The sequence below is a fragment of the Pistacia vera genome, unplaced genomic scaffold (assembly GCF_008641045.1).
Source record: "Pistacia vera cultivar Batoury unplaced genomic scaffold, PisVer_v2 Contig331, whole genome shotgun sequence".
Lineage (NCBI taxonomy): Eukaryota > Viridiplantae > Streptophyta > Magnoliopsida > Sapindales > Anacardiaceae > Pistacia > Pistacia vera.
In genome coordinates, this window is record NW_022196148.1 from 44,366 (window position 1) to 113,908 (window position 69,543).

General features: G+C 35.6%; 12 protein-coding genes and 1 pseudogene across 12 annotated transcripts; 6 read left to right on the top strand and 7 right to left on the bottom strand.

Moving 5' to 3' along the window:
* Positions 1–325: 325 nt before the first annotated feature.
* On the bottom strand, positions 326–1,847 carry LOC116137599 (major latex allergen Hev b 5-like). Its single transcript, XM_031423293.1, has 2 exons — positions 1,742–1,847; positions 326–1,152 (listed from the first exon to the last, which is right to left on the bottom strand). Exons 1-2 carry the CDS (start codon positions 1,754–1,756, stop codon positions 697–699), a joined length of 471 nt encoding a protein of 156 aa, XP_031279153.1. The 5' UTR covers positions 1,757–1,847; the 3' UTR covers positions 326–696.
* A 4,644-nt stretch (positions 1,848–6,491) lies between these two features.
* Positions 6,492–10,584, bottom strand: LOC116137560 (ER membrane protein complex subunit 3). Its single transcript, XM_031423253.1, has 8 exons — positions 10,433–10,584; positions 10,238–10,331; positions 9,825–9,944; positions 9,685–9,733; positions 9,325–9,424; positions 9,124–9,185; positions 8,881–8,939; positions 6,492–6,817 (listed from the first exon to the last, which is right to left on the bottom strand). Exons 1-8 carry the CDS (start codon positions 10,582–10,584, stop codon positions 6,713–6,715), a joined length of 741 nt encoding a protein of 246 aa, XP_031279113.1. The 3' UTR covers positions 6,492–6,712.
* Positions 10,585–24,081: 13,497 nt separating this feature from the next.
* LOC116137615 lies at positions 24,082–27,939 on the bottom strand (annotated as a pseudogene).
* A 1,041-nt stretch (positions 27,940–28,980) lies between these two features.
* Positions 28,981–30,660, top strand: LOC116137652. The gene is made up of 5 exons (XM_031423336.1): positions 28,981–29,406; positions 29,489–29,600; positions 30,120–30,201; positions 30,327–30,378; positions 30,492–30,660. The coding sequence occupies exons 1-5, from the start codon at positions 28,996–28,998 to the stop codon at positions 30,642–30,644; spliced, it is 810 nt and encodes a 269-aa protein (XP_031279196.1). The 5' UTR covers positions 28,981–28,995; the 3' UTR covers positions 30,645–30,660.
* A 269-nt stretch (positions 30,661–30,929) lies between these two features.
* Positions 30,930–34,501, bottom strand: LOC116137653. Its single transcript, XM_031423337.1, has 6 exons — positions 33,890–34,501; positions 33,130–33,241; positions 32,837–33,008; positions 32,559–32,746; positions 32,098–32,238; positions 30,930–31,575 (listed from the first exon to the last, which is right to left on the bottom strand). Exons 1-5 carry the CDS (start codon positions 34,363–34,365, stop codon positions 32,113–32,115), a joined length of 1,074 nt encoding a protein of 357 aa, XP_031279197.1. The 5' UTR covers positions 34,366–34,501; the 3' UTR covers positions 30,930–31,575; positions 32,098–32,112.
* A 3,250-nt stretch (positions 34,502–37,751) lies between these two features.
* LOC116137617 lies at positions 37,752–40,248 on the top strand. The gene is made up of 4 exons (XM_031423306.1): positions 37,752–37,786; positions 38,161–38,389; positions 39,564–39,785; positions 39,890–40,248. Exons 1-4 carry the CDS (start codon positions 37,752–37,754, stop codon positions 40,109–40,111), a joined length of 708 nt encoding a protein of 235 aa, XP_031279166.1. The 3' UTR covers positions 40,112–40,248.
* A 2,783-nt stretch (positions 40,249–43,031) lies between these two features.
* LOC116137604 (rho GDP-dissociation inhibitor 1) lies at positions 43,032–46,180 on the top strand. Its single transcript, XM_031423297.1, has 5 exons — positions 43,032–43,925; positions 44,021–44,087; positions 44,620–44,838; positions 44,947–45,071; positions 45,694–46,180. Exons 1-5 carry the CDS (start codon positions 43,653–43,655, stop codon positions 45,769–45,771), a joined length of 762 nt encoding a protein of 253 aa, XP_031279157.1. The 5' UTR covers positions 43,032–43,652; the 3' UTR covers positions 45,772–46,180.
* Positions 46,181–50,297: 4,117 nt separating this feature from the next.
* Positions 50,298–51,418, top strand: LOC116137618 (acyl-CoA--sterol O-acyltransferase 1-like). Its single transcript, XM_031423307.1, has 2 exons — positions 50,298–50,456; positions 50,640–51,418. Exons 1-2 carry the CDS (start codon positions 50,357–50,359, stop codon positions 51,416–51,418), a joined length of 879 nt encoding a protein of 292 aa, XP_031279167.1. The 5' UTR covers positions 50,298–50,356.
* Positions 51,419–54,336: 2,918 nt separating this feature from the next.
* LOC116137619 (probable long-chain-alcohol O-fatty-acyltransferase 5) lies at positions 54,337–55,398 on the top strand. Its single transcript, XM_031423308.1, has one exon. It carries the CDS (start codon positions 54,337–54,339, stop codon positions 55,396–55,398), a length of 1,062 nt encoding a protein of 353 aa, XP_031279168.1.
* Positions 55,399–57,085: 1,687 nt separating this feature from the next.
* LOC116137620 (probable long-chain-alcohol O-fatty-acyltransferase 4) lies at positions 57,086–57,883 on the bottom strand. Its single transcript, XM_031423310.1, is given in 3 exon segments — positions 57,086–57,409; positions 57,412–57,793; positions 57,795–57,883. Coding segments are annotated over 3 exon segments (795 nt in total).
* A 4,197-nt stretch (positions 57,884–62,080) lies between these two features.
* On the top strand, positions 62,081–62,664 carry LOC116137581. Its single transcript, XM_031423278.1, has one exon. The coding sequence runs from the start codon at positions 62,267–62,269 to the stop codon at positions 62,582–62,584; it is 318 nt and encodes a 105-aa protein (XP_031279138.1). The 5' UTR covers positions 62,081–62,266; the 3' UTR covers positions 62,585–62,664.
* LOC116137580 (BAG family molecular chaperone regulator 5, mitochondrial) lies at positions 62,517–63,581 on the bottom strand. The gene has a single exon (XM_031423277.1). The coding sequence runs from the start codon at positions 63,465–63,467 to the stop codon at positions 62,808–62,810; it is 660 nt and encodes a 219-aa protein (XP_031279137.1). The 5' UTR covers positions 63,468–63,581; the 3' UTR covers positions 62,517–62,807.
* A 150-nt stretch (positions 63,582–63,731) lies between these two features.
* Positions 63,732–68,430, bottom strand: LOC116137579 (fumarylacetoacetase). Its single transcript, XM_031423276.1, has 14 exons — positions 68,068–68,430; positions 67,574–67,652; positions 67,309–67,367; positions 67,093–67,217; positions 66,931–67,005; positions 66,557–66,632; positions 66,262–66,361; positions 66,122–66,181; positions 65,916–65,986; positions 65,745–65,807; positions 65,475–65,539; positions 65,045–65,141; positions 64,782–64,907; positions 63,732–63,983 (listed from the first exon to the last, which is right to left on the bottom strand). Exons 1-14 carry the CDS (start codon positions 68,269–68,271, stop codon positions 63,921–63,923), a joined length of 1,263 nt encoding a protein of 420 aa, XP_031279136.1. The 5' UTR covers positions 68,272–68,430; the 3' UTR covers positions 63,732–63,920.
* Positions 68,431–69,543: the final 1,113 nt, after the last annotated feature.

A 69,543-nucleotide genomic window follows, 5' to 3' on the forward strand; every position in this document is an offset into this window, starting at 1 on the left:
TGAGAAAGTGTCGTTTTGCCAAACCTTGGGTGGAAAAATGTTCGTCTCCCTGTTAGTTTTATAGAATCTTTAAAAAATTTTATCATATTTAACCACCGTCAGGTGGGGTGATAGGAATTCTTGGATATATTATTCTAGAGCTCTTGAGTTTGATATCCTCGGTTATTAATAAGAGTGGCAACTGGAAGGTTGCAAGTTGGCCTAGCCATTACAATCACCCAAAAAAATATATATAATATTTTTACCAATTTTATATAGAATATGAAAAACATTCCTTCTAGGTTTAAGAACAATAGCTTTCAACATAGAATAATGCCAACTTATATCATAAAATAAAAATAAAAATATTATTATTCAAACCTAGAGATTCACATGCACACAGCTCATCACACCATTTCAAAATATCAAAACAATGACCCTCTTGGAACCCACATTTGCAATAGCAATCCCATGTAGCTTGATCATATAATTAGCCACGTGGCATGTCTACTGGCTGATGTGGACCAATAATTTCTTAATACTATCTCTAGTCCCAATTCCATAATACTCCAAACCTCATTCAAACCCTTACCTTAATAATAGTAAATATTAATAATAATCATAATAAACAAGACTAAGATGAATCTGAAGCTAATTAAAACTTCCCAACTTTGCATAAAGCCCCCCACCAACTTTGCTAAAACTGCCACCTATTCTTCACTCTTCAGTCTTCTCAACTGGAACTTCTGTGGTTGCTGCTTCCTTTGGGGCTTCAACTGGCTTCTCCTCCTTCTCAGCTGGCTTTTCTTCCTCCACCGGAGCTGCAGGCTTTTCTTCCACCACGGCTTTAGCGGTCTCTTCTTTAGTCTCCTCAACAACAGGCTCCTCAGGTTTCACTTCTTGAGTCTCTTCTGCTTTCTCTTCCACTGCTGGCTCAGCCTCAACCTTAGCTTCTTCTACAACTTCCTTGGTTTTAACCTCAACTGGAGCAGCTTCAGGCTTTGTAACAGTGGATTCCTCGGCAACTGGGGCCTCAGGAGTTGCTTCCACCGGTTTTTCAGTTACTTTTTCCGAGGCTGGTGGTGCTGCCACTGGCTCTTCTGGGGTTTTCTCAACAGTCTTGGTCACCTCAGGTGTTTCATTCTCGGGCAATGTTGTAGCAGCTTGTTGAACCTGCAAGATCCAAAACATTTTAACGTATGAAAATAATCAAAACCCTCATATGACACTTACAGCAAGATTATCAGCCAAATCGCACTAGATTATACATATATATAAGCAATAAAAGACTGAAGATTCAAGAAGAGCATACACAAGAATTATTGAAATCTAGGTAGCTTGGAAGATGGATTGATCGATCACTGTTGCTGGCTAGATCGCCTTTAGTTCAATTTTTTAATCAGTTTCCTATTTTCTTTTATTATATAAGATCATTTTTACCAAGTTAAACATTAGAAAAACTTATCAGGATCACCATGCATGCCCATGACATAATCTTGATGATCAGATATGTCACAAATACAAAAAAGAGAACTGATCTATCATATTAGAGATAGATCTGGATGAGTTTCTAAAAATATTACAGAAACAAAACAAACCATTAAAAGGATCGATCAAAGTAACTTAATAAAAAAAAACTTGAACTTATATATTGAAGACCGATCCTGATAACATTAAGTTGACACAAAACGGAATATTATACAAAAGAATTTCGCTGCTCCATGATCAGCTACAGATATACGATTATATATAAGATATATACCTCAACGCTGGCCATTTGGAAAGCAAAGAAAAGGGTAAAATTAACAGAAAGAAATATAGATGAAAAAGCAAAGGGAAGGGCGCTAGGGCTTCTGTGAGTGTGTAGTGAGGAGGATGTGAACAAGAGAGGGTTATATAGACGTGTAAAAGAATGGTGTGCGAAGCACTTTGAAGAAAACATAGGCAATTGCGCTCTGTCTAGTTGTAACTTCATTTGTCAATTAAATTATCAATAATACTATATTTATACAATAAAATCTTACAAAAATTTCTATACAAAGTAATGTGACAAAAAATAAATAGAATAGTGAAATAAAAAATCAAAGTCATTAAATTCACTTTTCCATTTATATTTTATCATACCATCATACCACTTCGTACGAAGATCTTTGTAAAATTTATTTATAAATATAGTATTACTCTTAAATTATTATTATTGCATTATTATTTGATTTACATTATCATTAAATATTATTAGTGCTTTTTTAATCTACGGAAATTTTAATTTAATTTATATTATATGGTTGTGCCCATTTCTCGTATCACCATCATATCTTTCTTTTGAGTTGTTATTATCATGCGTTCATGTTCTTCAATTTCGATTTGATTTCCCATTTTACCTTAATTTCTCATAATTTAAATAAATAAACAATTAATTTTTTTTTTTTTTTTTTGTAACTCCTACAAGTAATTATAAATATAATGTCATGTATTAATTCACTTTAATTAAACCCTTTTGAGAGTTTCTATAGTCAAAGAAATTAATTACATTTATTCAATTTCTTGCTCTAATTAATTGTGTATTTGAAAACCCCTATTCATTCAATTTCTTCGGTTTCAAAGAGCCAATAAATTAAAAATTAACCCACCTATGGGTAGCCCAACAGTAAGGGTGAACCAAGTTTGATTTCCTGTTTGACGCAAAAATAGTATATTTAACTATGATTTATCTGGAGAGCCACGCGGTAATGGATTTTTATGGGATGACTTCCTCTAAGGAATAGTTAATATGTGTATCAGCTAACCCGAATACCTAAATTTGACTTCTTTTTCGACACAAAGATAATACCATTATTTATGATTTACTTAAAAAGCTACGACGATTAATTGTTATAAGATAACTTTTTTTGAAAAATAGTTAAGATACGCATCAGTTGGCTAACACCTCATTTAACAATAAAAATTAGAAATTAATTTAGCCCAAAAATTATATGAAAGGGGTTACTTTTACTATTGTGGTCAAAATCATACGTTTTGTATTTTTAAGGTTTTTTTTGACCTTTCACTTTTTTTTTTTAAATTTCAAAATAATATATTAATTAATTAACAACTAATGGAGGTGATTATCAGCCAAACAAAAGGTAACAACGGTACTAGGACGGTGGCAAAATGGGGCCCATGCCTCACCAGTTGCGATCATTACCACAAAAATACACTGATCAGGCCCCACTCTATTTTGAAAATTGCGAACGTGGCACGACTTTCCACCCTTGATTTAGTCCAAATCAATCAGGCAGCCTCTCTATGCTTTGAAAACCGCACCTTTCTAAAAGATTCACCTTTTGTAGGTCCCACCTCAGATGATTTCCAGGTAGGACTCTCGTGACACCGGACCCACTTCCAGCCGTCTGATTTGCCACGCTTGATCTTAGTCGTCTCTCTGATCATATCCTCACTCACTACCAGCCCAGCCCACCGAAAAAGAAAAAATCTCAAAACGCATGTACAAAATTACCCTTAAGGCAATTCCATACTCATGCAAAATAACAATGGCATCTTTGTCATTTTACTTACTAGGATTAGAGATCCGAGGATGATGTTGGCATTATGGTAGCAGGATTAATATTATAATACATAGGTTAACTTGAAATTTTGGACTTAAATGATGATTTATAGATTTATGTGTCTTCATGTACTAATCTTGTCATTTTTAAGAAGAAAAAAATAATTTTTTTTTAATAATCAAACGTCGGATCAGTTTATACGTATCTAAAAAAAAAAAATTAGTATAACAACTCATCATTACAATCTTCACTTAAATCTCGGATACTCAGAAGTAAAAATGAAACCATACGCTTATCCATATTATCCTCACTTTACTATAATTGTACGCCTATTTATACTATTTTCAATTCTATTTTTATTAAAAAAAATCTTAAATTATATAAAAAATTAGAATCACCAATGAACAATTTAAAAAAAAAAATTCTTGAAAATATCAAAAACTCTTCATAAATAAAAAAAAAAAGCTGATTTTTTAAGGGACGATGAAATTTTTTTCCCGAGTAAATTGTTTTATATTTGCTATTCAAACCGGTGCGAATATATACCATGTATATTATATTTTGTGGGATTGAAGAGAATCAAATTTATAGTTTTTTTTAGATTAAAGTATTAAGTATGCACTAATCATGATTAGGTGTTAAGATAATTTATTATACTTAAAATTGTACAATTAATCCTAGAATTGGCCATGCGTGTCCATCAAAAACTTTACCGCACCTTAATACTGTCTGTAAAGTTAAAAGGTTGATGGAAAGACTGGACGGTGAGATGGGCCCAATATTTGATTGGTCTAGCTGAGCTGTGCATTCCTCAAATGGATTGTCGATTTGATACGCTAACACATGGAACGTGGAATGCCCTAAAACAGGGACAAGGACATGTCCTTATAATAGTTTTAACACTTATTATTTTTTAGGTTTAGGGCACATTGCTACTGATGGAGATGGCTTACAGTTTATAACTTTTTCTTTATTAGGAAAAGTTGATAAAGCTTGGGCCTGCCTGGCCCATCAACTGCATCCACTGATGATGAGGTGGAATGTTTTGTTGATTTATGGTCTTATTCATGGGACAGGTTCGTTGTAATTACTCTTTCAAGGGGGCAATTGTGTTGGTAACATTATTTATTTTTTCGACTGTTGCGGTCGTCTTGATCCTGTTGTAGCTTATGTGCTGGACGACGTCATGCGGTCATCGGTGTTGTCAAGGAATGCATCTCATCTAGTCTCAATAACCATTACTGGGTGATCGAGTGATCAATTATGATTCTTAGGTGTATTATTCAAAAGGTCATGAATTTAATTTACCTTAACTGTTAATAAGGGTAGTCATTGAAGCTCTTATCTGGCCGATAGTTTTAGGATCCTGAATAATGTTTTAAAACCCAACCCAGGGTTGGGTCATGGGTTGACCCGTTGACAACAACTTCTAAAATTTAGCAAATACATCTTTAAAAGTTATAGTTAAGTCCCTATAGGTTTGAAATTTGACAAACACACCTCAAATACAAATCGGTCGGTGACGGCAACACCCCAAATGCAACCCTAATCGTCCCTTGAGCCCATTCCCCTTAAAATATACCCAAGATCTAGCCAAATAGGTTCGATTTCGGCCAGATCTCACCGATGTCGGTGTTAGCATTCTAGGCCAGATCTCATCGACGCCGGTGTTGGCATTCCAAGCCAGATCTCATTGACACCGGCGTTGACAATCCTCCCCATCACCCAGAAATTACTTCCCTCTTCCTCCCGAACAAAACCCACCTCACCCCACCCCCGTTAGCCTCGCCAATCGTTGGCAAAAGTCGATCGATTTTCGATCAATTTACTCATCGAAAATCAACTCCGTCACCACTATTGCATTCATCGGCACTTTCTCTTCAAAAGCCCCAACATCCCGGCCACCAATTGTTTGCTGATCATCCTCCCAAATCCTAGGATTTTGGGTGAATAGGAAAAATATAAACCCGATTCGTTGAAGCTTTCGATCCCAATTGAACAGGTTAAATTGGCCAAGCCGGGCCGAGTTTTAAAACATTGGTCCTGAGGGATTAGTTTAGATGCGCACAAATTAACCCGAATATCCCCAATCATAAAAAAATAAAAAACATTATTTATTTTCATTCAAAATTAAAGCAAGGAAAACGTGACAATAAACAGGTTTTGGTAGAATTCATCCTCAAAAGTTAGCTCAAGAGAGTAGAAAGTTCTATAACATATATATACCATAACAGTTTATTAAATTGACGTGACAAATAAAATTTCTAATGATATAAAATATTATGCTACTTAGACAGCTAAAGAAAAGAGAGAAAATTAATGAGATTGAAATGAGAGGGTAGGGTTTTAAATAGCATTAAGCACAAGACAAAGAAGTCATAATCAATGTTTGGTCTGGTCTGCTATGAATTATATGGAAAATTTTAAGCTTTTATGGCGGCAATTTTGCTTTTGTTGTATAAGTACTGCGACCACTCGGCAAATCACTTTCTTTCTTGTATGATTTTTCTTTCTTTTGGTAGGCAAGGCAGCTTACTTTTTCTTTTTTCTGCTTGAATTTAGCAATCAATTTCAATTCTAAAACACTGCTCATGGAGTGGGGTCTCGCTCTCATCAATCAATGTTTGATATATTCCAACTAAAGCTATGATTCAATCAATCTTATCATCTTTTGAATCTTTCATAAGAATTTACCTTTAAGAGAAGAAAAAATATGATGAACTTCATTTTATGATTCTGATACAATATCTAATCGAGAAAGTCAATACTAGTGGATTCGACCTTTCGAATTCATTAATCATTCACTCATTCTGGATTCAACATCTCGTCCAGGAAGTCCTTACTATTGAATTTGAACAAAATAGAATCTTCGATAGCCCTTTCATCATCGTCCGATGATCTTAAAAAACATCATGTATAATAGAATTTTTCTCTTAAAGTATATCAGAAACTTACTGCAGAGGAATCTGGAAAAATAAAAAGATGTACGATTTCACAAAACATGATGATACAACTAGCAATCTGGAAAATTTCTTCAGTGATATTAATTAAACTTGAAAGTAAGTTTAGAATTACAACAATGGTTTCTTTCAGTAACTATAAGCATCAGGTCTTGCCTGACTCCACAGCTACTGCTATAGATCCATTGATAATGGATTAAAATTCATTTGAGGACCACTCAGGACTGTTCATCTAACAAGATTTCTCAAAACTGTTTCAGCACGCTGCTCAAATTTCGGTAGAGCCCATTCATGCTGAAGGATGTCAAGACCGTCTTTCTCAGCACCCAAGCTCTGACAAGGGGAAAAAAAAAAAAACACCCATGGTTTAGGAGATATTCATGGTGCGGAATAACAACTTGCAGATAATTCTATGAAATAAGCTGACAAACAAGTTCTCAAATTCAAGTTTCTTTTTTGTTATGTTCTCAAAATACCAAATGACAATCAAGTCAATGCCAATAAATATTCCCATCCAACGTATCTAAGTTCAGTGTAATTTATAAACAATCAGATCCATGCTTAATCATCCCACAATTGATTTCCCCTCTAAAAGAATGTTACATTCACATCTGTCGAATGCCCAATTTCCAGAGTATTACCCAATCAAATAAAAACAGGAGAATAGCAGTCAGAACTATGGAAAAGTATCAGCAGAGACCCCATTAAGATACAGCTGAACATAAAAATTCCAAAGCATGAAGAACTTCTTAAGCGATCAAGTTGAACACATGATAGAGGATAAGCTATGATTAGTTGCTTAGAAGGAAACCATGTTGTTCACCAGGCAGTTAAGAGGAGTTATGGCCATAGCTAGGCAATTACAATATGACATAAAGTTGGTGTCTTTAATACAGTTAGAAAATAGAGGCACCCGAGTGAATGCATATATGTCCAAGCACTTTTGTGTGTGAATGTGTGTTACTATGCATGTACATGGGCAAGAGAGATACATGATTCAGCTTCTAATGAACCCACATTGATAATGTCAATTCTATTTCTTTGTGCCTCTTTTTTACAATATTCGCTTATATTTAAACAACATGCACTTTAAACACCAAACAACTTAATCAGCAAGCCTGTATCCACGGGTCAATATTAGACCCCTATATCTCTCAAAAACAAAGCTCAACTACTGAACTGGCAACCCTAGGGCCCAACAACAAGTGGACTGTGTGAGCAAGTAGCAGCCTCTACCTCCCCATTTCCTTGGCCAAGAGGCCTTTTACGCTTTTCACAGGATGACTGCTTGAACAGTCAAAAGCATAAATTTCCTCCTCAGGGAGTCACTTTTCCTACATAAGGCCTCACCTTTCCCAGCATCTCCCTACACTTGGAGCTCACATTCATGGCAAATGCTTCCCCAAAAAAGTTGATATTATAAAGTCAAATGCTTAGTTGGCATGATCTTATTAATGGCCTGTTAAACATAACAAGGAACTTCTATGCTTCATGGCTACTACAATTCTAAGACAGATCTGAAAACCCATTTCAATCAAAGAAGCCCTGCCTCAATATAATCTTAAATTAATTGTTTTGCTAACTGTACCACCTGAAACAAGAAAACTGTTATGAGGTGCATAGGGGAAGAACAACATCATAAAATACTATAGTTGACTAACAAAAGGCAATTGACCCACATTAATTGTTTGTTTCATCAGTTGACAGTGATTGGGGGCACAACCAAACAAAAGGAAAAAAAAAACATAACAGCATTTGATACCCTACACCAATTCCACTGTTGAGAATAAGCGGAACAAGAGCTTGTAAATCAGTCTCAGAAATACGATTAACCGCTTATTATATGATATAAAGCTCTTGCATAAGCTGAAGTAGAAAATAGAAGCCCACCCCTGCAGTGGTTCAAAACTTCTCCATAGAGAAGTACATACTACTTGCTGCAAGATTCCACAAGTTTACAGTAACACTCAATGCCCTAGGGCATCATTCTGAAGAGACTTGCTCTATTACAAAGAATCCTCCCAAATAAACCTAACAAAGTTAATATCGTCAACAGCCATTCAGCTATAAACTAGCGTGTAACCAATAATTTCTTACATAGTCAATCTCTTCTGTTTGTGGTGGGTATACTACTACCTTTACACTATACTTAAGTTATATGCATGAAAAAGCCCAAGAATGTTAAGTCCAGTCCATGTATTTCTTGAAAAGTAACTAATTATTAAAAAATTATGGGTCCACAAAATATCAATCAAGGAGACCTACTCCTCATCAAACTTAAGTGCACAGCTTGAAGACGAGCACAATACAGAGAGATATCACATTAGACAACAAAAAAAGGGAAAAGCATACTAAGCCTTAAAATAAACTCAATAATAACCCAGTAAAAGTTGTACCTTTGAGGGATCAAAACCAAACCCACTCATTTGCATCATCCGCTGTGTATCATCAGTAGCTGCATTAAGAGCATGATACTGTAAGTTTGTAATATTCAACAGTAACTAAATTATTGCTGAGCCGGAAAAACTAGATTAAGATTACAGTGTTTGCAGTATTGCAAGAAGAAAATCAACATGGAGACCCAAGTTAAAGCAAATAACAACACACAAAGTTTAAAATTTAATAGAATCAATACTAACCATTTTCTTCTCCAAGAATGAGGCTAAACAAACCCCTTAATCCAAACAAATTGAGGAAATACCTGAAATAAAAATAAACCAGTTTTCAATAATTAAATTCAATCAACATAAAGGTGCCCAAGCAATTAACACAGACTCAGATCAAAATGGAAAAAGGAATTCATGAATTAACTTCTTGATCCACCAACATCAGAAAATTACCATGATCGACTACTGACATAGCTAACATCAACAGTGCTCAAGTCAATCCCATTCTGTAACATTGACCTGAACCTCTGAGTCAGTGGGAATGGTATCTTGGCTGTGAAGATATACAAGAATAAAAAGAAGCATCAGATACATATTACAACATAACATAAAGTAACATTAACAAAATAGTAAATGTCTAAAGCAAAACACAGAGATATCGTATGGGGCACATAATCAACCAAATTCTGGGAAACAGAAAAAGGTAAGACCACTACATTCTACTATCATCTCAACCAAAAAAAAAAAAAAAACTAAACAAACAACAAGCCACACAAAAAAACCACATTTTGTAACCAAGATAGAGAACCGTACCTGCAACAAACCCAGAGAAGAAAAAGTTGACCCAAGCAAAAGTAAGTGTCTGGCCAGCACAAAGATAACAAACAGAACTGTCAGTATCCCATCATAGCAAAGAAACCATAAAAACGTTAATAAGATATTTGATTACTCACCTGGGGTATGATCATAGACAGATTTTTCTTCATCATATCCATAGCCATGTTGGGATCAGAAAACATTTGTGCTTGCGGATTTTGAGCCTGCCCTCTTGGAACATACAATAACCCATTTTCCTACCACCACGCAACAAACATACAAACATTCCCGTATCAACAACAACAACAACAACAAAACTGCAAGATGTTATAATAAAATGGGAGAATTTCACAACCCAGACAGTTAAAAGTTTAATTTTTTTTTTTCTTTTGATCAGAAACCAGCCTTACAGCTAAGCTCCATGAAATTCTCAATTTTATCATCATACTTATCGATAACTCTTCTAAACCGAAATTAAATTTCAAAAACTGCTCGGAATTAACTAACTAACTAAGAACTAAATTATTCAAATTCAAAATAGGGAACAAACCTCGTTACTGAAATAAACCCTACGAGCACGAAACGACTTGGCAGGGATGAAATTGGCGCCGGCACGTAAATTGCGCGCCCTAAGAATCACCTGACTATTTTTTTTATATAAAAAAAAACAGAGAGAGAATAAACAATAATAAAATTGATAAAACAGAAAGGACATATTGAAAAATTGAATTAAGAGAGGGCTTGCCCTTCTTTGACGATTTTGGGATCGGGAACTTGAGAGGAGCGCATGAGTTTAGAGACGAAGTAGCGGAGGATGCCGATGAGTACCATCACTACTGATAAAGGAATTAGAACCCAGTCTCTGATCGCCGTGTCGAGCACCAGATCTTCCGCCATTGTTTCTTGATTGACGATCACGATCTCTCGTTGAGTTTTGATTCGGAGGATAATGCCGACTGCTGAGACGGGAGACTCGATGCCAAGGGGAGCTAATGCGTTTGTAGTAAAAATAAATTGCCCAGAAACGGCGCGTTTTGGTACTCGAGTGTTGTCTCTTCTTTGGAAACGACACCGTTCTTTGGTCTATAAAACAAATTGTATGCGAGTAAAGATAGGTTAATAAATGTTTTTAATAAACACTGATGTAATAGCTTGATAAGTTCACGTTTGGTTAGACGGATCTATTGTGAGTTAACAAATTATGAATTTATACGTAGCGTTTTGTGAGAGAAAATAAGAAGAGTTTGTAAGTGTAATATTATCGATTATGAATATATTGTTATTTAGATGAAGATATTTTTATGTAAAAGTATCCTAATTAAGTTGGTCCTATTTTATTGAATAGTTGACAAAACTCATTGTTGTTTGAAGAAATCATCCACTTCGAATTGATATTTTTTCGCAAAAAGCAAACATAAGATAACATATCTAGTCTTTCATTGAGGTTTTCGAATAGTAGTCCCGAATATAAGTTGATTATGTTATGCCTTTTAAGAAGATCAAATAATTCTCAATCATGATCCTTGCAGATTGGATCTTCTATCTAATCTATAAAAAGAAACTCTAAACTTAATATCTTTTTCTTTGAATGAGATCCCAATTCCAATAACGGTTTCATTAGATATCTTACTATTAGAATCCCACTTTTTTCCAACCAAATTTCTCCACCACAGCGAACCCCAGTTCGAATTTTGCATGATACATTTTTTTATTCATTGGGAGAACCCAAGTACTCTCTTTCGGATCTAGGAAAAAGTTCTTACTGAAAGATACATGAGCAAAACAATCAACCTATTTCCATGGGGATCATTCACTGTCATGCACGGAAGGTGGTTTTGAAACTTTTAAAGGAAGATTCTTAACTTGCAATGTGATGGATTCTGCAATGGCTTCAATTCTTTTCTTTCGTGGTGGGCACTTTCCTTCTTTGGCATTCTCTTATAAAAATATCCTCTTCCTTCCTGTTCCCATGGAGATCGAACCTCATTTTTCATTATTTCTTTCACCTTCAAAATGAGTTTGGATGGTGAGGCGCCGGGGAGTAGGAGGTGTGGAGGGAAAAAGAAGAAGATGGGAGGAGGAGGCGGAGATAAGGAAGAAAGGGAAAGGGAAGAGGAAGAAGATGGGAGGAGGAGGCGTACTGGGGAAGAAATGGGAAGGGAAGAGGGAAAAAAAAAACAAAGCAAGACCAATTTGCCTTTTTACTGTTAAAATAAAGGAAATATAATTAATTTAAAAGTGAGTATTTGGAATAAATGAAAATAACAAAACAATGACCCTCTTGGAACCACATTTACAATAGCAATCCCATGTGGCTTGAATCTTGATCATATAATTAGCCACGTCGCATGTATGTGGTCCAAATTCCAATAATTTCTTAATACTATCTCTAGTCCCAACCTCACTCGGACCCTCACCTTAAAAAAAATAATATTAATAAACAATACTAGGACGAATAAAAAGCTAATTAAAACTTGACAACTTTCATCAAACCCCACACCAACTTCAGTCTTCTCAGCTGGCTTCACCATTTCAATATATCAACCAATGTTACAACAATGAATTTCAGAGTTGCAACTGAATCCCAATTTAACAGTGGGTTTATTGGCAACTGGGGACTCAGGAGTTTTTCTCACCGGTTCTTTAGTTACTCTTTTCTGGGCTTCTCGCGCTGCCATTGGCTCTTGTGGAGTTGTCTCAACAGTCCTGCTCTCCTCAGGTGTCTCATCCTCGGGCAATGTTGTAGCACCTGGTTGAACCTGCAAGATCCAAAACATTTTAACGTACGAAAACAATCAAAATCCTCATGTGAATCTTACAGCAAGACTATCAGGCAAATCAATTATTGCATTAGATTATACACTGCATAAAGGCATGAATATGGTCCTGGCAACCCCGACCAAAAAACCACAGCCAGCAGTTTCCTATTTTCTTTTATTATATAAGATCATTTTTACCAAGTTAAACATTAGAAAAACTTATCAGGATCACCATGCGTGCAGATGACATAATTTTAGTGATCACACATGTCACAAAAACAAATAATTAAGAGATTGATATATCATATTTTGAAACTTTTTTGGTGGGAAAGTGTCATTAAGGCAAACCTTGAGTGGAAAAAGGTTGATTTACTCTATATAATAAAGTAAAACTTAATAAAAAATATATTGAACAACCAATCCTGATAACATTAAGTTGACACAAAACAGACGCTACATACAAAAGAATTTTGCTGCTCAATGATCAGTTACAGATATAATGTATCATATATATATAGATACATACCTTAACGCTGGCCATTTGGAAAGGAAAGAAAAGGGAATAATTAACAGAAAGAAATATAGATGAATAAGCAAAGAGAAGGGTTTTTGTGAGTGTAGTGAGGAGACGATGAAGAATAAAAGACTAAAAGAGTGTATATATAGACGTGTAAAAGAATGGTGTGCGAAGCACTTTGAAGAAAACATAGGCAATTGCGCTCTGTCTAGTTGTAACTTCATTTGTCAATTAAATTATCAATAATACTATATTTATACAATAAAATCTTACAAAAATTTCTATACAAAGTAATGTGACAAAAAATAAATAGAATAGTGAAATAAAAAATCAAAGTCATTAAATTCACTTTTCCATTTATATTTTATCATACCATCATACCACTTCGTACGAAGATCTTTGTAAAATTTATTTATAAATATAGTATTACTCTTAAATTATTATTATTGCATTATTATTTGATTTACATTATCATTTATATTATTAGTGCTTTAAACCGTGCAAATTTTAATTTAATTTATATTATATGGTTGTGCCTATTTCTCATATCACTATCATGTCTTTCTTTTGAGCTGTTATCATGCGTTCATGTGCTTCAATTTCTATTTGATTTCCCATTTTACCTTAATTTCTCATAATTTAAATAAATAAACAATTAATTTTTTTTTGTAATTTGTAACTCTTACATTACAACTAATCACAAATATAATCAAGAAGGGCGGATCTAGATCATATTGAGGGTGGGCCACTCTCAAATTTTTTTTTAAAATATTTATGTGTAATTTTTTTTCTTTGTATGACAATTTTAAATGTGGTATCACATTTTATTTTGGGTCACTCTAATAAACAGTAATAAATCCATAAATTTCTGTAAGATAAACTAAAATAAAAATTAATTATACATTAATATTTTTATTTATTAATATTTTTGTTAAGATAGATCAAAATATATAAATTATACATATTAATATTTAAAAAAAATATTAAGGGTGGATCTTGACCCACTTAAAAAGTGGTTGGATCCGCGCTGCTAATAATTTCTGAATCCACTACTACTTAATATAATGTCACGGGTTAATTCACTTTAATTAAACCCTTTTGAGAGTTTCTATGGACAAAGAAATTAATTGTATATATTCAATTTCTTGTGTGTTTGAAACCTCCTATTTATTCAATTTAAACTCAAAGAGCCCAGAAATTTAAAATTAGAATTTTGCATATTAAAAATAAAATAGAATTAAGGGTTATCTTTAATTTTGTTTTTTCTTTTAGACAAAAACACAGAAAATTTGAACTATACATTGAACAACCAATCCCGATAACATTAAGTTGACACACAACAGACGCTATACACAAAAAAATTTCGCTGCTCCGTGATCAGTTTTAGATACATATATACCTCCTTCATTTGGAAAGCAAAGAAAAGAGTTTAATTAACAGAAAGAAATATAGATAAGCAAAGGGCGCTAGAGCTTTCGTGAAGAGAAGATCATGAATTTAGAGAAGTACATTTATAGTTATATATAGTTAGAGGGTGTAAAAGAATGGTGAAGCAGTTGAAGTTGAAATTATTATTATTGTTATAAGTATCATTATAATTTGCTTTAATAATTGTTGTCAAAATCAAATATGTTTCGTATTTTTATGGTTTTTTTAATTTCAAAAAAAATATCGATTTTTAATTAATTAATGGAGGCAACAACGGTAATGGGGCGGTGGCTAATATATGGAACCAATGTCCTGCTACTTGTAATCCATAATTGAAAACACACCGAACCAATGTGCTTACCAGGCTGGCTAAATAGAACACGTCTTACGAAAAATCTCACCTCTAGCGCTTATCAGGCTGGAGCCCATGTGCCACCAATCACGTTTTACAAAAATTATTACTCGAAAATCACGCTAGAAGTGCTTACCAGGCTGACTAAACAAAGCACGTCTTACGAAAAATCTCAGCTCTAGTGCTTACCAGGCTGGAGCCCATGTGCCACCAATCACGTTTTACAAAAATTATTACTAGAAAATCACGTTAGAAGTGCTTACCAGACTGGCTAAATGGAGCACGCCTTACGAAAAATCTCACCTCTAGTGCCTACCAGGCTGGAGCCCATGTGCCACCAATTACGCTTTACAAAAATTGTTGCTCGAAAATCTCACCTCTAGTGCTGGTCAGACTGGCTAAATGGAACACGCCTTATGAAAAAAATATCTTACGATAAATCCCACCTCCAGTGCTTACCAGACTGGAGCCCATGTGCCACCCATCATGCTTTACAAAAATTATTGTTCGAAAATCTCACCTCTAGTGCTTGTCAGGCTGGCTAAATAGAGCACGCCTAACGAAAAATACGCCTTACGAAAAATCTTACGACAAATCCCACCTCCAGTGGTTAGCAGGCTGGAGCCATGTGCCACCAACCACGGATTACGAAAATTATTACTCGAAAATCTAACCTCTAGTGCTTACCAGGCTGGCTAAAGAGCACGCCTTACGACAAATCCCACCTCTAGTGCTTACCAGGCTGGAGCCCATGTGACACCAATCACGCCTTACGAAAATTGTTACTCGAATCCCACCTCTAGTGCTTACCAGCTGGCTAAATGGAGCACGCCTTATGAAAATTGTTGTTCAAATCCTACCTCTACTGTTTACCAGGCCGGCTAAATGGAGCCCATGTGCCACCAATCACGCCTTATGAAAATTGTTGTACGAAAATCCCACCTCTACTGCCTACCAGGTTGGATAAATGGAACCCATCTCCCGCTAATTGCGATCCATAACTAAAAACACACCAATCACGCCCTCTGGAAATTGTTCTCTTTCAGTCGAGTAGCAATTAGCAACTAAAGAGCAGGGTAACCAGTGCGAACATATACAATATATATGCTATTTTGTTGGATCTAAGAGAATCAAATTCATAGTTTTCTAAAACATTAAGAAGCGTAAGATTAAACTATGCACTAATCATGATTACTGAAAACTAAACAAACCATTGAAAAGGATCAAGTCCAACAAATGGACAAAAATGTTTTGAGCCGACTTAATGTTATCAGATCGATCAAGTCGAACAAAACATATAATAAAGTACAACTTAATAAAAAAACACTTGAACTATATATTGAAGAACCGATCCTGATAACATTAAGTTGACACAAAACAGAGGCTATATACAAAAGAATTTCGCTGCTCCATGATCAGTTATAGATTAGATAACGCTGGCCGCATGAAATGCAAAGGAAAGTGTCTACTTAAGAGAGAGAAATTTAGATGAATAAGCAAAAGGAAGAGCGCTAGAGTGGCTTGTGAGCGGAAGGCAAATCAGTGAATTTATAGTAATCACCATAAGACAGTGTGGGACCACTGCCATGTGTTTGAGTATGACCTACACTGACAATTATCATTAATGACAAATGGTACAGTTATCGAAAAATAGATATGAATTTATACATAACAATATAACATTATTATAACCATCAATTAATTATATAGTAATTTTTTTTTTTAAATAATGCCACATTACTGAATGCATAAATTCGTATATATTTTTTTTTTTCGACAATCGTAACATTACTCATCATTAATGTTATTATTGCTTTAAATCATGGAGATTTTAATTTAAACTAGAGTAAACGACGTGTTCTCAATAACTTCTCATCTATGGTTTCGTGACTCTTAAATTATTAAAAAATAATCATCAATATCTGAAATTTCTCTCCCAAGTAGCCTCGAAGTCTCAATTTTTTTTTCACTCTCTCTCTTCTAAGCCTCATTTCTTTCGCGTCAACTCCTTCCTTTCTCCTCCTCTTCCCTTTTCTTTCTTCTCTTTTTATTATTATTCTTCCTTTCGTTTTTCCTTCTCTTCTTCTTGTTTGCCCCTTACCAATTTGGAATAATCTCAACAGGTGAGATATTAACATTATTATCTATTAAAAAAAAAAAAAACACACACAATATGTATATTAAAAAGGAAAAAAAACACTTCAATGACATCGAACCATGAAAAATCTGAAATAGTATCATGTAAAAATTGAGAACTGTAAATTACATTATTCATCCATAAAAAAGAATTCATATCGTAGCCTTGTTAAGCATACGAATTTTTCAGGCCGGATTTACACCGTTCCCGTGAACCATCTCTACCCATTCAACCGCCGTTTCAGGCCTGATATAGCCAGATTCCGACACCACCGAACACCCCATCACTTCCATCTGAATCCTCACATCACCCTCACCAAAACCCCTCTCTTTCATTCTCTGATGCCTCCAATTCCACTCATCTTTCCGCATTCCAAGTCCTTGCAAACCGTCGGATTTCTTTGGTGCTGATTTGTGGTTTGCCGTTTGAAATGTGTTGTGTGTAATTACTTGGTCGCCGACGATTCCCCATCATTTCCAACCTTCCCACCACCTATTTGACAAAATTCCTCACCCAAAGCCACCACCCAACTCTCCCAAAACATTTGTCCATAAATATGATTTCTTCCTCAAAGCCATCATAATAAATCTAACCTTGTGAACAATACCACTATCCTACTCCCAAATTCATGAGAAGAATAAATAATTTAAGAAATAAAATGGGAGATGTTAATTCATTTTTAATAGACAATTTACATATAATGGATGGTGTGCATAGCAGGAATCGTACTACAGAGGCTTAGAATGTGGAGGTGGCGGAGTGAAAGATGAACTTGGGAAAGGAAAGATGAGTGGAATTGGAGGTATTACAGAAAAAAAAATTAAAGGTTAAAATCACAGAAAGTTGAGAGCGAGAACAATAGGAGGTTTGTTATCACAGCATAGAATCCATTGTGATTTAGGAAGAAATTAGGAAATGACGGGTTGTTTGGATTTACTGAACTTCATACTATAGTTTATTAATTTGGCTGGATGGTGATGGTAGCTGGGTGGTGGTGGCGGCAGTGGTTGGGTGGTTGGAGATTGGAGATGGGGATGAAGTGAATGGTTGAAGAAAAAGGGTGTTATTGAAATAAATTTGAAAATAAGATGGTAATTTAATTCTGCTAATTTGGGGGTTAAAAGTGATTGTTTATTTATCAAGAGTAATTTGATAATAACACTTATTAGATTCCAAAAGCCACTCACATATTGATTTAAGGGTGAGAATTTATAATTTATGAAAGTAGGAGCAAAAACTTGTTGATTCGCAGAACTTTGGATGGGAACATGCCGTTACTCTTTCGGCTCGTTTGAATGGGGTTAATATTAAATAATTAGGATAATATTTTTTAAATTGAGCAGATGATGTTCGATTGGTTTGTAAAAAATTATTCTGTAAATCTTTTATGACAAATAGTGGCATTTGGGGGATAAGTTGTTGGGAATATTAATACCATTGGGAGGGGGGGTGTTATTTTAACTTACCCAAGGTAATCTAATTTTGTTTCCCATATTGCCCTTAAATAGTTGCGCATTTGGTCCAAATTAGTATTATATTTGTTAAGATTTACAAAACACCCAATTCACTCATGCAGACCTTTTGTCCTCACTTTTTAAAATTTTATGGATGACATTGCCCTTGTTATTGTCATTATTTGCAGAAATATCATTGTATCCAGAACTAGCCACCGTGGACCGCCAACTAAGGCTGCCAAAAGTCGTCATAATAGCGTACAACCGGCCATATATGGCCGGCCATACGTTGGTGAGGCCTTTTCCGACCTTGTGATCGATGGTAAAAAATAATCAGATATAGCCGTTTCACAACCAAAGACATGGCCATTTCACAGCCACATCTTTGGCCGTGAAACGGCCATGGCCAAATCTATGGCACTGTCGACGTCATGGCCAGATCTGTGGCACCGTTGGCTACCGTTGGCTACCGTCGACGGTGGTGGCTGGCTGTCAGCAATGGCTTGGGATGGGTAAAGGTGTTTTTGTTAAGTTTAAGACGTTTTTCGTTGCTAAGGTGTTTTTGCTGAATCTAAAAAGTATGGGGTTAAAAAAAATTATTCAAAAAATAATAATAATAAGTACTATCATATTAATATTTAAAAAGAAGCGCAATTTTATAATCTATATAACATCTATTTATCCTCTCAACCAAATATATTATTCACCAATTTATTCGAACCAGCCAAATAAATTTTTTAAACATCCCCAGTAATCTTCAAAGTGACTCTTTATTCCGTTAATATAATATCTTTTATAATAAAACATTCAAACTCCCCATTAAAATTATATGGTTGTGCACTTGTGCCCATATCTCGTATCTTTCTTTTGAGTTGTTATTTATCATGAACGCATCTTCAATTTCTATTCGATTTCCCATTTTACCTTTAATTTCTCATAATTCAAATAAACAAACAATTAATTTTTGTAATTTGTAACTCTTACAAGTAATTATAAATATAATTTCGTGTATTAATTCACTTTAACTAAACGCTTTTTAGAATTTCAAGAGTCAAAGAAATTAATTACGTATATTCAATATCTTGCTCTAATTAATTGCATATTTGAATTTTGAAACCTTCTCCTCACTCAATTTGAACTCTGTTCGGTTTCAAAGAGCCCATAAATTAAAAATCAGAACTTTGCCTGTTAAAAATAAAATAAAAGTAAGGGTTATCTTTAAATTTGTTTTTTCTTTTAGAAAAAAACACAAAGAAAATTTTAATTTATTTTATTGAATAATAAAAGAAAAGCCCAAAAATTATATGAATGGGGTTACTTTTACTATTGTGGTCAAATCAAATTTGTTTTGTATTTTAAAGGTTTTTTTGGCCTTTCACTCTTTTTTTTAATTTCAAAATAATATATTGATATTTAAGTAATTAACTAATAAATAATTAATGGAGGTGATTATCAGTCGACAAAAGGCGACAACGGTAATGGGGCGGTGGGTCACCAACTGCAATTTGCAATAATTCGAATATAAACACACTGGTCACGCCGCACTCTATTTTGAAAATTGCGAACGTGGCACGTCTTGCCACCCTTGACTTGGTCCAAATCTGGAAGCGTCCGTGCTTAGAAATAAGGGTCCGATAAATAATCCGAAAATCAAATCGAACCGATAATCAAATCAAAACCAAATAAAAAATTAGATTTTTTTATAAACTAGTTCTGTTTGAAAAAAAATTCAAACCGGTTTAACCCTAAATATAAAAGCAAAAATTTTTTTTTTTTACTCAGTCCTCACCCAGTCACGCTACTCCATCCACATTCGTCTTTCTCTGTCTCCATTCTCCAAATCTGAAAATTTCAAATCTCTACACTTCCACTTCGTCAATCGTTTGTTCGTCACTTTCAAAGTTCCAGACTCCAGTTCGCCGGCAGTTCCAATCTTCCACACCGCGACTTCATCCACAGTCCACTCCATCCACAGTTCGTCAGTTTCCCACCGTGAGCTATTGAGCAGAGCTGACTCCATCCACTGTCCAGTCACCGTGAGCTACTTCATCCACACCGTGAGCTACGTTAGTCGTTCGCTAGCATCTAACACTCCAGCAAACTCCACTCTCCAGTCAAGCACTCACGCCATTGTCCCACCGTGAGCAGACTCTTCTCTCCAAGCTCCGATCTGGCGAGCTTCACGTTCACAGTCCACAGATCACTCTCCAGTCAAGCCACCGTGAGTAGACTCCACCGTGAGGCTTGAGTAGACCCACCTTGAAGAGACTCCACCGTGAGGCGTGAGCAGACCCACTGTGAGGCTTGAGCAGACCCACCCTGAAGAGACTCCACCATGAGGCGTGAGCAGACCCACCGTGAGCATTGAGCAGACTCTTGATTAGAACTTTCTTTGTTTTGTTGAACATTGTGATTTGAAGACAGTTTGTGTTCAAAATTAACTATGTTTTAATTGTTTATTTGTGTGGATTTGTTAGATTAGAGAAAGAATATTTATTTGAAAATGTTTTAATTTGATAGCGATAAGTTGAACTCTGTGATTTGAAGACAGTTCGTGTTCAAAATTTGCTATTTTAATGTTTATTTGTGTGGATTTGTTAGATTGGAGAAAGAATATATATTTGAAAATGTTTTAATTTGGTAGCAACAAGTTGAACTCTGGGATAGTGTGATTTGAAGACAATTTTTATTGTTTTTATTGTCATTTTCTTAATTGTGTGGATTTAAATCAATTAGTTTAGTGATAAGTTGAACTCTGTGATTTGAAGACATTTTATGTTAAAAATTAACTATGTTTTAATGTGTAATTGAATTCTTTATGTTTTTATTTCATATTCTGGATTCAATGTCTGCAAATAAGTAATTTAATGTATTTTTCATACAAAAAATACAACAATAATACAAAATAAAAGAGCAACGTAGTATAAAATTATATATAAAATAATAAATATTTGAATTTAGGGACTTAAATAAAACATTGAAGAATTTTAAGGATCAAAGGATAATTTGAAAATCGGTTAACCAGTAATCAAATCGAAAATTCAGTTCGGTTTACATTCGGTTTTTAATCGAAATCGATCCGGTTTTCAATTTGGATTTTCTCCAAATCGAAAAACTGGTTCGGTTTTCGGTTTAGATAACAGATTCGGTTAACCGGTTTATCCCACCCCTACTTAGAAAATCGCCCCCTTTGCAAAAGACGAACCCCACCTCTAGATGCTTTCGAATTAGTCCTATTTTTATTTCAATTTTACCGTTATTGGTACATTTGGATTAGAGACATACAAGATAACATGACTAATTTTCATTTATTTTGTAAGATTCCAGTATTTGATTTATAAATAATAAAATATTACAGATATCTTTTATTATAATAGTGTTTATTGTTGATAATTTAAGAGATAATCTAATACCCTCCCCCAAGGGTGTTATTAAAAGACTACCGAATAATCTGATTTTTATATCTATTTTGCCCTTAATTAAATACCATTTCGAACACAATTGCTCTCAAATGTTATCAAATAACAATTAGTTCAACGCTCTACGTTTGAACAATTAGTTAAAACGCCACAACCACAAAAAAGTTTAAAAGTTAACAAAATACCTCAAATCACCCAAGACCACCTGCCAACCATTACTGTCGCTGGCCGCTGACGTCAATCATCGTAATCGTGCACGATCGGTGAGATCTGGACGATCGTGCACAGGTTAGGCCTTTTTCGATAGATCCATGTCTGGAAACAACTAGATTTGATTAAATATAAGCTACGAAATGGCCACAGATTTGGTCGTGAAATGATCGCAGTTTCATGGTCACATCTTTGATCGTAAAATGGCCACGAATCTAGCCGTGAAACGGCCACGGATTTGTAATCCATGGTAGGAAATGGCTTTATCGACCATATACGTCCAATCATGCGTCATTCTATTAACTATCAGTGGTGGCTAGCTATCGGCAGTGGCTTGGGATGGGTAGGTGGATTATAAATTAAAGTTTTATATGGTCGAGGTGTTTTAACAAAATTCCAAATGTAAGAGGTTAAAAAAAAAGATTCAAAAAATAATAATAAAAAATAATATTATATTAATACAATAAAATCTCTCTATAGTCATAATGATGAGACTAATTAATTTTATTACTATAAGAAGGTTATAACTTAATAGAGGTGTAGTTACAAAAATTATAGTTTTGATTTGTTATTTTATAATTCATGTTTTAGTAGTACAGTATTAGGATTTCAATTCATATTTTAGTAATATTAGGATTTCAATTCAGCGCTTCAATTATCTATTTTTGAAACGGATAAAAGATCGTTTCTTAGAACCAACAAAAATAAGTGTTATTGATAGAAATGTAAATGCAACTGATACGTAGTCAATTGATATGAAGCCACAGACAATTGTCAATGGTTTTAAGTGCTGCAAAATTAGGACCACTAATGTCAATGAATTGTAAGTTACAATGAAGTGGATGAGAATAAAAGAGTCACTATAGAATTGAGTGATCAAATTCGACAATTTCACTACACTAATCGAATTAATATTAATGTCTTCTTCAATTATTCAAAGGAGAAATCATTGTTGCAATCAGACAAGAAGAGAAAGGAAAAATCCTAAGGATAATAGTACGAAAATACAAAAAGTCTTGTACCATGAAACTCTAAACATGCTTGAGAAACTAAAAATATTTTCGCTTCAATAAGAAAGTATCCATGATAACGAGCTATTGCGTACTCGTTAGGTAAAAAATATGATAACAACTCTAAAGCATAAATCATTATCCTAAATAATTTTAAATAAATATTTTATTTCATTTTAAACATTTAGTTTTATATAACAGTTTTTTTTTTTTTAATATACAAATAATTATTACTATATAGAGGCAACATTTCTTAAGGCGGGAATTAGAAAAATTATAACTTGTTACAATGTAGAGTTTATTCTTACTTATAACTATCCCAAATTTCGACTAAAATTTTTTATGACTATGTAGAGTTTATTCATATATATATAAAATATCACTATAGAAAAGTTTTATTGTATTTAAAAAGAATGGCAATTTAATAATAAATATAATATACCCATCAATTTATCCTCCCAACCAAACATATTATTCACCAATTTATTCGAACCAACCAAACACGTTCCTAAACATTCATAATAATCTTCAAAGTGGTTTATCTTTCCGTTAATATAACATCTCCTATAATAAAACATTATATAATCCATGGCGCCCCTAATATAATAAAAACCTCTTACACAAATGCCCTCCTTTTTCTGATGTCATATAGTGGTTAATCTATCTTGTTGAATGACTTTCTTAACCTCAATTAGTAACCAAGATAGAGAACCTTACCTGCAACAAACCCAAAGAAGAAAAAGTTGATCGAAGCAAAAGTTAAGTGTTTGGCAGGCACAAGGATAACAAACAGAACAGTCAGTATCCCACCATAGCAAAGAAACCATAAAAACGTCGATAAGCTATTTGATTACTCGCCTGGGGTATGATCATGGACAGATTTTTCTTCATCATATCCATTGCCATATAGGGATCAGAAAACATTTGTGCTTGCGGATTTTGAGCCTGCTCTTTTGGAACATGCAATAACCCATTTTCCTACCACCACACAACAAACATACAAACATTCCCATATCAACAACAACAACAAAGCTGCAAGATGTTGTAGTCAAATGGGAGAATTTCACAACCCAGTCAGTTAAAAGTTTATAAATCATTTGAGGACCACTCAGGACTGTTCATCTAAATTTCTCAATAATGTTTAAGCACGCTGCTCAAATTTCGGTAGGGCCCATTCATGCTGAGCGATGTCGAGACTGTCTTTCTCGGCACCCAAGCTCTGACAAGGGGAAAAAAAACCCCATGGTTCAGGAGATATTCATGGTGCAGAATAACAACTTGCAGATAATTCTATGAAATAAGCTGACAAAACAGTTCTCAAATTCAAGTTTCTTTTTGTTATGTGCTCAAAATACCATGACAATCAAGGCAATGCTAATCAATATTCCCATCCAACGTATCTAAGTTCAATGTAATTTATAAAAAACAGATCCATGCCTAATCATCCCACAATTGATTTCCCCTCTAAAAGAACGTTGCAATCACATCTGTCCAATGCCTAATTTCCAGAGTATTATCCAATCAAATAAAAACAGGAGAATATCAGTCACAACTATGGAAAAGTATCAGCAGAGACCCCATTAAGATACAACAGAACATTAAAATTCCAAAGCATGAAGAAATTCTTAAGCGATCATGTTGAACACATGATAAAGGATAAGCTATGATTAGTTGGTAAGAAGCAAACCATCTTGTTCACCAGGCAGGCACAGGAGTTATGGCCATAGCTAGGCAATTACAATATGACATAAAGTCAGTGTCTTTTATACAGTTAGAAAATAGAGACAACTATCCTAGTGAATGCATGTATGTCCAAGTGCTTTTGTGTGTGCATGTGTTACTATGCACGTACATGTGCAAGAGAGAGTAAACGATTCAGCTTCTAATGAACCCACTAAATAATGTCAATTCTATTTCTCTATGCCTCCTTTTTACAATATTCGCTTATATTTAAACGACATGCACTTTAAACACCAAACAACTTAATCAGCAAGCCTGTATTCACTGATCGATAGTAGACCTCTATATCTCTACCTCCCCATCTCCTTGGCTAAGAGGCCTGTGATGTCTGCCTGAACAGTCAAGAGCATAAATTTCCTCCTCAGAGAGTCACTTTTCCTATATAAGGCCTCATCTTTCCCAGCATCTCCCTACACTTGGAGCTCATGTTCATGGCAAATGCTTCCCCAAAAAAGTTGATATTATAGAGTCAAATGCTTAGTTGGCATGGTCTTATTAATGGCCTGCTACACATAAAAAGGAACTTCTATGCTTCATGACTACTACAATTGTAAGACAGAACAGAAAACCCATTTCAATAAAAGAAGCCCTGCCTCAATATAATCTTAAATAAATTATTTTGCTAACTGTACTACCTGAAACAAGAAAACTGTTATGAGGTGCCCAGGGGAAGGAAAACATCATAAAACACTATAGTTGACTAACAAAAGGCAACCGACCCACATTAATTGTTTGTCTCATCAGTTGACAGTGATTGGGGCACAACCAAACAAAAGTAAAAAAATAGAACAGCATTTGATACCCTACATCAATTCCAGTGTTGAGAATAAGTGGAACAAGAGCTTGTAAATCAGTCTCAGCAATACCATTAACAACTTATGATATGGCATTAAGTTCTTGCATAAGCTGAAGTAGAAAATTGCAAAGACAGCAGAAACCAGCCCCTTCAGTGATTGAAAACTTCTCCATAGAGAAGTACATACCACTTGCTGCAATATTCCACAGGTTTATACTAATACTCAATGCCCTAGGGCATCATTCTGAAAAGACTTGCTCTATTACAAAGAATCCTCTCAAATAAAACCTAACAAAGTTAATATCATCAACAGCCATTCAGCTCTAAACTAGCATGTAACCAATTATTTCTTGCATAGTTGATCTCTTCTGTTTGTAGAGGGTATACTACTACCTTTACACTACACTAAAGTTATATGCATGGAAAAGCCCAAGAATGTTAAGTCCCGCCCATGTATTTTCTTGAAAAACAACTAATTATTAAAAGATTATTTGTCCACAAAAAATAAGTCAAGACATCAAACTTAAGTGCACAGATTGAAGATGAGCAAAATAGAGAGATATATGACATTAGACAACAAAAAAAGGGTAAACCATACTAAGCCTTAAAAGAAACTCAATAATGAACCACTTAAAGTTGTACCTTTGAGGGATCAAAACCAAACCCACTTATTTGCATCATTCGCTGTGTATCATCAGTTGCTGCATTAAGAGCATAAAACTGTAAGTTTGTAATATTCAACAGTAACTAAATTGTTGCTGAGCCTAAAAAACATTGCAAGAAGAAAATCAACATGCAGATCCAAGTTAAAGCAAAATAACAACACAAAGTTTAAAACAAAGAATCAATACTAACCATTTTCTTCTCCGAGAATGAGGCTAAACAAACCCCTTAATCCAAACAAATTGAGGAAATACCTGAAATAAAAATAAACAAGTTTTCAATAATTAAATTCAATCAACATATAGGTTCCCAAGCAACTAACACGGACTCAGATCAAAATGGAAAAAGGCATTCATGAATTAACTTCTTGTTGCCAACATCAGAAAATTACCATGATTGACTACTGACAAAGCTAACATCAACAGTGCTCAAGTCAATCCCATTCTGTAACATTGACCTGAACCTCTGAGTATATACAAGAATAAAAAGAAGCATCAGATACATATTACAAGATAACATAAAGCAACATTACCAAAATAGTAAATATCTAAAGTGAAACACAGAGATATCGTATAGGGCACATAATCAACCAAATTCTAGGAAACAGAAAAAGGCTACTACATTCTACTATCATCTCAACCAAAAAAATTAAACAAGTCACAAAAACACCACAAGACCAAGATAGAGAACCATACCTGCAACAAACCCAGAGAAGAAAAAGTTGACCCAAGCAAAAGTTAGTGTCTGGCCGGCACAAAGATAACAAACAGGACTGTCAGTATCCCATCATAGCAAAGAAACCATAAAACGTCAATAAGCTATTTGATTACTCACCTGGGGTATGATCATAGACAGATTTTTCTTCATCATATCCATAGCCATATTGGGATCAGAAAACATTTGGGCTTGCGGATTTTGAGCCTGCCCTTTTGGAACATGCAACAACCCATTTTCCTACCACCACACAACAAACATACAAACATTCCCATATCAACAACAAAAGCAACAAAACTGCAAGATGTTATGATATAACGGGAGAATTTCACAACCAAGACAGTTAAAAAATTGTTTTTTTCTTTTAATCAGAAGCCAGCCTTACAGCTGAGCTCAATGAAATTCTCAATTTTATAACCACACTTATCGTTTGTGATCTAAAAATCGAAACTAATATCTGCCTGATATAACCTCAAACTCAGGTATAATTTGTGAAATTCTCAGTTTGAAACTAATAACTCTTCTAAACCGAAATTAAATTTCAAAAATTGCTCGGAATTAACTAACTAACTGAGAACTAAATTATTCAAATTCAAAACAGCGAACAAACCTCGTTACTGAAATAAACTCCACGAGCACGAAACGACTTGGCAGGGATGCAATTGGCGCCGACACGTAAATTGCGCGCCCTAAGAATCACCTGACTGTTTAAAAAAAAAAAAAAAAAAAAAACAGAGAGAGAATAAACAATAATAAAATTGATAAAACAGAAAGGACATATTGAAAAATTGAATTAAGAGAGGGCTTGCCCTTCTTTGACGATTTTGGGATCGGGGACTTGAGCGGAGCGCATGAGTTTAGAGACGAAGTAGCGGAGGATGCCGATGAGTACCATCACTACTGATAAAGGAATTAGAACCCAGTCTCTGATCGCCGTGTCGAGCACCAGATCTTCCGCCATTGTTTCTTGATTGACGATCACGATCTCTCGTTGAGTTTTGATTCGGAGGATAATGCCGATGGCTGAGACGGGAGACTCGATACCAAGAGGAGCTAATATGTTTCTAGTAAAAATAACGTTTGGTACTTGAGTGTTGTCTCTCCTTTGGAAACGACACCGTTCTTTGGTCAATAAAACAAATTGTACGTGAATAAAGATAGGTTAATAAATGTTTTTAATAAGCACTGATGTAATAGTTCGATAAGTTCAGGTTTGGTTAGGTGGGGCCTAATGCGAGTTAACAAATTACAAATTTATACATCGCTTTTGTAAGACAGGACCTATTACGAGCTAATAAATTACCAATTTATACGTCACGTTTGTAAGAGAAAGTGAGAAGGGTTTATAAGTGTAGTATTATCGATTATGAATATATTGCTGTTTAGATGAATATGTTTTTATGTAAAAATATCCTAATTAAGTTTGGTCCTATTTTATTGAATAGTTGACAAAACTCATTGTTGTTTGAAGAAATCATCCACTTTGAGTTCATATTTTTTCACGAAAAGCAAACATGAGATAACAAATCTAATATTTCGTGAGGTTTCGAATAGTAGTCCGGAATGTAAGTTGATTATGTTATGCCTTTTAAGACGATCAAACAATTCTCAATCATGGTCCTTGCAAACATGATCTTCTATATAATCTATAAAAAGAAACTCTAAACTTGATATCTTTTTCTTTAAATGAGATCTCAATTCCAACGACGGTTTTATAGATATCTTACAATTAGAATCCCTCTTTTTTCCGAGCCAGTTCCTCCACCACCGCGAACCCCAGTTAGATTCAGGCATGATACACTTTTTATTCATTGGGAGAACCCAAGTACTCTCTTTCGGATTTAGGAAGAAGTTCTTACAGAAAGATACATGAGGAAAACAATCAACCTATTTCCATGGAGATCATTCACTCTCATGCACGCAAGGTGGTTTTGAAACTTTTTATGGAAGATTCTTAACTTGCAATGTGATGGATTCTGCAATGGCTTCAATTCTTTTCTTTCATGGTAGGCACTTTCCTTCTTTGGCATTCTCTTATAAAAGTATCCTCTTCCTTCTTTTTCCCATGGAGATCCAACCTCATTTTTCATTATTTCTTTCACCTTCAAAATGAGTTTACTCTCTTTCCCCTCCACCATAAACCACTGCAGTAAAACAATCTTCAATTCCCTTCCATTCACCTCTCAAACGAGTCACAATTTCCACAGATTTTCTGTTCATAGCACAAGTCTTTATACAACGTCTTCTTGTGTTGTCAAACTCTCTTCACCATTTTCATGGCAACCAGTGATCAAAACCAGTTCTTCTTCAAGCCACAGAGGACTATCCCTGGTGTCTTTTGATGCCAAGAGTGACTCAGGATCAATAGACCATGAAGATCACCGAGCTTTAGACACAGTCCTCAAGCTTTACTCGGCAATCAAAAGCCAAAATATCTGTGAGTTATCTGATATAATTGGCGAGGAATGTCGATGCGTATGCAATTTCATTTCATTCTTCCAACCCTTCCAAGGGAAGAAGGTACACGCATTTTCAATTAACAAAATAAATTTACATGATTAATTTGAAGTAAATTACTGATTAAATTCGGTTTATGTTGTAGCAAGTGATAGATTTTTTCAGTTATCTTATAAGAAGCTTGGGAAATAATATCGAGTTCGTAGTGAAACCAACTTTGCATGATGGAATGAACGTTGGCGTCGCATGGAGACTAGGTCTGTTTACCTTCACCTTCTAAACATACAATATAAATTCCTACAAGTTTAAAATCTTGCAAAAACACCCTAAATACCACCACTAGCATCAACAAACCAAAGCAAACAAGACCTGTTTTCGGTGACGACAACACTTCCCATCATCACAAAAACACTCCCCTCAATCTCCTGACCAAAACCCATATCACTCCTCCCTCGATTGCCTTGCCAATCGACGACAACAGCTCGATTTAATTTTGCGATTTTCAATCAATTCACTCACTCGAAATCACCTCTGTCACCACCATTGCACTCATCGGCCCTTCCTTTTCAAAAACCCTAACATCCCAACCTTTAATTGTTCACTGATTACCGTCCCAATTTCTAAGGTTTTCGGTGAAAGCCCTAGGTTTTAAAACATGGCATACTGTTATGCAATCAACCAATGAGAATATGTCATAATAACGAATGAAATACACTTGTTTTCTTCCTTGACCGGTTCTAAGTTAATTTTCATACATTTTGTTGCGATTTTCGCAGAATGGAGAAAGAACCATGTGCCATTGGGGAAGGGTTTCAGTTTCTACGTTTGCCAAATCTACCAGGGCAGGGTGGTGATAAGGTGCAGATGCATGAAATTTCCAACTTATTTAACATCAGTCAGTTAACATTTAGTCATCCAAAACGGCAAATCCTTTGAACTTTTACCCAAAGTTGTTGACACTAACCCTTTTGTCAAACATTCAGGAACGTGGAGATGTTCATGGAACCACTCCTTCATATGGAGCCTTTCAGAATCGTAAGCTTTTTACTTTTACTACTTTCTAGTTTCAGACTTGTGATGATGATGTCGACTTTTAATAATCTGTGGATTATCACATCCCGAATCCAATTTTCTTCTGTTTTGAGCAGAAAATAATGAGCTACGTGATGATGGTAGTGGACAAGCTGAGCTCCTATACAATGACAAAGGATCAGAAACGAAAGGCTTTATTATACAAATCATTGTTCCTTCTATTCTTCTTGGCTGTACTTCTGTTATTTTCAAAACCTGGATTGTATTAAGCCACAAGGGAATGTCTCCCCCATCATGGCTCTCCTTATCATGTACTATTTCACCTAAGTGGCGAGTCAAAATTCAAGATTCTGAAAGCCATTACTAACCAAATAACAAAACAGCCAAGATAGTGAATAAACCCATATGATATGATACACTATCAGTCCCTCTTTTGTTTTTTGCTTAATAATCTATCTTAGTGGGCACCTTACAATTAGAAAAATACTAAAATCCACCAACCGCTATAAACAGAAAGAAGAAAAGCAGATACATAACAGCATGATGCATGCTTGTCATAATCGCACAAATCAGCAAGAGAGGTTTCTTACTTCAATTACAAGATTACTTGCAACCGAAATAGCCTTCAGAAGTCAACAACAAAAAAGTTGAGATTAGGAAAAAGACAGTGCACCTGCTCACCAAACATCTTCATAAGTTTAAACTTTAAATAATCTCTCTCACAAATCACCTTTGCAGCTTCCATGGTTGCGTTCGACGCTGACCTATATACCTGCTTTGCTCAGAGAATCAATAACTTAATTTGACTGTTACTAAGAATGTTATCCTATGTTAGTCTAAATTCTTTTGAGGTTCATTGGCTGGGGGCAATGTTGGAAATGCAAACTGCAGCATGGACTTAACCAAGCAATGAGATACTCGGATTGCTACTTCCGAAAAGATAACAAGGATTTTATCATTACAATCTGGTTTCGTTCAGTCTATATTTTTAGGTTAGCATGGAAACCTAAACCCAAGGGCAACAGCTTAACTACAACATATCCTCACCATTGCCCGTGGTACAGTCTCATTCTAATCACAAATAAACAAGTAGTGTAAAACATCATTTATCTAACCATGTCAATGCACAAAGGAGAAAAAGAAAAGTCTTCACTATCTGTTCTACCATCAGAAGTGACAGGATGACAAGGTCCCATGCACCTACAAAAATAAGACAAGAAATATTCAAGTAACAATCAGAGCACAAGAAAATCAAAATAAATGCACACACAAGCAAGGCAGATTATACAACAAACCCAAAAAGGTAGGATGAAGGCAGAACAAATGATAAAACATACACACGTCATGCTTTTTCTTTATTTCCAGAAACACACACACATAAGTGTAGTAAGGCTCCTAGAACAACAAACTTGCCCAAAGAAACAACAAAAACTCCATCAATCAATATCACCAAAGAGACAAGTAGATACAATAATTTAGTCCAGCCAGCAGAATAAACCTGAGTTAAAATGATGGCATATTGCTAAATTAACAATGGAAAGATTAATATTGATATCCAATTGTGAAGTTGATCAAACTACATGAAAAGAAGTACAGTATCACCTAAAACTCAATCTGAATTATTTTTGAAACTTGCCAACTCTCAAATGTTTGATGTAACACACCAATGAAACTGAAGTATGTATTAATTCAAGGGAGCAAATATATTGAGTTTATACGAACCAGTCAAAAAGTCAATCATGACTGCCTGAAAAAGTGCTTGCGTGCTAACATCTCATTTATCCCCAATGCTGAGATGCTCTCACATCCAAGAAGCTCACGCAGATTTGCATCACATAGTATCACCATTGAATTTAGAGGATCCTAAAAGAACACAAGCAAAACAACTAAAAGTTAATGCCAAAGAAATTTATTACTTTAGATATGGTAATCTACCAAAAAATTGCACTGCAAAACACAAAAAGAAAATGAAGAAGAAACAACTAAACTATACACGATTACAAAACTTGCAATCATGAAATGAAGATATGGAGAGAACTCAAGTCAAGTTCAACAACATAAAGCACACACATTCATACAGACTTATAGACAAGCTAATTCAAGCTGGCTAAACCGTAAATAAACAAGTAGTAAAAATTTCAAGATTACAAGAATAACAAATAACTTGTGGCCCAGACACCCACCTCAAGTTGGTTAACCTTTATGTACTCCCAGACACGTTTGCTTGCTTCTGCTTGAAGCATCTCCCTTCCTCCAGTACCAAAAAACTTGGCCAGTGCTTCAGATATTATTACAGGAGATGGAACAGATTCAGTACTTTCAGTTGTGGACTGAGTGTCTACCTTGAACCGTTTAGCTTGACTAGCCTCCTCTGTGGGAAGTTATAAGGGGAGAGAAAAAATGACTTGGTCAAGGTCATTATATAACAAAAAATAGTTACACAAAATGCCACATTACGTACTTGTGGGTTCAAGCGCAATTATATGTTTAGCAAGTAACTTATTCATCTTGAACATGTCAGTGCAGTCAGTCTCAAAAACCACACGCAACGCGTCATCACAAATGATCTTTCTCTTGTTACTCGGGTCTTGGAGGTTGTTCTTCCTTATGTATGCCCACAACTGCTTCACAATCTAAATCAAGGAAAAGCAGAAATCTCAAAAATCCGAACACAAAAATACTTTTACAACATTAACCATCTAACTAAATGCTGTCTTGTAATGTATTGAACTTGATTGATCAAGAAATAACAACCTCAGTCCTCGGCAAAGCTGGCTCACCAACAATGGCCTGAAGCTCAGGTGAAACACCACAAACTTTGTTCAAGCCACCTGGCCCACCTCTTCTTTTGGCTCCAACAGGGGCACTGCAGTAAAATCACAACACCCAAAATCATTTTTACACGAATGACTAAGCTAAAACACTAAGATCCAAATAAACTTAATAATAACAAAAACTAAACAAGGTTAAATCTTAATTCTTATGACGTGAGTCACGTGTCAAGTTTGGTGGCGAGAAACTGAAACTTCCCCAAAAATAATGCAATAGTCTCTGATTCTTCTTCCGGCGGGTCTAATGACTCTTGTCTTGTTCTAACTAATCATTCAAGCCTCAGATCGAAGTATGAATAAAGTTAAAAACTGTTTTAGCATTATATGGGAACTATCAATGGTCAATTATTCATTAAAATACTAACTTCAATGCAACCCAATTACATATTGCACAAGAAACACAGTCTTTCAACATCAAAAACAACAATTCTGCTCAAAAGAATCAATTTTTACACCAAAAAAGAAAGAAAACAAAAGTAAAGTAAAGCATAAAAAAAAAAAAGACTATCCTTTAAAAAAAAAAACCCTAATTTTTTTTTTTTGAAAAAATCTTTAGACACAAATGCAATTACAGAACTACCCTGAAATTGACAACACTCAAACCCTAAAAAAAACAACAATTTCTGAGAAAACAGAAAGACAAGTAACCAGACTGGAAAAAAAAAAAAAAAAAAATTCCGAACCTTTCTTTAGGAACTTCAGCCGGAATTTGGGAAAACCCCTCAGGTTTCACGACATTGGAATGCGGCCGGAGCTGCTGCGTCTGCTGCGGAGGAGCCGGGGAAGGGGATGGGTGAGGCTGGTGAAAGTTGAGCTCCTGAGGGAGCTGGGGGTGGTGGTGAGGGTGGAGGGCAAAATGGGGAGAAAATTGCTGTGGCGGTAGAGAGAATTGGGGGTGATGTGGAAGGGCAAAATGGTCTTTCGACAAAGTTTGTTGCTGTTGTGGTTGAAGTTGTTGGGTGGTTACTACTTGCGTTGTCGGGTGAGCCCGGAGGAGGAGGCTGATCTGGTCTCTGATGAACCCGGCTTTGTGCGACAAGTCTAAACCTAGCTTAGCCTCCAGCTGCTGCACGATACAGTTTAAGGAAGTGACGGCGTTGGGGTCGGACTGTCGGAGCAGTGTCTCCACACCTTTAGCTATCTCCTGGTCCGTTATCATTGTCAGTTAAAACTGTTTTTTTTTTTTTTTCTTTTCTTATCTCTTCTACATAAAAATATTTAACTGAATAAACTGACTCACTCACACAGAATACATAAACGTTTCTCTCTTCTCTCTCTCTCTCTAAATCTCTCACTCTCTCCCTCTAAATCTCTTTCTCTCTCACTCTCTCTGCTATCTCTATCTCTCTCTCTCACACACTCTTTCTCTCTCTTTATATTACTTTAAATGACCGAAGTGCCCTTTACATTTGCGAAATTTAAATTTCAGGACCGAAAGGCGGTTTTACCCTCACCGTTTGGGTGCTGAGGTGGAGGGTTAAATACATCGACATCACCTTCTTTTTGAGTTAAATACATTTTAGTCCCTAAGGTTTTGTATAAGTACAATGAGATCTAGTAAAATGTCAAAGTAACACTTGAAACTTTATCAAATTACCTACTATTTTTATTTTTTCATAAAAGTATAAAGAGTAATGCTACAGACACCGAATTTTTATATGAAGGACATGATAACTAGTCAGACGCGACCACACTAGAGTCTTTTATGAATGAACGGTCGTCCAACATTTATGGACGTCTGCCCATATTTAATGGACTCTCATTCATATTTTATGAACGGGTGTTCATTTACTATAGATGAGAGATGGATGTTCGTCTAAAAAATTTTAAAAGAAAAATAATAGACGCCCGTCTATCTTATATGGACGGGTATCTATTTAATATGGACAGACGTCCATAGATGGACATCCGTCCAAAGTATTTTAAAAAAAAATTACATTCAATGGACAGACGTCCCTTTTATATGGACGTCTGTCAATTGTTTAATTTAAAAAAAATTACATTCAATTTGGGAGGCCCAAATTTTAGTTTAATAACAAATTTTCTTTAAAATTTTCAATTAGAATGTTTAATAATTTAGGCCTCCCAAAACAAGTTTCATTTCTCTCTTGCATTTTGTTTATAAATGAAAAAAAAAATTGAAAATTAAAAAAAAAAAATTGAGAATGGACGCCAGTTTTTACTTCTCTCTTGCCTTTTCTTTATAAATGAAAAAAAAAATTGAAAATTAAAAAAAAATTGTGAATGGACTAGCGTCCATACTTAAAATTAAAATTTTTTTCTTTTATTTCATCTACAAATTTTATACTTTAAAAATAATATTTTATCTGAAATTATATAAACGCCCATCCTAGCAAAAGGACTCCCATCCATAATATATAGACAGGAGTCCATAACTATAGACAGTCATCTTCATAAGAGGACGGGCATCCATAAACAATTTAGACCAAATTTTTTTAATTTAAACTATGAACGGGCGTCCATTCTAGGTGGACGGCCGTGAGTCCATTTCAAATAAACGGTCGTCCAATAACAATGGACGGTCGTCCATATTTGATGGACGACCTTTCATTCACGGAATATTTGTTAATTTATTAATGTGATACGTGGCTCGTCTAATTCAGTGGATGTGTCGTTCGGTGTAAAAATTCGGTGCAAAACGTCGGTGTCTATAACATTTTTCAAGTATAAAATACTCTTAATTTTATGTTATGTAAAATGATATTAAAATATTAACAGAATTATAATTAAAAAAAAAACTATTTTTAACTTAAAATTTTGTTACAAATCTAGAGCCATTTTGGTAATTATAAGAAAAAAATATAATATTAATATCTAAGGGTATTTCTTTAAACAGCTGCTAACTAATAATATATTATAATAAAGCCCCAAGTATTCCATTCAAATTTTATTGAACTTTATTGCTACTTACACAAACCCCAGGGGCCAATAAACTTCTTTTCTTTTTATATCAAATATTTTTTACGATTGTGGCCTTTGATGGTGGGAAGCTTAGTTCAGAGGTTGAGGGGTAAGAGGGTAAATGAAGCGATGTTAAAGCGTTAAGGAGAGAATGGGAATGGAGGGATAAAGCCACGCTTCAGAAAAAGATAAAGAGGTGAACGGAAATGGAACCGTCTTGTCTTTAGCACAGTGAAAGACTTAAAGGTCAAAAGTGGTGGGTTGAATTACGTTATTACCCATCACTGGCTTTCCTTTGATTTTACCAGTGTGGGGCTGAGATGAGAGGTAAAATGGTCAATTAAAAACGGTTTCTTGTATTTGACTTTGAACCGTTGGATGATGATAGTGGGGGGTGGCCGGGTGGGTCAACAACTGTAGAATGTTGTTGGGGACTGGCAGATGAGATGTGAGGCCCCGTTTATCCAACGGCTGAGAATCCCTTTTGTCATCCTTTGTAAATTTCAACTCAATGTCAATGCATTCCATTAACCTACCAAATGTCTAATGACACCATTTCCATTTTATTGTTGAAATGTGGATCAAAAGCTTAAGATCTTTTTAGGTTTTCAAATTCCTTTTAATCTTATAATAATAATTTTTTTATACCAAAGATATGAACGTCCACCCAATCAATACATGTTAAACTGGCGTTTTATCTGTACATGCCTCATGATTGATTAATTATTCGTGTCGTTTAGTATATTAATGGGTGACGGTTTATGTATAAGAGGGAAGTTCTGTAAAAGCAACAGGAAAATTTGCTTAGATACCAATAAGCAAGGCTTATTTTGGGCCGTGTTATAAATGCCTTAGTTAAACATATTGACGGTCTAAGTGAAATTTCAGCTTCTGAATCTTGATTAATTGAACCCCCACCCCATGTATTATTTTGTGTCATTCTGTATATGAGCCTCTTCAAACATGACTTATTGCTATTGATTCGATGATCCCTATAGCACTTGGTCAGGAAAATTAATTACTAGGGGTAGACAGAATTTTTCTTATGCTTGAGCTTAGTTCTAGGTGTTTAAGCGTAGAGTTTGACTTAACATACTTATGTCTACGATTACTTTAAACACTCAATACATTGTGAATATAAAAATTCATGATTGATTTTCAAGCGTACTTGATAAATATCATATTGCGAGTATCTTGACTTGCGTCAAAAATGAGTTTAAGAACCTCAAATCAAGATTATAGTCAGGATGGTCGAGATACTTACATAAGATCATGAATTAAGATGTTCATAAAAAGATATATAATTTACATACCAAGTGCAAGATAACACATCATAAGAAAAAATATTTATCAAAGCTATGTGTCACAGACTATGAGTTTCACACCTAATAGGCTAATCTATTAGATGGAGAGACTCTCCCCCTTATAAGCCAAGACCTCTCTTAATGTGCTTGTCATCAAAAGCGCATTGGGGATGTCTTGGGCTTATAAAGGGAGGAGTCTCTCCATCTAATGGGTTAACCTTTAGAGTGTGAAACTCCCAATCCATGACAGTGGTATCAAAACAAACTTAATCCGTCTTTTGATGTCCCGTCAAGCACCCGCACAGAGGCGTTTCCGCGTATGATAGTGGTCCTACTCGAGAGTGAAATGGACAGGTAGGCAGTGTGATAGTGGGTCCACTCGAGAGTGAGATGGATAGATAGGTCGGGGGTGTCACAGGATTGGGTGGGGGAGAATGTCAAGGATCCTACATTGAAAACGCATTGGGGAGGTCTTAGACTTATAAAGGGAAATCCCTCTACCTAATGTATTAGCCTTTTGGATGTAAAACCCACAACCCATGACATAAGTTACCATATTTATCGCATCAATTCATCATTTATAAATGTGCAGCGTTATTCATAAGATTCCGAGAGCACTGTAACAAGGTCCAGCCCAGAAATCTAAATTTGGGCCCGATGTGAACCATCTTCATCTGGGCCGAGCTTCGATTATTTGTTCCCGGCCCGAATAAGAGTTCGTTGTTTAGATTTACCTATCGATGTAACCAAACAAAGCCTGTTCCAACACAGAGCGAGGGGGACGGAGGGAGGTGCAAAAACAATGTCTCAGGTTGTCAACATAAACCCTCTCAATTCCTCGTATTCAACACGACCCGCTATCAAAACGAATACCAAAACCAAAACTGGACTTCTCTGCTCCGAACACTCAAGTGCGATGGCAAGTTTTCTTGCCTCTTTTCAGACAATCGAAAAGAGGTACCAACTTATCATCTCTCTCTCTTTTTTTTATTTTATTATTTTATTTACGAATTTTTTACAGATATAATTATTTGTTTTAATGAATATTCAAGTTGTAGTTTGAAGAGAGTGATTATGATTTGATTCTATGTTGCTTGGAGCGTGGCTTGATTGGATTTTTTGATGTTTGAAGCTCAGAAATTGGGAGCTTGAGCTCTGTGCATAATTTTATACTTCCATGGTTTCTAATTGGGTCAAGTTAGATTAAGCTTTTGTGGAAATTTGAGCTCCCTTGTGTCTTCAATGTTGATTGGGGTAGGCTGTGTTTCGTGAGAGTTTCTGAATATTTTACAATGGTTAGTGTTCTATGAGAAGATGAGGAAATCATGCAAAAAACAAATTCGTATTCATGCTCAAGGGGTGGCTTTCGTTTTTAGGAGTACTTATTGAATAATGATGCAGTAAAGTATTACACTATGGGGAGTGAGAGTAAGTTTTGATTTCCAGAGTTATTGTTTGATAGAAGGTATTCAAATGAAGTTTGAGAAGTTATGGATAATTCTATCAACTTGAGGTGTTTATGGTGGATTTCACTTTATATTAAGCTCCTTTGCCTGGTGTAACCATATATTACCATCAATATGAGTTTGTTGACCAGATATCATACAGGTAAACAAATAATAACATGATATGATGTGATATAACAACATTTACAACTTCTGTTGCTCTGAGCATTTAGACCAAATGTCAGTCTACTGCACCCAAATAACATACTTGATATGTTCTTTTTACTTTTTACAGTCGTTTTGTGACACTTGGCATATGTTGCTACAAAGAGGGGTGGCCATGCAGAGTTCTCTTAGAGTTATTGTTAGTAATTATTTTCAATGTGCAATATTTGAATGATGTTTTGGCCATTCAACAGGTAGATGTGTCATTGTTTCTACTTTTCTGATTAGGATGTTTGAAATTGAAAAATCACCAAAAGGGAAGTATGAAAAAATAACACAACTAAGTTTGTTTCTTTTCGCAAACTACTTGAGGTTGACCAGCTGAGTCTTATTTTGACATATAGCTCTTTCCTTGTCTTTGTTTTTTTGGATGTAAGAATTCGAAAGATTCATTTTCTCCTTTTTAATAATGCTTTTTCCTTCGCATGGTAGATTTAATATATCTATATCTATGGTGGCAGGAACAAGCTAGGAAAGCCTTAGATAATGCACTTGGTGGAAAGAAAAATGAGTTTGAGAAGTGGAACAAAGAGATTAAGAGAAGAGAAGAGGCAGGTGGTGGAGGTGATGCTGGTGGAGGAGGTTGGTTTGGATGGGGGGGACGGTTTGGTTGGTCCAATGGTGATCATTTTTGGCAAGAAGCACAACAAGCAAGTCTTGCTGTGCTCGGCATTATCATCATGGTAAGCAGTTTTCTTCGTCTTTAAAGTTTGTAAAGCTGGCATCCATGATTATTATGGTCATTTCTGTGTCTCTTTCTCTCATAAATTTGCTTTCATATTGACAGTATCTCATAGTTGCAAAAGGAGAAGTGCTTCTTGCTGTGATCTTCAATCCACTGTTGTATGCTTTGCGAGGAACAAGAAACGGGTTCAGTTTCATAACCTCAAGATTCCTTCAGAAGGCATCTCCAGATGGTCCTGCTAATTTTGATGATATGTCAAAGAAGGAAGTCTACGGGTTTGTCTCAGCTAAAGAGAGAGTTTTGAAAAAGTGGGGAAGCGATTAATTGTTTGGTTTCAGTTTTGAAGGTTACTTAATCCATATATGTTATAAATGCAATGAGGTATACCAATTTTTGTAAACTTAATGAGCAAGGATGAACAAGACAAGGCTAAGGAGCAGCCCTTTTTTTTTTTTTTTGTGGTGTGGAGAATGCTTGCTTTTTGTAATTGGTATTACTTGATTTTGAAATCCTAATTTCCATTCACATGAATTTGGAATTAAGCATTTTTTTTCTATTCAGTGGCCTTGGCTAAAACATACCTTACCAAAATCTATTCGTATTAACACTCTGGGAAATGCTTGCCTTCTGTAATTATCCTAATTTGATTGTTGAAATCTCAACTCTTCATCATCAGAGAGAAGAACTCTTTCTTAATCAGAGGCCTTGAATGGAAAATGAAAATGAAATGTTTATTTCTGTCATTATACTTGAGACTAATTTGAAAATCTGTTTATTCAGTCATATCAAAATTTTGGGGTAACTGGACATCACTATAGAATTAGTTCAATTTATTCTCCATATTATGTGGATGTGCATAGCATTGCTATTTGTAAATTATGCCTTTTTGATACCTCCTTGTTATATAACTTCTGCTACAGAGTCACTTCTGCCATATAGAGATCCTTTATGGACATTGGTTGTTTGTAAAGTCTTTAATTGCATTATATCAAACACTTGTTAGGATAAGCAAATCATAGTCATTTCAGCAATGCATGGAAGACTCTTATTGACTAGTTTCACATTATACCTTCACCTTATACTACAAGATTTCACTCAATATTGGTGATATTTATGTGTTCATCTTCACTACCATCCTATTTGGTGATTTTCTGAGTTGTATTCGACAACCTTGCGTATTCGAATAATACCAAAATTGGTATTTTTGTGAATACCGAATTCATTTATTTACCTTTTCTTGTCCATAGACTGCATAAATGTTTACTGGAGCTGACTTTGCAGTTTGAATTTTCCAGGAAGGAATTTAAACAGAGTCCCCGTAGCCATTCTTAGTTGTATGTTCTGTCAGCACTCAGCAGTAATGGTAAAGCTTCCATATTCAGCTACGTGGAAGGAAAGAGATGACACCTTATGGAATGGAGGGCCATGCACATGCTAGTTATTTGCTTGTTTCACCATCATCTTAGCTGGCAAGAACTTCCTCTTATCTTAACTTTTTGTTCATCTTTTAGCTACTGTACTGCAAAAATTGAAGCATGAACTGATCATTTTCCCCAATTTAAGGGCATAAAAACTAGTTAAGAGTGGTTAAGAAACATAAATTTCTCAGCCAGACCCAGACTGGATATTGGACGATAATTATATAGACCATGTGAAGAGGCCATTAATTTGGGGTTGGAATCCCTGGAACAGCCTCAGAAAGAATCAATGATGGCATCATTGATTGAGTTTCACCAAGTAATTTTTCTCAATGGCAAAATAAACAGTTAAAAAGATTCTAATTTAATTCTCTAGATTTTGACATTTCAGAAGTTTGAGAATTGTTGGCTTAACTCAACTTCCTTCAAACCATTCAGCCAGTTTCTTTATGGTCTTCCAAGGCTAGAAGTCAAAATAGGTTCATTTTCTTCTAAAACATTTACTTTTTTTTGTTTTTATAATTGGGCTATTCGGGGTTAGTTTGTATGTACTTCAACTAATTTTTGGAATCTATTAAACACCCTATAAACTTAAGGGATCAGGTAAGTTATAAATGTGACAGGTTATCACTTTATAGAACTCGAACACAAATATCCGGATAACTCACTCAAATGACTAAAGCTTTACCATCCGACGGCAAGCCTAATGGCTAGCATTTACTCTTTGATAATACGGAGTCCATGTTTATTTAGCTAGAAACTTCTGAAGTGAAGGTAATGTGAAATCGTTTACTTTGAAATACATATAGAAATCATAAAAATTTCTTCCTTTAATCAAACATTATTTGGTCATGAATCATAATGAATTGACCTAAATTATGCGTATACTTTGCACCTCTTTCAAAAAAAGTATCAAACTAAATCATTATATGGGTCCAATACTCCAATTCATGCCACCTGCCACCACAATGAATTGAACCCATCAATTATTATTACAACCGGTTTCTACTCTTTATCAAATTCTTTGTTTAATTATATAATCACACAATTATGGACATTTTTTTCCATCTAATTTATTATGTATAAGACTATATAACAACTTGAACCCATAATCTATATATATATTCCTTCAATCACATTTAATAATTATGACAAATAAAACTCCATTCACACACCATCTTTCACAATTTCAAGATTACCCAAAATATAATATGCCTATATTTTTAAATAGATTATGATTTAAGAGTCGATTAAAACCAATCATCTAAATTCTAACCTCAAGGGGTTGGTCTGTCGGTTAAGGAGGTTTGCTTTCTTTCTTAAATTCTAAGGTTCAAACTTTTGGACTATCTATCACAATAATATTATGACTTACCTAATCGTTGGGTTTGTAAAATGTTCAATAGATCTCATAAATGAGTTAAACTGCATACAAGTTGGTTCGAACACTCCGATTACCAAGAAAAGAAAAGAAAAATCGATCATCTACTATACAGTATTATTTTGATAATGTAATTAAATCTTAAAAAAATTATGATTTAGAATAAAAATATATTCGAATTGATAAGAATATTCGAGATACCATAACTAAATATTCATATAAAAGGTTATGATTTACAAAGCTTTCAGAATAGAAACAAGTCCTATTGTAATCTTTCATCATTGAATTGACGTAAACCCAATGGTGAAAAAACAGTATGTAATCTTAATGTAGAATCCTAAGATATTCCCATGAAAACAAAGAGAAGGAAAAAGAGACGGTAGGGAAACTAAAGAGTTCACACGGTTAGAGATATACGCTATATATAAACCAAGTAAAATCCAATCATGAGAAAGAGTCAAACAGCATCTTTCATCCACTCAATCCTAGGCTAAGCTGTCTCTTTTTCTCTCGTGTGTTTGTGTGCCTAGAAAAAAAAAAAAAAAAATTATGTACCAACAACTCTGTAGACACAAAAGAAAACAAAGAAAATAACCCTCCTCGAATCATGGTCTTCGTGTAAGCTAGTGCAGGAGTGACCTTCACGATCTCTCCACTTCTCTCTCTCTCTCTCTCTCTCTTTCTTTTTCAAAGTTGATTGTTCAGAATTTCGGATCACCACATGACCATTTCCTTCTTTATTTGTGATAACTTTCTTTCCATAACAAACCCATCTCTATCTTGCTCTCTCTCTTCTTTTTCTTTGTATCTTTTCTTTCTTTGAAGGGTTATCTTTTGTGGGTTGTCTCGGTTTTGCTTCCTATTTGCCTTTTTTTTATAATTCTTTTCTTTTTCTGCATTGGGTTGCTCTCGTTTTTTGTTTGTTTTTGTTAGTCATATTCTTGTTTTTAAGAGGAGCAGTAGTGGTTTGGCTTCTCCTGGGTGTACTTTTACTTTCGGTTATTTAGTCAGTGACTGAGTGGTGATTCTTATTCTGTTGTTTTGTGTTATTGTTGATGGACTTTTGATGTCTTTGGCGGTTGGTGTTGATTCAAGTTCCAGCAACATGGGGTTTGATGAGAAAAGCAATGAGAGTGGTGGTGGTGGTGGAGTTTCGGGTGAGACGGTAACAAAAACACCTCCAAATGAACAGGCTAAGAATGAGCCAGTTGGTGGAGCTATATCTAGACAAATGAGTGAGAATTCTATTTCTGCAACTGAGGATGAAGAAGAAGATGAAGATAGACAGATTGAGTTGGGTCCTCTGTACACTCTTAAAGAACAATTTGAAAAGGATAAGGTTTGTTTTGTTTCTTTTAGTCTTCTTTCTTTGTTTTCTTCTTCTTCTTCTCTTTTAATTTTATTTCTTTTTGTGCTGGTTTTTTGAGGATTTAGGATGACGAGAGCTTGAGGAGATGGAAAGAACAGCTTCTTGGGAGTGTGGATATCAATTCTGTTGGAGGTAAAAAAAAAAAAAAACACTAATTTGCTTAATTTTTTTCTCTTAAGTTTGTTTGGACTCTGAGAATTTGATAACAGAGCAACAAAATTTGATCTTTTAATCTCAATGCCTTTAAAGTTTCAATTTTTCTTTCGTTCTCTTGTTAAGTTTTTTACTCTTTATCAATCGAAAGATCACTTTGATAATGCATACATTGGGGGTTAAATATTGTGCCTCTTTGAATTGGTTCCTAGGCATCAGACATCTTGATGAATTTGGATGCTCTGAGATGGGGAAATTCTCTTGAAAAAGCTTGGTAAATTATAAGAGAAAAACTTTGACATGGGGGTTTAAAATTCAACAATTTGTATGATGATTGTGTTGATTCTCAAACGTTTGCCATGGAAAATTATTTCAATTTGGCTCACTGCTGCTAGATGTTGGTTCCTTTTTGATTTCTTTTCTTGTAATAAACTATATATTTCTGCTTGTTAATGGGATAGATTTTATCTGCATTCTCATATTTTCTTTTACCATTTATGTCACGATGTAGAAACACTAGAACCAGATGTTAAGATCTTGAGCCTTTCAATTAAATCGCCCGGTAGACCAGATATTGTTCTCGCAGTTCCTGAGAGTGGCAAAGTCAAAGGTTTGTGGTTTACCTTAAAAGAAGGTAGCCGTTACAGCCTACAGTTCACTTTCCAGGTTAGCAACAATATTGTATCCGGCCTCAAATACACTAACACAGTTTGGAAAACTGGTGTCAAGGGTAATCTCTCTCTCTTTCTGTTGTCTCTCAAGTTTTGAGAAAGAATTAGGCCTTTGGACGCTTGGGTATGATTATCTCCCTTACATGAACTATGAATCCTTGTAACAGTTGATAGCACGAAGGAAATGCTTGGAACCTTTAGTCCTCAGGCAGAACCTTATATACAAGAAATGCCCGAAGAAACTACTCCGTCCGGCATTTTTGCTAGAGGATCATATTCAGCTAGAAGTAAGGTAAGTTCTGAAGGTGTTCTGTGATTTTATAGTCTTCGCTACAGGATGATTATGCCAACAATTTGTAAGTGATAGAAAATTTGAGACATAGGCATATAATTCAAAATTTTAAGGTAGGTTGGACCATAGTGCTTCCTTGCACATTATTCACTACATATAAATTCATGCTAAGCTTCTGAGCAAGACAAGTAAATAAGAAAGAAAATGACTGCAGTTGCTGATGAACACATACCCTTGATTGTGTAATCTTTAATCTCTTATTTGAGTGACTTCGTAGATGAGTAGTTGCTTTCATACATCATTGAAATAACTTCTTTTATCTGATCAATATTAATTTTGATGCCATTTCAAGTCGTGGTCCTAAAATGATTATTGCAGCTAATAGAGTGGGGCTATGTTCATTTTCTCCATACCTATATGAGTTACTTTACCATGAATGATCCACTCAATTAGTTGTCGGGCCTCATAACATGTCTGTTATAAAGCATAAATGTGAATTTCAAATTTGTGGGCCACGAAATGTCTAGATAAATAAGCCTCATACATATTTTCACTGTCTTACAAAGTGTCTATTTGCAATTCTCTTAATGATTCCTCGATGGTCTGCTTTCGCTATTTTCAGTTTGTTGATGATGACAACAAGTGCTACTTGGAGATCAACTATACATTCGACATCCGTAAAGATTGGCAGGCGACTTGAAGTGTGAATTGTCCGATGAGTTTCATTGCTTGGCCCCTCAGTCAAAATGGTTTTTTGAGTTGAAATCTGCTTCAGATGTTAACATATTTCATTTGCAGTGTCTTATTTATTTTAGTCCTATCTGAGACTGGTGGATTCTACACAGTGAAGAAGAAGAAGAAGAAGAGAGGATTTGGAAACAATTGGAGCAAGTAAAAATTCATTTCATTCAGGAAGAGTCTCAATCAATAAAAATTGAGCTTGGCTGTTTGAGCACACACAGAGTCACTTTGTAATTCTTTTGCTTTTCAACATTATTAATTAGTGTTGTGGTAAGCTTTATCTTTGTAGTTTGAGGTTGTTAACTGATGATTCAGTACTGGGGGACTCAAAAAAACAAAAAAAAAGAAGGTTGAAACTTGAAAGCAGTGCAGTGTTAACTTTCTCTTTTTCTCTTTTTCTCTTTCTGAATCATTCAGTTGTTCTGTTCTTCTGCAGTGGTCACAAGAAAGTCCTACAAATTCATCACCCAATTCAGTATATAATATTAAAAGTGAACAGGGTATTCAGTTTTTTCTGATGTAACATTACTTCTCCAAATTTGCTTCTGGGAAATTATGTTTGGGCAATTTTTGTTTAAGAAGGATAACTGAACTTATTCTCTCTCATAACAAATAACCCATTTTGAGAAACTATATAAAATGATACTATTTTGTGTTGGGAATTGAAATCTAAAACTATCTCTAAGTAGCTTGATGGTTCACTTGAAACTTTGAGGTGTATTACTTAAGAGATCTTAAGTTCGAACTCTGACGACTATTAATAAGGGATAGCTATTGGAGATTTATCGAATCGTTAATTTCAAAGTCCCAGAAGATTAGTTGTGATGCGTGCAAGCTGGCCTAGACAACCCTGGATACCAAAAAAAAAAAAAAATTTGAAATCTTAACGCTTTTTGTAAACCTTCTCAAGAAATAGCACAATCCCATTTTACAATATAAATAAACCTAAACTTTCACTCATCTTCTTTAAACTCATACTAACCATTACCTCTATTGAAAACTTCGAAAACCCAACCTAAAAACCGATTTTGTTATTTGATTTGGTCTCGGATTTTAGTTGATTTGAATTGCATTTAAGTTGATTTTGGAATTTTAATGGAGTTGCTGGTTTTGAATGAGAGATGGGGTTGATTATTGTTTGATGGTGCAATTTTGGGTGGTTTTAATGCTTCTTGGCAGTGGAGAAATGATAATGGAAATGGAGACTTGCATTTGGAGAAGAATAAGCAGGTTTTGGCCGAAACACTAAGATTTAGCCAGATTCAAGCATGTAAGGTTCTATCCAAATGGCCAAATTCAGTCGATTGACATGATTCGGTAATATTGGACCACTTTAGTGTTGAAGGGTGAAGTTGGCTGAATGTGGCTGTAAGTCTGTAAGAGGTGGTGTGGCTGGTATCGGTCAAAACCCGTTTTCAACCTGTAAAATGGGATTACGCTATTTCTTGAGCCACTTTTCAAAAAGTGCTAATTTTCAACTCAAAGCTTAAAATAGTGTTATTTAATATAATTTCTCTTTTAAAAGCAAGAGATACAAAATATATTTATTTGCTAAATAAATGGTTTTATAAAGGATTATATTTTTTACGTACTGGGTATAAACATTCCGAGTTGCAATTAAGCCCAGAGAAAGTACTGGGCTTAAGGATTTGATGGCCTCTTACGGACTCATTTAAACGGTACCGTACGGTAGCTGAAACGTATAAATATAACAATTGCAGATGCTGAAATGGTGGCAGAGCAGTCGTCTTCATCACCTCCTTTGTCTTGGTTTTAATAACTCGCTATATTACTCTTATCTCACACATATGATGACGATGAAAAAAAGGGAAAAAGGGTGATGAATGCCGGTGGTGGAGGAGGCAATAGTGCCCGGGATGAACTGAATGATAATGGGATTGGAGAAGATGATGATGATATAGTTTCTGTATGTAAACATTTTACTATTAATTAGATAAAAGATGTTAGATTTTCTGATTTTGAATTTCTGAATGCTTTGTTTATGTTTTGCAGGTGTTGGATTTGTGGAACTTGAATGTATATGCTTGTTTAGCTTAGATTATCTTTACTCCAGGAATGTCTGTGTGAATGTCTAGATTCAAGACCTCCTTCTAGGGAGAATTGTTGATGTATGCCGGATCTAGATACATGATAGAGATGGTAGGTGGATTTCCAACAGTATTGTCCGTTTTGAGTCCGAACCAGCACAGTTTTATCCTGAAAAGATCTCTTGAGTGGTGAAGGTGTCTTTGTGTTATATAAGCGACTAAAACCCTCGTCTCCTAACCGATATTGGACTTTGACACCAACATATTTTAATATCCTATGAGAGTTCTCTCTTAAAGAAATTTTATCTTTGTTCCTGAAAACTATCAACTCTGCAAATCTCTACTATGATTTCTTCTTTCATTAATAATGAATCTACTTAGCAAAACATCCCAAAGATCAGTATCTCTCATTTATAATTTAGACAAAAATACAATGCACATGGAACTAGCATATTAAGGCGACAAATTAAAGAATTAATTTGTAGGCGAAAACATTACCTCAATTATAGTCTGAGAGAACAATATTTTTGTCCACAACACCTGGACGAAACAGAGAATTATCTCAGCTAAAAGACAGACACTGATAAGGAATTGATGCCTTTCCCATGCTATCCTCTAATCCCCCACGATTCCACATTGGCGGCCATTAACATAACAATAATACTACCTTTATAAAGAAATCCTACAAAGATTTATATACAAAGTGAAGTGGTAAAAAATAAATATAAGAGTAAAATAAAAAGTTAAATTCATTAAATTAACTCTTTTATTCATTTTTTGTCACATCATTTTATACGAAGATCTTTGTAAAATTTCTTTGTAAATGTAATATTACTGGGTACGCTTGATTTATTATTTTGGATAGGATTTTAGAAATAATATTGGGTGCGTTTGGTTTATTATTTTGGGTAGGATTTTGAGGATAGTATTGGATAGTTGAATATGGGAGTATTACGAGATAAAATTTAAAAATTTATGAAAAAGCCCCCAAGGTTTGCTAATTTAATAAATACCCCAATATATTAAAATATTATAAAATGACAAAAACACCCTTAACACCCAAAGTGCCAGATTTTGGCCACTACCGCTGGAATCTGGCTGGAAAATTGGATAACCACAAAATCTGGTAGGATCTGGCGGGCATTCGATCGATATGGCCTTTTCCGGCCATATCCACCACGGATCTGGCCAGAAAAGGCCAGATCTAAGGTCGGATGTGGCCTTCGACGGCCGGAAAAGGCCAACTTTGGCTGTCGTTGTCTGTCAACGATGGCCAAGATTTGGCCATCGTTGATAGTCAACGCCGACCAGATCTGGCCATTACCAGTGCTCATGTGACTGTTGTGACAGATTCCGGCTACCATCGGCGGTGGTTTCCGGAATTTGGCAAGTATTGTGGGTGGGGGTGTTTCTGTTAGTTTTTAAACTTTTTTTCTGGGGGGTATTTAATGAAATTAATAAACTTATGGGGTCTAGGAGTAATTAAAAAAAATACTAATATTTTAGGAATAACGTTCCAAACAATATTTGAAGAATATGATTGGGAATATGGATAAAAATAATAAGCCAAATGCACCCATTAGGTTGTTGAATAGAGGAGTATTAAGAGATAAAATTTAAAAATTTATAAAAAAGCCCCCAGGTTTACTAATTTAATTAAACACCTCAACATATAAAATGACAAAAACACCCCCACCACCTGCAATGCCAGATTCTGGCCACCACCGTCGGAATCTGGCAAAAAAATTATGTTACGACATAGACCGGTTGGATCTGTGTCGTAACGCGTCGGTATGGCCTTTTCCGGCCATATCCTCTAGCTGAAAAAGGCCAAAACGAAGGCCATCTTTGGCCATCATTGACCGAAAACGACGGTTATATCTTTGGCCGTCAAATTGGTGAACTACCGGCTAGTGGCCGTCATGGTATAGGCTATTGTACAGATTTCGACTACCACCAACGGTGGTTGCCAGAATCTGACAAGTATGAGTTGATGAGGGTATTTTTATTAATTTTTAAACATTTTTGAGAAGTATTTATAAAATTAATAAACTTAAGGGGTATAAATATAATTAAAAAATATAATAATATTTCTAGAATAATATATCAAATAATATTTAGAGAATAGGATCGAGAATATGGATAAAAATATTCAACCGAACGCACCTACTCTTATCATAATATATTTGAAATGAGACAAGAACCATCATACCCAAACAATCATGTATTGACGTGGCAATTACCCAAATAAACTGTACTTTCCTGAGCTGAAAGTCAATTCCTAATCTAATCATATTGGAGGAAAGTAAGCAATAAATAATTAAGCATTGGCCCCCCACGCCCCAAGGACATTTATTCTGTCGCTCAACTTTGTTCTATAAGACTTTGATGTTCTGCACCTCCAAGGCTCCAACACCAAAATCTTTCTAAAAATCATTGCAGAAGATCAGCAGCAATAGGCCAATAGCCATTAAAATTTTAAAATTACTTATCAAAATGGTGCCTGCAGGAGAGGTGTTCAACTTCACCAAGGTATGGCTCTCAGTCTTCATATCTCTATCCTACTGCTATGCCATCAGCAAAATAACCCCTAAAGGCTTCACCAGACTCTTCTGTGTACTCCCAATTATTTGCCTTTTTCTCTTCCTTCCTCTCAAACTCTTCTCCATTCATCTCGGCGGTATGACCGCCTTCTTCCTCGCTTGGCTTACCAACTTCAAACTCTTGCTTTTCGCCTTCGGTAAAGGCCCACTGTCTTCCTCTAACCCTCCTCTCTCTTTACCTCTCTTCATCGCCATGGCCTGTTTGCCCATCAAAATCCAACAAAACCCTCTTTCAAAATCCAGAAAAGGCCACAAATCTCCTTTAAACTACGCCATAAAATGTCTCCTTTTGGCTGCACTTTTACAGGCATATAACTATAATAACTACCTTCACCCAAAGCTCATTCTTGTTCTCTATAGTTTCCATATTTTCTTCGTCCTCGAGCTCAGCCTTGCCATGGTTCAAGCCCTGGTTCGGGCCCCGTTCGGCCTCGAGCTCGAGCCGCAGTTCGACGAGCCCTATCTCGCCACGTCACTGCAAGACTTCTGGGGAAGAAGATGGAACCTCATGGTCACCCGCGTTCTTCGACCGACCGTGTACGAACCAGTTCTCTACATTTCCGCCCGTGCAGTCGGTCGGAAGTGGGCTCCACTCCCGGGGGTTTTTAGCACGTTTCTTGTCTCGGCTGCAATGCACGAGCTGATTTTTTACTACTTGGGGCGCGTCAGACCCACCTGGGAGATTACGTGGTTCTTTGTGTTCCATGGAATGTGTTTAATGGCTGAGATTGCTTTGAAAAAAGTTTTGGCCGATCAAAATATCATGATCAAGTCGCGGTTGACAACGGTTTTAAGGACGATGTTGACGGTTGGATTCGTGATGGTTACCAGTTTTTGGTGGTTCTTCCCAACACTTCTCCGGTGTAACACTGATGTTAGGGCGTTTGAAGAGTACGCAGCTGTTGGCGCGTTTGTAAAGGATGTTGGTCGTGCTTTGACATTTCAACCTTCCTAGAACTCTCCTCACTTTGTTCTCATCGAATTATTTTCTATTACTCTCCTTTATTCATTTTCGTATTTAGATTTGTTGTGGTGTTATTGTCACTTTGAAATCTATGGGCGCATTCTTTGGTTTTGATGAGAATCCCGGAGTCTTTTCCATCGTAATACTATACTTATATTTTAGTCCAACCAACTTTTTCTCACAGTTTTGATGGGGTAGTTCACAGTTTTATACTTGTATTTTAGTTCAACCAACTTTTTCTCACAGTTTTGAGGGGATAGTTCACAGTTTCGATGGGATAGTTCGCAGTTGATCAATTCATAATAAATCTCGTTTACTTAATTGCGAGCTGATCAAATACGAGTTATTACGTCGGAGTTATGAAAGAAAGTTGTGGTGTTATTGTCACTTTGAAATCTATGGGTGCATTCTTTGGTTTTGATGAGAATCCCGGAGTCTTTTCCATTGTAATACTATACTTATATTTTAGTTCAACCAACTTTTTCTCACAGTTTTGATGGGATAGTTCGCAGTTTCGATGGGATAGTTCGCAGTTGATCAATTCATAATAAATCTCGTTTATCTAATTACGAACTGATCAAATACAAGTTATTACGTCAGGGTTATGAAAGAAAGTTTGTAAGATTGAATTGCTTACTAATTTTTATTGCTTTTCCATCTAGGATTATGTTAAATTATTGCTATTTTATTTACCTTAAATTTATTTCTTTTATGTAATCATATTTATTTAAAATTCTTATTCTTTGAAGGTTTTGGGTTCTTAAAGTCTTAGAATTCGAATACTATAAATAGGTAATCGACATATTAGGTCTTTTATAGGTATGTAATTAAGAGGTGATACGTAGTTCCTAAGTAGAAAGAGATTGTTGTGCCTCATGAACATAGGCCGAATCACGTAAATTTCGTGTGTCTTTTCTTTTCTTTTCTTCTTTATAGTTCTTTCCTCGACTTGTTCTAATTAGACACACTGGTTGTGTGTTTGATCAAATATTCCGCTGACAAATCATTTGTATTGAAATTGAAAATTTGTCACGTAATTAAAGAACTGAAATTTGAATTAAAGTATGATAATCACTAATATGAAAATTTTGAATTTCATTAAGTGTTATTTAAAGAACGTAGGTTAAGGACATTAAAGAATAAAATCTTTAATGCATTTATTCATTAAACCATGAGCGGAATTATATATGAATTTATTAATAATTTGTGTAAACATCTTTGGCTCTCATTGTTTACTTTTCTACCCTATCCTATTCTATTATCCTATCCTCAAAAATGAAAATGTGTTTGTTTTAATATTGTTTAAAATTCAATCATACTCTATTCAATTCAAAACATTTAACAATTACTTTTCTCAATAAAAGTTTTAAAATTAACAAAAACTCCCACACCCACCCAACTTTTAGCTGACAATCGGCCACCACCATCGAACAATGGTCGGAGGTCGCCCGAATGGCACACGATCGATTGGATCTGGTCGGTTGTATGCCAATCTGTCCATTTTTAGCTAGATCTACAGCCAAACGACGGTCATCGTTTGGCCATCAATGACGGCCAAGATGACAGCCAGATCTTTGCCATTCCGGTGACTTTCAACCACCGTCTAGCAGTAGTAGCCAGCTGTCGACAATCAGTTGGGTGAGTGGGGGTGTTTTTGTTTATAAACTTTTATTGTTTGGAGGGGTGTGTTTAGCTAAATTAACAAATGTAGATGATTAAAAATAATCTAAATATTTTCAAAAAATGCACCAAACAAATTCTCAGAATCCTATCTTATTTGATTAAATCGAATATTATTCAGAATAAAATACTATTTAGAAAAGTGAAGCAAACAAGCCTTTAACTCCTTAATTTATTACAACATATAACTTCTATGTTACACTTAGATCGGGGATAGTCGAAATAGTAAATCAAACTTGAGATTGTGTGCTCGTTCACGTTATCTCTAATTCGCTCTAATCATATGAGCTGCCCATGTATAGATTAATAGCTTAATATAACAACTATGTTATAACTTAATTTATACTTTCATGTCCCAATTGCAAGATATGACAGCATCAAGAATATATTGCTTATGAACTTTTCTTTCATAATTTTATAATTGTGATCTCAAGTAAACAAGCCTTTTATTAATTAGCAACTAATTATTAATTAATTGTATTGAATCTTTCATTACCAATTATATTTAGAGTAAGCCACTTTTTTCCCACCCAAGGTTTGCCTTAATGACACTTTCTCACTCAAAAAGTTTCAAAATATCATTTTCCCACCCAAAGCTAAAACTTCATTACTATCCAAAGTATGCTTAACTTGCTCAACCAGCATTCGACGAGTTACCAAGAGTTAAGGTAAGAGGGGTTTTGCAGAATGAAGGCTAGTGGATCGAACAATTAATGGTGACTGTTTGAATATTGATCGATAGAATCAGTTAGAAATTAACTAACAACAAGAAATCATAGATTTGTGATGGTCAACAATCGATGAGATATCAAGTGCTAGAGTTAGAAAGTCTTGTATAGAAGAGACTGAAGATTCAAATAGTGGTAATAAAGAGAATTTTTACCATCGAAATTGACCAGAATCGGCTTTGAGTAAGAATGAAGTATTAACTTTAAGTGGAAAAATTGTATATTGAAACTCTTTGGATGGAAAAGTGTAATCTTGGAAAAAAGTCGTTTACTCATATTTATAATCAAGATTCAAGATCCTCTTCATGTCAACTTGAATATTTATATATTGCTAGCGTGCTCCACTGCACATGCCGCCTGACTTTATTAAATCCAAGCTCGCATCACAAACACATGGCGCCACTAAATATTAACACAAGATCCATCATTCATTCAATTTCAACCTTGTATGAATTCATCTTCATCTTCTTCCTCATACGAGGCCAGAAAAATTAAGCAACAATGAAAGGTGAAAATAATGAAATCAACACGTTCATTATGGTATGGCTTTCAGCTGTGGCATCACTCTGCTACTGTTACGCCATTGGAAAGATTATCCCCAAAGGCTTCACCAGACTTCTCGCTATTTTCCCCGTCATCTTCATCTTCCTCATCCTCCCTTTCAATCTCCACGCCATTAATTTTGTTGGCCCAACAAGTTTCTTCCTCGTTTGGCTCGCCAACTTCAAACTTCTTCTCTTCGCCTTCGGTAAAGGCCCTTTATCTTCCTACCGAAATCTCTCTTTACAAACTTTCATTGCTTTAGCTTGTTTCCCTGTCAAGATTCAACACCACCCGTCATCTCAAAATCTTCAAAAAACTCCACTAAAAACCTCAAAATCACCCCAAAAACACGCCGTAAAGTTCCTTCTACTCGCTTTTTTCCTACTCATTTACAGCAACAAACAAAATTTCCACCCGGATATCATGTTGTTTATGTATTGCATCTACTTGTATCTCAGTCTTGAACTCACTCTACTCCTCGGTGGAGCATTGGCTAGAACGCTAATCGGCATCGAGCTCGAGCCGCAGTTTGCTGAGCCATATTTGTCGACTTCACTGCAAGACTTCTGGGGAAGAAGATGGAACCTTATGGTTTCAGATATTCTACGGCCGACCGTATACAATCCCGTCCGCTTCATTTCAAGCCGTGTGATTGGGGCAAAGTGGGCTCGAGTGCCAGCGGTTCTTGCAACTTTTTTGGTGTCTGGTTTGATGCATGAGTTACTATTTTATTACTTTGGAAGAGCGAAGCCGAGGTGGGATGTCACGTGCTTCTTTCTCTTACATGGGCTGTGTTTGGCTGCTGAAATGGCCGGGAAAGGGGCTTTGAAAGACAAGTGGCGGTTGCCTAGGGTGGTTTCCGGTCCATTGGTGGTGGCTTTCGTGGCGCTCACCGGCTCACGGCTGTTTATACCGGCGCTGTTGCGGAATGAAGTTGATGTTAAGGCACGTAGAGAGTATATTGCTTTCATAGAATTCTTGAACATTGAAACGGAGTTTAGGCATTTACTAGATGTTTAATTGTAGGTATTTATTGGGTTTAATTAATTTTAAATGTATGCATTATTTCTTTTAGGTAATTTTAGTCTTATACTATGAGTATACAAAGAGTTTATGTACCACGGCGATATCCATCAACAATATTATAAGTTAATACTTCGTATTATAAAGGTATTAAATTTGAGAAAGTTTTATAATACCACGTATATAAATACATAAACATAGTGAATTATATTTATCATACCTCCCTTACTATAATCCCAAACTTAGACTATTGATGCTTGATTTTGACACCAATTATTCACGTGTGTGAAGTGTTAAGCGGACTTAGAAATCACACGTGATCTGGAAGTATAAAAAAAGATATTGAATAGGTAATAATTTTTAAAGTAGTTCAGATGTTCTAAAGTTAATCCTACGTCCATTATAATTATATTAATGAGTGATTACAATCAGATCGCACTTGGCGAGCTGAATTACAATAGAGAAAATAAATGTAGACAAGAGAGAGAAAGTATATGTTTTGAGCGGTGGATAAGTCAATCCCGTAAAATAGAGAAGAGCCCTCTATTTATAGTTGGAGGATTCAAGCTGGTAATCATGATTCTACGTGCAGGAAGGTGCGATACAATTCCTAACCCGCTCCCCATTGGTTGCCTGCACGAGAGATATCCTTAAATTGCGTGGAGCTTCAACAGGTGGACAATTCTTAGCCACTCATAAGCCTGATGTTCACCCGCCTCACTGACGATGGCCTTACCCCTCTCATCCTTGCGCGACGTGGCTACATCCAGATGACAGAAAACCTTCTTGAATTTTGACTAGTCATTGCTGATTAAACCTCACGTCAGCTCTGATTTTTTGGGTATAACATAGACTTTAACTATACCATGTTTATATACTAATAATAATAATAATAATTCTTTAGTCGGAACCATGCTTGAATAGTATTGGATTCATTCGTTGGATTGAAATGATATTTTATATATAAGAATTTGCATAATACTATACATACAATACTTTTATACAATATTTTTCATACAACATGATGTAACAAAAGATAATTGGCTGATTTTAAATTAAAAATAAACTTTCATCTAATCATCTTTTACTACATCATGTTGTATGAGAAATGTTATATAAAAATATTGTATATGTAGTATTATTCTAAGAATTTAACTGTGATTAATACTGACGGCGCGCATAGCTGCGTACTATATATGAGAAGAATTTGAGGTTAAAATTTTCATTTAATTGGCATGGAATTAAAAGGTTGGTGATCTGCCAATAAGGCTTTAGACTGAGGAAACTCTTTTTTCTTCCATGTTAGGTTTTAGATTAATTGGGTTGGGTATTAGTTATGTCAGAAATCTTGAGGAGCAGGCAAAAGTAAAACTAATTTAATTGGATTGATGGTTGTAATTAATTTATCCATCCGCTCCTGCAGGTTGCATCAATTCCCAAAGTTAAAATGTATTAAATTAGTTCAAACACCTTGATTATTTAATTAATATATATTAATTATCTTATATAATAATAAGATATATATATATCTATATATATATGATATATATGAATGATAACATTATCCTTTACTGTATTCTTACATCGATTAAGCTATAACATAACATAATTTAACATAACATAACTTGAAAAACAGAAAAAATTAAATAGAGCAAAAGGTTCTTACCATTGAAACTGTTCTCCCTTATTTGGAACTGATTTTGAAGCCACATTCATTCTGTGCGCTCCTCCAAACCGGAAGCACAAGCAGCCAATAAGAACTTACCAACACAAATCCAACTATAAATCCAACCGAGGCAGCACAAAGAACCAAGTGACTTCCCATGACACGACCCAGATTCTTCAATGCAGACTCGAAAATCATGCATATTCCATGCAACACAAAGAACCAAGTGACTTCCCACGTGGGTTTCTTCCCACACGTGATGTAGTAAAACATAGCCTCATGCATGATCCCAGAAACAACCAGGGTAAAGAACAAAGCCACCACTTTGGCCGGGCCGGCTTTTCGGCGATACCCTTTACAAAATTTTGGATCGGTTCATATATTGTTTGCCTCAAAATATTTGAAGATAAACGGTTCCACCTTCTTCCCCAAAAGTCTTGTAACGATGTAGCCAAAAATGGATTGTTAAAAAGCTGCACGAACTCATACTTTTCCAAGCTATTTGAACAGGAAGTTGGTTTGTTTTCTTTGATTTTGAGAGGCAAAACGGTGATTAAAACAAAATCTAGATAGGTTTTACAGGCAAAAAGAGGGCCCTGGTTGAAGCAAAAGAGGAGGAGTTTGAAGGAAGCAATCCATGTTATGAAGAAAGAAATAATTCCTCTGAGAAAGCTGGATGAAGAAAACCAAGGAAGGATTGAGAAGAAGTAGAAGACAGGTAGAAGTGATCTTTGTGACGAAGATATAACAGTAACCTAATGAAGCTAAAAGCATAAGGATTGGATTGAGTGAGTTCTTGGTTGACATGATCTCCATTATTGAACTCCTCTTTGATCACTTTCTGGTTGGTTTCTTCTCTTACATAAATGTAGCAAAGTGGCTTAAATAGTGTAAAGTTTGTGCTCACATGTTTTTTTGGTCTATAGCTCATAAATGACATGAACCTTTTTCTGAACTATTACATTGGGTTTACGAGGAGAAAGTTAGTAAAAAAGGTTTGTTAACATAGTATTACTGCTAAGTAATAAAAATAGGTTGACAAACCCTTTCTTATTATCTTTCTCTTACAAATCCGACGTGATAATTCATCATTGATTAACTCGCGTTTGGTTAAGTGGAACCCATTGTTGATAGGTAGAATCCGTTTGCAAGCTAATCACGTCAGGATTTTGAGAGAAAGTTAGTGAGAAGGTTTGCCAGCATAATATTAAAGTGGTTTAAGACCTTAAAACTAATTGAGATCCTTGTATGTAAACTTAAATCATAGCTTCCTGCAAATGCCCAAGATCCTGTTTGTTTCTTAAGGCAAATGGTTCTTAAAGCAGCAGCAGCATGCACCAGCTCCATTATTTGATCTATCTTATAGGTTTCAGCTCTCTTTTACTCGAGAATTGTTTCCGTTTCAATTAAAATGTTTCAACAATTGCAGGCGTCGCATGAAGCTACATCTTCATTTTACTTGTCTTCATTTACGTACCGCCTTCACGATTCTTATCGTAAATTGCATGCATGATTAATTAGGAAGATCTCAGGCATCCATATACATAAATATGGTAGCTGCAACTGAGCTATCTCTGCTTTTATGACTCATTATTTAATAATATGTTCATAAGGTGTCAGTCGAGACTTGTCTAAGCATGTCTAAGCATGCATGATGGAGCCAGTATGGAAAATTAATATATGAACCTTATGGATTGATGGCTCTAGCTCTACCAATGAACTAATGGTAATTAGAATATGAATTTCTGATAATATTCAATTTATGTATCCCATAGAGCTCGAGCTGATTCAATCAACCAACGCATGGTTGTGTCTCACACTTGCTAATTAAGAGCCTTTTGTTGGGTGGTGATTGCTCTTCTTCTTCTTCTTCTTCTTCAGATGATGATGATGATGAATTATAATCACAAGTCTTTCACGATTGTGATCAATGAAATTATATAAAACAAAGGAGAAAGCAGGATTTACGTATATACCTGTGGCATAAGTCTCCTTTGGGTTCCCTTGTTTCCTTTCTGTTGAACCAAAAATATAGAGTGGCGTGTTTCATGAGTACTGTCATCTGCTACGAGTAGTTAGTTCTCCGGTTCTCCCACCTGAAGAGACGGTCAAATTTATTCATGGACATCTTTTGCCTAGTGGGTACTTCAAGTTATGCTATACAAGCAAGAGTATATTATATTGATTCCTTTATTATACAAAACTATCTCAGAAGGTATATAAACCTCGCATTATAATTTTGGCACCGCCTGTGGAATCTGGAGCCTCCACAGTCTGTCCACAAATTGATTTCTTTGAATGCTTCCAAAGCTTGAAAATTTTCAGCAGAAATTACGTAGAAATTTAGTGTTGGTTTAAGTCATCAATAGATGAAAAAGATGGATTCTATTTTGAAATTTCTTTTCATGAATGAATCTAGTTTATTATATACTTCAGTCTTTTACCGCAGAATGTTTGAATTACATGTGTTGATGCTCAATTTTGACATTAATTATTCGCACGTGCAAAGTACTAAGCAGACTTAAAAATTACACGTGAATTGGAAAATGAAATAAATAAAAGGGAGACGATTTTTAAAGTGGTTCGGATGTTCAAAGCGAATCCTATGTCCATTGTCTTTTTATTTATGAAAGATTATAATCAAGTCGCATGTAGTGATCAAAGAGAACATAAATACAAAGAGGGAGAGAAAGAGTGTTTATATTATTAGAATTCGAATCCCAAAAAATTAGAGGAGAGCTCTCTATTTATAGTAAGAGGTTTATGGGTAATGATTACGGGTCTGCTAGCAAGCAAGTATTGTACAGTTCCTACCCTGCTTCCTATTGGCCGGTTGCATGGAAGACATCCTTAAATCGCGTAGGGCTTGAGCAGGTGGGTAACTCCCAACCACTCACTCGCCAGGCCTTTACCTGTCAAGCTGATGACAGTCTTACTCCTTCTGTCCTTGGACAACGTGGCAACGCCTAGACGACATAATATCTTCATGAACTCTGATTGATCCTCGTTGACGTAAGAGTCCTGATTTTTTAGGTATAACAATTGTATTATTTTTTAACATCTTAGCCATAGGCAATCACGAATGTCATGTAACAGCTAGAGAATTACTCCTGGCCATATCAAAAACATGTTTTTTTCACTTAAACTGCTATTTGTCATCACATTTTTGTGTCAAATATCAGGCAATACTGGAGCTGAGGCAAACATGGAAGCCATGGCTCTCCTCAGGTGGAAAGATAGCCTTCCAAACCAGACGTCTCTCGTTTCATGGAATTTCTTGCAACAGAGATGGAAGCATAGAACACATAAACCTGGCAAATGCAACTACTGGAGGTAATATAAGCTTGTTTCTCTTAATCTCAGTTCTAACATTCATTATGGTCCAATTCCACCTCAAATTAGCACACTTTCAAAATTAACTCATCTCAATCTCACCATGAAGTAGCTTTCTGGTTATCTTCCTTCTTCATTGGCGAACCTGACGCAGATTTCATTGCTCTATAGGGACAATAACTTGATGCAAGGTGAGCTAGACCAGCATTTGTTCTCCAACTGGACAAGGCTTGAGTATCTTGAGCTACATAAGAATGATTTCACAGGCGTGATTCCTTCAGAAATCGGCCTCCTGACAAATCTAATAAGAGTTAGCTCTGACAAACAATCGTTTTCGTGGCTCTATTCCATCTGAGATAGGAAATCTGAAAATTTTAGATGCTATATCCTTATATGGGAACTGTCTTACAGGTCATATCCCTCCATCTTTTGGAAACCTGAGTAGATTAACCATACTGTACTTAACCAGAATGAACTTTCAGGTCCCTTCCCTTATACCATCACAAATTGTAAAAATCTGTTGCATTTGTTCTTGTATACAAATAATCTCTCGGGTTCAGTACCTCGAGCATTATCAAACCTCACATCTTTACAAGTACTCCATCTCAGTGAAAACAATTTCTCTGGTCACTTACCCGAAATTTGTCAAGGTAAACAGCTGCAGTATTTCACTGCAGCCGTTAACAGCTTCACAGGTCCTATCCCGTCCCGCGCCACACCATCATCATTCAGCAATAACAAAGATTTATGTGGTGAAATCAAAGGTTTGACGCCCTGCAATAATGTTACATCACCAAGTGTTGAAAAATTCAAAGCTTTGGTCATTGTTGCTCTTTGTATCTCTAATGCTTCTGTCTTTCATCATTTTCCGCAAAACAAAGTCGGGAAGCAAGTTGAAAGATGCTGTGGTACCAAAAGGTGGGAATATATCAAGTAAAAATGTCCTGGTGGACACAGAGTATGAGGCCTGCGTTTCTGATTTTGGTACTGCTAAGATTCTGAAGACACAGTCATCCAATTGGACAACAGTTGCAGGAACATACGGATACGTAACTCCAGTAAACTCTTATAAAATGAACTCAATGATAATACTTGGATTGTTTGAATGTCTTTACATATATTTTCATTTGTTGGTGGCAGAGCTTGTTTCCTCTCTAACTTCTGGCAGAGCTTGTTTCCTCTCTAACTTCATCCATGGAAAAGAGAATAGAGCTCCAGGAAGTGTTAGATTCAAGTCTCCCACCTTCTGGTGTTAAACAAATTAAGAAAAAGTGACTTCTATCAGATGCAAGCACTTTCTTGTCTCCACATAAATCCAGACTCCAGGTCAACAATGTGAGAGGTGTCCCATCCCATGCACTATCAACAGAAATCTCTCATTCTTTATCAAATCATCTGAATTTTTAGGTCTAGGTATTAGAATTTATTGATGTTTCAATTTTCTTCTAGTCAATAACTTAAACAGAAGGCAAGAACAGGGGCATGGGCCCATTGCCAATCAATCTATTGACCTTCACCCTTGTGAATTTGACTCAAAAAGCTTGAAATTTGACGATCAATTTGTGAATTTGACTCAAAAAGAAAGAAATTTGACAACCAACAAGCTAAGTTCCAAGGTCAATATTTATGTCGCCTTTAATGAGGCCGCAAAACACGGCTAACTCGCACCTCATGGGAATACATTCACATTTACACACAGAGATCAAGATAAAGATAATACACGATCAGATGAAACTTTGTGCAAACCAAGACAACACATTACAGTTACTCAGCGGCCATTAATGAGGCAATTAATGATGCTTCATTGCATAATATAAAACCCCTCTTAGTGCTCGGATTCACAACTTACACTCTGAGCTTGAAGAGATGGACATCAACGAGAAGAAGCTGGTCTCAAAACGAGCTTTAATGTCAATAACACTACTGATAATGCTGTGGTTGACAGTTATGTCGCCGGCTCTGGCGTGCCAATCGGACCGGGGTGAGTGTAAAGACTGCGTGGTTGATCAAATGAAGTACGGTTGCCCAAAATGTGTGCCGCTGATTCACTGCATGGCGCGGTGCTTATGGGGCGGCAGTTCCAGGGCCAAGTGCGTGAACAAGTGTGACTGTAATGGTGCCAAACCAAGGCTTTCTGATTGTAAGAAGTGCATGTCCAGATGCAAATGCAGCTGTGTGGCTTAGACAAGTTCCCCCACCACCATCAAACTTTATGTGTAAGCTTCGGCTGTGTAAACTAAACTATCATATACATATTTTCTGATGCTATGAAAGATTTCTTTGTTCTGGGTTTGTATTCGTTTGAACAATTTTAGCTTAATCGCAGAACTTCATAGTTAACATGAATTAAAAACTTTGGCATTTTCATGGAGAAAAATGTACAGAGCATTCAGTATTAGCCTGTGTTTTAGTCCCGAAGAAACCTCTGAAAGCAACGAAACCCCAAATGCTGAGCACAAAACTTCTCCATCTCGTCGCCACCTCTCTCTCTACAGATTTCTTCTTCCATCTGTTCAACCACTCTATCCAAATTTCTCCAGTACCCATACGGACCCCACTCCCCGTATTCATAATCATAATAATCATCATCAACTTTTGCTTCACTAATCCCATCAAGAATCTCTTGCAACCCCACGATCCTACGGCTCACCTTTCTTCTTGCCTCTCTTATCGACGGGTTTAAACCCGGAACAGAGTCCAGTTTAAGAAGCAAAGCCATCAACGCCTCGTTCATTTTCAGCTTCTCGCGTTCATTACTCCTGATGGAGTCCACTGTTTCCTGCCGTTGGATTATACGTTGTAAGCGGTCGGCTTCGGAGTTGACGGATGCGATTTTCTTGTAGAGGGTCCGGATCACGTGGGCCCTGTGGACGGATTGGATCTTGGTGGCCGCCTTCGATAGGAGCTGTTGAGGGAGATGGACGGTGATGGGAGTTGGCGGTTCTTGAGAGGACTCGATGGGGATTTCGTTGGTCGTGTGAGGGGTGTTGTGGTCATTTTTGTAAGTGTAGGTGACGGTTGTGGTGGCTGAAGAGAAGGAGAAGGCGGATTTGCGAGATGATTTCATGGCAAAGAAAGAGACAGTAAAGAAGAAAGAGAGTGGAGTTTGTGACTTTAAATTGAATTGAATCTGTGTGGGTACCGACTGAGTATTATGTTACCGATTGTTAAAGTTTCTTGAATCATCTTTGGCGCCTAATAAGCCATGGGTGGCGTGGGCCATAAGCACCGTCCGTTAAATACGGGACCCTTGTTTCATTGCCTTTTGAAGAGTGGATTGCTTTATGAACGTGCCAAAGGCCCAATTCCCAAAGCATGTTTGAATAAAAAATACAGTTCAAATTTATCCTCATATTCCATCATTATGTTTAAAATGCTACACTTCAACCATTTTCAATCTCCAGATTTCACTCTTGCTGGAATCACACTTTATTTATTACAAATACCTACCAGACTACTCAATATCGAATGTAGACGATGATGAATAGGTGCAGCTTCCAACAACATCGTGCCGGCAATATCACAGGACTGACGGAAGGATTTTCCCAGAGCAGGTTCCAAACCCAACATTGTAACCATTTCCCTGCAATAAAATAAAATTTTTAAGTCACTTTGTTACTTCAAATGTTTAAAGGAATACAACATTATCAAATGTTACAATAGAATCGGAAAACATATAATTTTTTTCAGTCCCAACTGCAGAGTACTCCTTGAAAGCAAAGGACAGGGAGAAGTGATGCCAGGCAAAGTTTCTTTGTACATGAGAACAATGGCTATTTTACTATTTCAATAACTTTTTTGGTTTTGGAATAATGCAATTGGTAATACTACACTTGCTATTCAATCTTACAAACTTTCTCTCATAACCTTAACTTGGTAGCTCACAATTAGTCAGTTCGCAAATGGATTTTGCCTGCCAAATTACGAACTTATCAATTACGAGTTGTCACATCGATGTTGTGAGAAAAAATTTGTAATATTGGGTTGTGAGCCAATCTTTATCTTAATGCAATAGATCCCAAATATTCAGAGAAGCCTAACAATATAAACTCTGATGGTTCCCATCATTGCAATGTTTTGATGATATAGCATATTTTCAGGATCTCTTGGGGTGGGTTATGAGTTCTGCCTAGAAGGATAGTCATTACACGATAGGAAGAGATATTACTTTGAAATTCTTTCATCCTTCTAATTATTTTTGTCAGCCTAGATATGCTAGTAAAAGATGGTGAAGCTTAGCTTTGACCTCATGCAAATGGGAAGGTTTATATTGATAAAAAAAATATAATGGAAGTCAAGTTAATTAAACACAGAAAGGACATTAGTTGATATGATTGTAAAAAGATAACACCAACAAACACTAAATTTATCAGTGTAGTACCTTGCAAAAACCAGTAAATGTGACCTCATCTCCATCTTCAAGGAATTTACGAGTTGTACCATTTAGTGAAAGTGGCTTTTGTCCATTCCATGTTAACTCTAGCAAGCATCCAAGAGATTCTGGCTCCTGTTTAGAAACACAAGTGTTAACAACACTTCAATCAAACCATATAGGGATTTAAGCCTCAACTTTGAGGCCTGAAGTCACTGAAACATAAATAGTATATCTGAATCAGTATGCTCTTTGAATGAAGGAAACCGTACAGGGCCACTAATGGTGCCAGTTCCAAGTATATCGCCTGGTCTTAAATTGCAGCCATTGATTGTATGGTGTGCAAGCTGCTGAGTCAATGTCCAGTATCTGTCATTGGAATTAAAAATAATTAACATAAACTACACAAGCAGCAAACAATAGTATGACACATGCTCAAATTTTAAAGCTTCCTTAAGTTGGCCAATCCTTAAGAGATCAATCACTGTATGAGGAACAAAGATGCACTAAGGGAAGCTTAGACCAAAAAGATTGTAACACTCGATAGATAAATGAAATAGGGGGGATAAATGCCCAGATCCAACAAATATCAGACTTGGGAAGGTAAAAACCCATTTATTGGGCCACTTGTCCTAAGGAAAGAAATAATTCTTACATAAAGGATGTACTAATTGGTAATCATGATAATGTTAAACTTCTTACAAGTGCTTGAAATTGCTCTTTGTGATCACACATGAATCTTGTTGTCCAGCAGGTTTGATTTGAACCTTGCAGCAGGGAAGCATTTTCATCAGTATTGCACATATAAAAAACAGAAAAGGGTAAGACACAGTGGTAGAAAATCAATATCTATAAGACCTATAAAGAAATTGCTGAAAATACAGAACACTACAAAGAATGGATAAGCAATTGGAAGTTAAAGAAAGCAATAAAAAGTAAATAAGTATATACAGATAAGATGCTAGATACTACCTCCAAGGAAATGTCATAGTTCTTGGATATCTTTTCAGCAAGATATGGCAATGGATGGGGATCCTGCAATTTACAGCACATATCATAAGGAATGTTGCATCTGAAAAAATACAGGCAGCAAAATGGACTCAATAGCATTAATGCTTCAAAACAACCTAGATGATAAGGTACCTGTTTGGGAGCATCACAAGCAAATGGTTCAAGAGCATCAAGAGTCACAATCCAAGGAGATATGGTTGTACCTAAAAGATTAGACAGAAAAGTAAAGTCCTGTAGTATCACTATTCAAAGCAGAGCGCAGAGAACAAGTACAATCATTAGTGAATAAATGCCAAATGGGTCTCAAGAAAAGGGGCAATGAAATGTTTATTTCTTACCAAAACTCTTCCCTAGAAAAGGTCCAAGAGGCACATATTCCCATGCCTGAATATCTCTAGCTGCAAAATCAAATTCTTATTAATATAGCTCTCAAATTCAAGCAAGACCAGAGCAAGAAAATGAAGCAGCAAAAGGTTACCACTCCAATCATTCATCAACACAAGTCCAAAGATATGATCTGCTGCTTGATTAACATCAATAGGCTTTCCCAATTCATTTCCAGGACCAACAACAGCTGCCTGCCAGTAGCATGACAACACCCACAAAAAGTAACAATTATAATTATGCTGAAATATGATGAAGTCACTAGCATAACCATAACCAAGGATACAAATACAGTAAAGATTTTAATCATGTGCTCTGGATGTTCACTATCAAAATTCCATTAGGTTTGTAAAAGGGGAAATTTTAAAAATTAATATATCAAAACTAACCATCTCTAGCTCAAAGTCTAGCTTCTGTGAAGGCCCAAAAGGAGGTGGAGAGTTGCCAGATGGATGACCTTGACCACTGGGAGAACAAGAACAATGTACATTCATGAGATGAGATACATACAAGAATAAGAATTGGCACAGGTTCATCATCATATTAAGTCAAGAAAATATGAGATTCATAAACTAGTTAAGATCTAAGCAACAAAAGTAAATGCATACGTCATAACATGCCTTGACAGACAAGCTCCACCTGGAGCCGAAGTCTAGGCAACTGCTTTTATAGAGTAGAGACAGACGCTAACCATAAAATTGTACACAAATGACTATATATAGTTTTAAACCCACAAAGGATTCAAAAAATTTGGTCTGTCTACCTTGGTCGGATAATGTCTGTTCCAGAGATAACAATGGAAGATGCTCGTCCATGATATGCAATAGGAAGATGAAACCTGGAAATTAGGTGAGACTTTCAAAACTTGGAAATTAAATTTGCAACAAAAAAAATCATGGTAATCAGTTTATCTTGAATAATTTACCAGTTTGGAGTAATTGGGTTCTGTGGTCCACGAAATATGGTCCCACAGTTCTTCGCATGATGCATAGACGAAAAGAAGTCTGTGTAATCCCCAATTGCAATTGGAAGAATCATTTCTACTTTGCCCTTAGAAAACAAACATAAATTGAATATCAGGAAAAAGAAAACATAGCCGCCCCCATAAAATGAAATGTTCAAGACCATACAAAATGATTACCAACGGAACAAGTGCTTTCTGCCTTAAATTGGCATTGTCACGCAAGGTTGCTTCAGTGGCTGCATCAGAAGACAAGAATGCCATTACTAGTGTTTCATTCATCTCAAGCTTCTATCTAACCTAAACAGGCAAGGAGTAACTTGCTGAGGTCTCAAATGACTATAGTATTTTTTTCAGCCATTAGCAATACTATTTCAATTTAAATCTGCTTGCTCTAAAATCTACATCCTGTTATATCACTCTGTAACTATGAAAAGAAACATACACGACAATAGCTTTTGAAGTGTAGCTCGTGCCTCTTTCCACGCAGGTCTTCCCAAAGCCAAAAGCTTGTTGAGATTAGGCTGCCACCAAAACATTGCATATAACAGAGCAATTACTTGACTATAAAGCCGGAGACACATTTGCTATTGTAAACGATTCTAGTAAGTTTGTATGTTTAGTATATTCTTTTAAATATTTTGTCATTAATTATCAAATACAGATATCTTTTAATACCAAAAATTCAACCTAACATTTAATCCATAACAACCAAACTAAACATTATGTTTCAGTTTCTCAGTAACCAAACAGCTCGATATTCATTGATTTTCCTATAACCAAGCTCCCGACGATTGAAACACGCTCTGAACTTACTTCCAATTATAAAAAAAAACCAGTCAACCAGCCGAGAAAACGACGTTGTTCTCATTCTTTCTAGAGATCAGGCTTACAAAACACTAACAGAAATCACTACACAGAAAACGAGAGTCAACGAACCTGAAGAAAACAATCAGAGTCCTTGAGGATCGGGCCGTTGAAGAGACCGGCTTTGGCAATCTCGGAGAGGTCCAACACATAGTCTCCGATAGCCACGCCAGGTCGGGCCGATGAATCCGGTTGAGGCTTGAAGACTCCATATGGAAGGTTATGGATAGAGAAATGAGAGTCTGGTTTGACTTCGATAAACGACTGCAAAGCCATGGCGATTAAAGAAAAAACGACGGCGTGTAGAGCGAACTCCGGTGACTAACCTTCCAGTTAACAAAGTTTCAGAGTAGAGAAGGAAGTAAAAGTGAGAAGGAGTTGTAGTTATACACGGAAAATTTTGGTTGGTGTACTCGTTGTAAGTGTGCAACGTATTTAACGGGATTTTTAAAAGAAAATCAAATAATTTATAGGATAATGTGAGTTCGTTTGGTAGTGGTAGCTGGAGGGAATTATATCCTATGGATCCCTACAATTTAGGGGAAGTTTAGTTTAGTCCAATAAAATCATAACTTACGTCCCTCTAAATTCACAAAGTAATATGCATATAGGTCCGGCAACAAAACAAGTTGGTTCATTGGATTTGTATCTTATTAAGGAGAGATAATAAATTTGTAGTCAATTCGAATAGCACAGATTATTAAACACGTAACATTGTTCATGTTATAATACGACACAGCTCATTTAACATGCTATGACACGTTTAACATATTTAACGTGTTTATGACATGTTTAAATTCATTTAATCATGACATGTTTATTTGGTTTGACATCTTAATTAATTGTTTTAATATGTAAAAAAAACAATTAATTGTGGTATAAATATGCAGTTGTATCATAAACGGGTTATATAATTCATTTAACTAATTGTGTCACGAAACAAGTTAGTTGTCTTAAACCTTAAATCTTAAACCCTAAATCAATATCAATACAATAATTTTAACTAAATGAGTTAAGATCGGTGATAACCACTTAAATCATGTCAGATTTGTGTCGTGTTGGTGGGTCGTGCGAGAAAATGTCACCCTTATAATCAGGGGCAAAGGTATTTTACTTTCTAATTCCAGTGGAAAAAGTATCCCAAACCTTAGGGATGGAAATGTAATTGTCCTGGTAGTTGGATTTAATCGTGAGTCACGTGGGTCGGTGGGTTATGAAATTTTCCGTGTGATTAGGCGTGGTAATTAGCTTTAGATTGAGTGTTGAACTTGACCAATGTTGTACTTATAATTTCAAGAGTAAACAACATTTACCCACCCAAGGTTTGGCAAATTTCAGTCCCTACCCAAGGTTTGGCAAGCAAACTCTAGTTCCCACCCTTAAATTAATACTGTTAATGATTTTTTTATTCTAACACAATATAGAGATTGTTATTAAGCTGTCATTAACAAATAAATTAATATATTACTTTTTAACCCCCAAATTAGTATAATTAAAAAAAATAATCTTATTTTTAAATTTATTTTAATAACACCCTCTTCGTCAACC

Excerpts from the sequence above, each read along its gene's own strand:
- LOC116137560 (XM_031423253.1), bottom strand. The coding sequence starts at position 10,584 with ATGGCGGAAGATCTGGTGCTCGACACGGCGATCAGAGACTGGGTTCTA. Across the intron at positions 9,425-9,684 it reads CTTCTCTGGGTTTGTTGCAG|CCAAGATACCATTCCCACTG; the intron begins GTACGGTTCTCT and ends ATATCTTCACAG. Across the intron at positions 8,940-9,123 it reads CATTCTTGGAGAAGAAAATG|CTACTGATGATACACAGCGG; the intron begins GTTAGTATTGAT and ends CTCTTAATGCAG.
- LOC116137652 (XM_031423336.1), top strand. The coding sequence starts at position 28,996 with ATGAGTTTACTCTCTTTCCCCTCCACCATAAACCACTGCAGTAAAACA. Across the intron at positions 29,407-29,488 it reads AACCCTTCCAAGGGAAGAAG|CAAGTGATAGATTTTTTCAG; the intron begins GTACACGCATTT and ends TTTATGTTGTAG. Across the intron at positions 30,202-30,326 it reads CAGGGCAGGGTGGTGATAAG|GAACGTGGAGATGTTCATGG; the intron begins GTGCAGATGCAT and ends TCAAACATTCAG.
- LOC116137653 (XM_031423337.1), bottom strand. The coding sequence starts at position 34,365 with ATGATAACGGACCAGGAGATAGCTAAAGGTGTGGAGACACTGCTCCGA. Across the intron at positions 33,009-33,129 it reads CAGCTTTGCCGAGGACTGAG|ATTGTGAAGCAGTTGTGGGC; the intron begins GTTGTTATTTCT and ends TCCTTGATTTAG. Across the intron at positions 32,747-32,836 it reads AATTGCGCTTGAACCCACAA|AGGAGGCTAGTCAAGCTAAA; the intron begins GTACGTAATGTG and ends AACTTCCCACAG.
- LOC116137617 (XM_031423306.1), top strand. The coding sequence starts at position 37,752 with ATGATAGTGGTCCTACTCGAGAGTGAAATGGACAG. Across the intron at positions 38,390-39,563 it reads TTTCAGACAATCGAAAAGAG|GAACAAGCTAGGAAAGCCTT; the intron begins GTACCAACTTAT and ends CTATGGTGGCAG. Across the intron at positions 39,786-39,889 it reads TGCTCGGCATTATCATCATG|TATCTCATAGTTGCAAAAGG; the intron begins GTAAGCAGTTTT and ends TCATATTGACAG.
- LOC116137604 (XM_031423297.1), top strand. The coding sequence starts at position 43,653 with ATGTCTTTGGCGGTTGGTGTTGATTCAAGTTCCAGCAACATGGGGTTT. Across the intron at positions 43,926-44,020 it reads AACAATTTGAAAAGGATAAG|GATGACGAGAGCTTGAGGAG; the intron begins GTTTGTTTTGTT and ends TTGAGGATTTAG. Across the intron at positions 44,088-44,619 it reads GGATATCAATTCTGTTGGAG|AAACACTAGAACCAGATGTT; the intron begins GTAAAAAAAAAA and ends GTCACGATGTAG.
- LOC116137618 (XM_031423307.1), top strand. The coding sequence starts at position 50,357 with ATGGTGCCTGCAGGAGAGGTGTTCAACTTCACCAAGGTATGGCTCTCA. Across the intron at positions 50,457-50,639 it reads CAGCAAAATAACCCCTAAAG|TACCTCTCTTCATCGCCATG; the intron begins GCTTCACCAGAC and ends CTCCTCTCTCTT.
- LOC116137619 (XM_031423308.1), top strand. The coding sequence starts at position 54,337 with ATGAAAGGTGAAAATAATGAAATCAACACGTTCATTATGGTATGGCTT.
- LOC116137581 (XM_031423278.1), top strand. The coding sequence starts at position 62,267 with ATGGACATCAACGAGAAGAAGCTGGTCTCAAAACGAGCTTTAATGTCA.
- LOC116137580 (XM_031423277.1), bottom strand. The coding sequence starts at position 63,467 with ATGAAATCATCTCGCAAATCCGCCTTCTCCTTCTCTTCAGCCACCACA.
- LOC116137579 (XM_031423276.1), bottom strand. The coding sequence starts at position 68,271 with ATGGCTTTGCAGTCGTTTATCGAAGTCAAACCAGACTCTCATTTCTCT. Across the intron at positions 66,182-66,261 it reads GTTGATGAATGATTGGAGTG|CTAGAGATATTCAGGCATGG; the intron begins GTAACCTTTTGC and ends TTGATTTTGCAG. Across the intron at positions 63,984-64,781 it reads CATTTACTGGTTTTTGCAAG|GGAAATGGTTACAATGTTGG; the intron begins GTACTACACTGA and ends ATTTTATTGCAG.